This window comes from Electrona antarctica, assembly GCF_951216825.1.
Source record: "Electrona antarctica genome assembly, chromosome: 9".
NCBI lineage: Eukaryota > Metazoa > Chordata > Actinopteri > Myctophiformes > Myctophidae > Electrona > Electrona antarctica.
This window is the reverse complement of record NC_136790.1, coordinates 55,951,107-56,015,486: the sequence shown is the minus strand read 5'-3', so window position 1 is coordinate 56,015,486 and position 64,380 is coordinate 55,951,107. Positions and strand designations below refer to the sequence as shown.

At 45.0% G+C, this 64,380-nt stretch overlaps 2 protein-coding genes across 2 annotated transcripts; both read left to right on the top strand.

Moving 5' to 3' along the window:
• Nucleotides 1–21,280: 21,280 nt before the first annotated feature.
• Nucleotides 21,281–24,438, top strand: ins (preproinsulin). The gene is made up of 4 exons (XM_079509487.1): nt 21,281–21,389; nt 21,708–21,907; nt 23,538–23,776; nt 24,360–24,438. The coding sequence occupies exons 2-3, from the start codon at nt 21,709–21,711 to the stop codon at nt 23,729–23,731; spliced, it is 393 nt and encodes a 130-aa protein (XP_079365613.1). The 5' UTR covers nt 21,281–21,389; nt 21,708; the 3' UTR covers nt 23,732–23,776; nt 24,360–24,438.
• Nucleotides 24,439–26,362: 1,924 nt separating this feature from the next.
• Nucleotides 26,363–49,541, top strand: nipal4 (NIPA like domain containing 4; the record flags this gene model as incomplete). The annotated part of the gene is made up of 12 exons (XM_079510823.1): nt 26,363–26,575; nt 28,227–28,313; nt 29,009–29,194; nt 31,741–31,797; nt 32,044–32,134; nt 34,200–34,360; nt 41,314–41,481; nt 42,341–42,420; nt 43,734–43,844; nt 44,905–45,006; nt 48,697–48,808; nt 49,402–49,541. Exons 1-12 carry the CDS (start codon nt 26,542–26,544, stop codon nt 49,539–49,541), a joined length of 1,329 nt encoding a protein of 442 aa, XP_079366949.1. The 5' UTR covers nt 26,363–26,541.
• Nucleotides 49,542–64,380: the final 14,839 nt, after the last annotated feature.

Below are 64,380 nucleotides of genomic sequence, written 5' to 3'. Positions count from 1 at the left end.
AAGAGCTTCCCTTTTTTCCCTCGCCCAAATAAGGGGGATGTCATCAACATGGCATGGCACACTATGAAATACTAAAATATCTAAAAAACACATATTACCCACATAAAAACCCCAGTAAAGTGTTTCTTGTCTCCCAAACGTCATTAAAATAAGATCTGGTTGCAAAAGGGGTGAAGTTTCCCTTGAAGGCGTTCCTGCTCAGTTCTCGCCACTTCTTCCACACTCTTGGGTCTTCTTTGGAAGCCTTTGACCAGAACAAGGGAGTATCGCCCCTCCCAAGGCCTGCTCCACCCTCCTGGACTCTGCCACCTGCACCTCGTGGTTCTTCAGCCTGCCCATTGCCATGTCCACCTCTTCTTGGGCTTTCCACTGTCTTCCCCTTCCTATCTGGATGCCCGCTGCTCTCACCAGCTGGTCAGTGGATTCCCTCTGGATGCCCGCTGCTCTCAGCTCCAGAACTAAAGAACTAGCTCGTTGTTTGTTGCCCAAACAGTGGGTCGGGACCCACATGTGGCTTGCAGACCAATGTTTATGGGTCTCAAGTAAATCACTTTTTTTCCTTTTTTTTCTTTCTACAGTTTGTTTTTAATGATATCAAAAGATTAAGGAATTCCTTAATAACAAAGTAAATATCAGATCTACAAGCTCACAGCACATGTTGTGAGCTTGTAGATGGTCTATTTTCACTAGCTTGGGTCCCGGGGGAGACGTCACATTTCTCTTTAGGGTCTCCAGCTACAACGTTTGACAACCTTGTCTACAAGGCCCCTGATTGGCTGATTAGATCTTTTTGTTTGTTTTTGTATCAGTGAATTTTCAGTGTCATGGTTCCCATTAGTCCTGCAATTACTGGAAATGTTTTATAAAAATCACACCCGTGTGAAGTGAGGGGCGCTCTTATCATCGTATGTCATCATCATACATCATCTCATTCTGGCCATCTTCATCATCAATGTTTGTGTTTACACTCAACATTGTCCATTCATTGTCAATGGCATTTAATGTTTGTGTTTACAAACCCTCAAAGCTGGACATAGGAGGGGCTAGTGCACCTCAAAAGTAACTACTGTAGCAGTTGTCAGAGTAGTAGCAGGTCAGTCTATGACGTCAGTCATCTACGACACACCAACTTGGCCTACATGTGACATCAAGTCTACGTCACACGTAGGCCGGCTAACCTATATAAGTGCTGACCCACACAGTAGGACTGCATTCCTTCAAGTCATTCATTCAAGGAATTCAGGACTGCATTATTTTAGAGGGTGAAACCTATAAAGTACTGTGTGAAATGCTTTGTTGGACGGTGCACCTAAAAGGGCTTCCAGAGACACCGTATGATGCTGCTGTAGCAGTGGACCACAAAGTGTACTGCTTTAGAGGAGACTTTATCGAGTCTGAGCGTCGGACTGAAGTGCATGTCTTCAACACAGAGTCTTTATGCTGGATCAAGTTGCCCCCAGAGACGCCTGGAAGAGGACAACGCCCCCTTGAGGTTCGCCCCATGCGTACCAGCCGCACAGCTGTGCTGATCGACCCTTTCATCTACATCTGGGGGGGAAGGACTGACATGCAGAACTACAGCAAGGTGCTTCATGCATTTGATGTCGACTACCACAGAATGCTCACACCCAAGGTTTCTGGGACTGTTCCAGAGGGGAGACAAGGCCACTCAGCCTGTGTTTTGGGGAAGGTCATGTTTATCTATGGAGGATGGACTGTGAATAGATACACTAATGACATCTACAAGTTGGACACCACCACGATGATCTGGACTTTAATTAACACCAGCAGAACTCCTCCACCTGGTTCAGCATGCCACTCTTCTACCATCATCGGGACAAAGATGTTTGTATTTGGGGGCTATGGGTCTGGGGTCAAAAACAACACCATCAGTGTGTTTGACACACTAAAACAAATTAAATTCCCTTTTTCCGAAGTTAAAAAAAGTCTAATTTCTTAAAAACATAGCCTAAAATAAACATGTTTTAGAGGGGGGCAGATACTTTAAGAAGTAGTGCAAATATCAGATCTACAAGCTCACAGCACGTGTTGTGAGCTTGTAGATGGTCTATTTTCACTAGCTTGGGTTCCGGGGGAGACGTCACATTTCTCTTTAGGGTCTCCAGCTACAACGTTTCACAACCTTGTCTACAAGGCCCCTGATTGGCTGATTAGAAATCTTTTTTCTATAAGTGAATTATCAGTTTCATGGTTCCCATATAGTCCTGCAATTACTGGAAATGTTTTATAAAAATCACACCTGTGTGAAGTGAGGGGCGCTCTTATCATCTTGCAACATCAATTACAACATAATGTTTGTTTAAGCAACGGGTGCTAATGTTTGTTTTAGTCTAAAAACAAACATTACATTTATCTTTATTGTCTATGAGGCGTTTTCTTAAACAATCATCGTTGAAAGACAAACATTAAAGCTGTATATAGGAAAAATCACACCCGTGTGAAGTGAGCGGCGATCTTATCATCGTACATCATCACATCATCTCATTCTGGCCAATCACAATTTGCGCAATCACTTTTGTCTCCAATGTTTGTGTTTACACAAACCCTCAAAGCTGGGAATAGGAGGGGCTAAAAATAACCACTGTAGCTGTTGTCAGAGTAGTAGCAGGTCAGTTTATGACGTTAGTCATCTACGACACACCAACTTGACCTACATGTGACATCATGTCTACGTCACACGTAGGCCCGCTAACCTATATAAGTGCTGACCAACACAGTAGGACTGCATTCCTTCAAGTCATTCATTCAAGGTATTCAGGACTGCATTCTTTTACAGGGAGAAACCTATAAACTACTGTGTGAAATGCTTCATTGGACGGTGCACCTAAAAGGGCTTCTAGAGACACCGTATGATGCTGCTGTAGCAGTGGACCACAAAGTGTACTGCTTTAGAGAAGACTTTATCAAGTCTGAGCGTCGGACTGAAGTGCATGTCTTCAACACAGTGTCTATATGCTGGACCGAGTTGCCCCCAGAGACACCTAGAAGAGGACAACGCCCCCTTGAGGTTTACCCCATGACCACCAGCCGCACAGCTGTGATGATCGACCCTTTGATCTACATCTGGGGAGGAAGGACTGACACAAGGAACTACAGAAAGGTGCTTTATGCATTTGATTTTGACGACCACAGAATGATCACACCCAAGGTTTCTGGGACTGTTCCAGAGGGGAGGTGTGGCCACTCAGTGTCTTTGGGAAGGTCATGTTTATCCATGGAGGATACATCGAGAAAACTGGAGACACTAATGACATCTACAAGTTGGACACCACCACGATGGTCTGGACTTCAATCAACACCAGAGGAACTCCTCCACCCGTGTCAGTTTCAGTATGCCACTCTGCCACCATCATCGGGACAAAGATGTTTGTATTTGGGGGCTGGTGGTCCAACAACACCATCAGAGTGTTTGAGACAGAGACCGACCATTGAATGAACACTCTTTCTGCACAGCCTCTTCCAGAAGGACGCTACTGTCATTCAGCCTTTTCCTACAATGGAGAGCTGTACATATTTGGTGGCAGGAACTATAACTAGGACTTCAATGATCTGTGGAAATTCAGTCCAGCGACCTTCACCTGGAAGAAGGTTGAGTCCAAAGGGAATGCTCCATGTTTAAGAACGTTTAACACAATAGGGAGTCACATGGTATGCTGTTGCATGGTGGGAGATCGTATCATCCTCTTTAGAGGAAAAAGATCATACAACACATTATATGATGACCTGTATGTCTTAGACTTGAGTCCTAGTCTGAAGACCTTATGCAAGCTGGCAGTTATAGAGAGTATGCGCATGCTTAAAGTGAATGGCACATCGAGTGGCAAATCGAGTGGCAAAGCAACATGCAAAGTGAGTTTAACATAGTTTAATGTTGTTTAATGCAATCAGATAGGACTTTTCTGTGTGGATGCCTGGGCTGTCAAGGCCAGAAAGTAGTTTTTTGCCACTCAGTAGGCGTTCCTGCATAACTTCCTGGTTTGATGATGATTTCACGCGCATACCCTCTATTCAGTACGGTCTGGAGCAGTCTGAACTCCCACACAACATCGGCTGTTATAATCTCTATTCCGCCTAGTAGAGCCTACGATCACGTATGTAGAGATCTAAGGGGTTAAAAGGGGGACTCATGCCCCCCTGCCTCCCCCTGCTGATGCCCTATAGGTGATGTTAGTTCCCTCAACTCTTATGCTTCCTCCTTAGCCACAGCCAGAAGCTGCCTTTCTCCACCTCCTCAGCCAGCTCTTTCACGGCTATCTGATGCCCCGCTCCTGTGCATCCCATGTCGCGGAGTAGACGAGCAGCTGGGGAACCTACGAAGCCCCTACGCCCCACTTCCACAGGGCAGGTAACAGCTTGAAGCCCCTACACCCCACTTCCACAGGGCAGGTAACAGCTTGAAGCCCCTACACCCCACTTCCACAGGGCAGGTAACAGCTTGAAGCCCCTACACCCCACAGCCACGGGGAAGGTAACAGCTTGAAGCCCCTACGCCCCACTTCCTTGGGGCAGGTAACGTTTGGTTAAGTTGTAACCTTTGTTCTCTGAGTGAAGAGACTATCTCTCCACCCAACATATTTCATATGTATGGGGAATGACCCCACCTCACTCGTGACGTGGATATCTCTTTAAGACACACCAGTTGTACTGGCACACACGGGTATATATGGCCCAGGTGTGCGTGATTACACTGGTTTACTTGATCGACACCGCTTCTGAGCGACATCAAGGTGGAGAGATAGTCTCTTCACTCAGAGAACAAAGGTTACAACGTAACCAAACGTTCTCTATCGTATCAAGACTATCTCTCCACCCAACATATTTCATATGTATGGGGAACTCTGTAAGACACCTCGTGAGGAAGCGAAGCAGTCCCAGAACCCCGAAGACAACACCAGTGGGCTCTGACCCAGCACATACTACATTTTGAATTATTTATCATGTATGTTCAATGTAATGTATTTACAACCCCTGGAACGGCCGGACAGCCAGATGCCATCCGCCACCAAATGCTCAGGCGCTAGACGCCACCCAGAGCCCGGCCCCGCAAGGCACTAAGGCCAGAGACCACAGGGGTGAAGGGCCGCCCAAGCCAGCCCACCAGACGCAAGGCTGGCTTGACTGGTGAAGGTGACAATGACACCCATCGCTGAGTAGCATGCGAGACCAACTCCCCGAAGGGAGCGAATGCTGCATGTTCAGCCGGTATAACCGGGTGAATGTAGACGGAGTAGACTAAGTCGCCGCTGTGCAGATCTCTGTCAGAGACGCACCTTTCCGCAGCGTCCCCAGGTGGAGTGTGCCTGCCCTCCAGGCGGCACTGGTACTCCTGCCTGTTTGTGTGCTGGATAACCTCTGTGATCCATGCACTCTCACTTGAAGCACTCAAAGAGTTGGTCCGTTATTCTGTGGGCCTTGTGTGGCCCTGACATCCGACTCTAATGCTCCAATAGGGCAGAGTGGGGACCGACTCCGTCTCTGCACGTCGACTGTCTGTATGACGACGGTAGGGCAGAGCTCAACCACCTGATTGAGACGTGCCCTTTTGAAAACATTGGGGAGAAAGGCCGGTTTGGGGCATAAGACTATACCATCATCCGGCATAGGCCTGCAGAGCTCAATATGGATTGACAGAGCTCGCAACTCCCCCATTTCTCCTTGCAGATGTGACGCCGACAAGGCTGCTGTCTTGAGCATGTCAGGCTCACTGACTAAAGGTCGTAGGGCCTCCAGGGCTAACCCCAGATGGGCCTGATTGGGTCCCTAACCTGAGCCCCTCTGAGCCTCAGGGTACCCTCCAGGAAATGCTCTTCTTTTCTTTGTAACGAGGTTACTGCGGTCTGCAGGGCCTGCGCTCCCGCTCAAGTCAGCCTGCCGAACACTCGGTCAGCTGACTGTTGAAGCCCTGTTCTCAGAACCAGAATGATCCTTATTGTCGCATCACAGTTTTTATTTTATTTTTTATAATATTTATTTTATTTGGAAAAAGCAGTACAGTAAAGACAGCATTTATATTTATACATAGGACACACCCCTCTTCCCTCCCTCCCCCCTCATGCCCCCTCCAAGTGACTCCATCTCCAATGTCTCTGTATAGTCCTCGCTTTCTTCAGATGGACTACATATGGCATCAAGTCAACACTTAACAGGGGCAACAGGGCAATATCACTACAGAGTGTCCATTTCAGGAGAAAAGGAAGAAAGAGTGGGCAGAAAAAACACACACAATAATAATACCGTAAATGGTCAAAAAAACATGTAAACCTGAGTTCCAGCAGTGGAACCATTCCACTGCCCAACCTCCTAACTAAGGGATAACCTCTATTCCCTGCCTGTGCTAGAGGGCCCTCAACCCTAACCTGACTAGTCAGGTTACCTCAACCCTGATGACAGCTATGAAAGAAAGGTCTTGCATAGTAGTATGTCTCGATCGTATCAAAACAAATGCAGCATTGTTGTATCTAGTAGAAAATCGCATCACAGTTTTACAAGTAAAAAGTGGATGGCCTTCGTTTTTGTGCATAGTTCCCATCGCGTTTATGCTGCGGAGCTAAGCACACACACAGTGAGAAGGGTGCTGGCGGCCACACTGATACCACCTATGGTAGAACCTGATAAATGCTGACAGCGTCGATCAAGAGGCTGTCCCACAGATCTCAGATTGGAGGGCACCTCGAAGCCCATGTGGCGGCCAGGCCCTGTGTGGAATGTGCATATGTTCCTGTTGGGGAACTATATGCCTGCTGGATTGTTTCACAAGCCAATGAGTGAAGTCCAGTCTTGGAGACTATCTGCCTAAGACAGTTAGGCCCATTTAAGGCCCTGAGAAGAACACTGAGGAAGGCCCCCCTGCTTCACCACCCTGCTTAGGAGGGTGGGAAGGGTGAAAATCAAGACTGAATGGCTCACACTCCGATCAGGCCGTAGGGCAAAATGCAGGGATTGGTGCCGACAACACCTAAACATTGCCATGTAGGAAGTGGCAGCACCCCTCACTGACAGGGACATTCTTGTGGCTGACACTGCTAACAGCAAGAATGCTGTCCTGTGAGAAGCCATTGCAGCCCAAGTCTCCACGGGCTTAATTGGCTCATGCCGTAAGGCAGACAGTACCACCCCCCGAGGAGGGACTGCTGGCCTATTGTGTGAGGAATGAACGGTATGAGGACCAACTGGGTGACTATTGTGTCGCCCTTGTGTGGGACGGTGGCCCGCCCTGTTTCCAGATCCCTGGCCTAGCCACACGATTACCTCTGGATGAGGGAGCTCACTCCGTGGCTTCGGTAACCGGTCTCCAACACACAGAATTACATCCAGGTGTTTAAACGACCATGCCGTAATACAACCTTATGGTGGTTCTGCTCACCCCTGACAGTCACATTCTGCTGTGTGAACAGATGGAATTATTCGCTGGAACAACGTGGAACGTGTAAACTGACGTTGTCAACGATACGCCCGCGTAGTGCATGACTGTGAATGACAGATAATGCACTGGCCGCATGTTCAGAAGAGCCGGAGGCACAAAGTGCACCATGACTGCCCTCAGCCCTAAGGGGCGGAGGCACAACCTGAGGGTGGCCCGACTCACTAGAGCAAGGGACCTCTAACACATGCCGAGGAGCGCTGCGGACTGTGAGAGTTGACGCCTGCAAGGCGTCTTGTCGAGGTGCCGGCCTAGGTGCCCAAAGTGCTGCAGGTGCCTGGCCACGTTGTTGTGGCACTGCACCTCTGAGCGAGCAGTGCCGAGCACACACCATTCAGTTATCCAATTTAGGATGCAAAGGCCCTCCCGCCAAGGACTGCGTACAATCGGGGGGCTAGACATATGCCGAATGGGAGGATACGGGACTCAAAGGTTCCGTCGTCTAAGACAAGCCGGTCAGTGCGTCAGTGTGTCAGACCCGGGATTTGAGAATAAACATCCCCGGTCGAGCATGGCAAGCCAGTCGCCTTGGAGGATGGCCTGCCAGACCCTCAGCCCTTCCTTGCCAGGAGAGTGCTGTAAGCAGCACACAACCCCCCGAAAACATAGTGGAACCCACCCAGGGGTCCACCTGAATTGTCTTCCAGGACAGCCGCTGTCCCGAGAGACAGCGGGTGGGGTTTGGGGCCTTAACTGTCAGGACTGAGGGATGGGCTTAGCCCGCCGAGCACATTTTAGCCATACCCCGCCGGTTGGCCTGTAACCGGACACGTAGGTCCCTGGAACTGCCAAACCTGACTGGGGTTGCACAGCCTGAGGGCAACCGAGGCAAGCTGCTCACGGCTGCTTGTGGAGGTGCACATCCTGTGCACCTCCACAGCCTCCTTAGGATGCTGTAGCAAAGCACTGGCCTTTTGGCCAAACATGGCCGACGGCTCAATAGGCAGCGTCATTGGGGGAGCTTGGTCCTCCTATCGCAGCTTGGATTGGGGCCGCCACAGATGGCGCCTCATCAAAGGGCATCAATAGCATTGCCCGCTGCTGCTGCCTGGGGAGCCTGGAAGCCAGTAGCTGCAGCTCCTAAAGGTCCGGGCCCTTATGGTCACATAAGCGCCGCATATAAGCCGGTGCTGAAGCAGTGACAAGATAGGCCTGTGTTGACTGGCTGCGCCTAGATAGCCATAGTGCATTCTCGGGATGAGAAGGAGCTTACTTTGTGGTTTCGAACCGGTAACCGGATTATACCATGCAAGTTTACACCTATAGGTGCGTGAACGGCCTTGCCGTGATACACCGTGCAGTGTACTCCACCCGACAGCCGCGGCACACTCCGCTGAGTTACCGAAATTGGCGAAACTACATCACGGACGTGTGAGCTGACACAGTCAGCGATACGCCGTATATACAGTAGTGTGCAGAGGGCTGTGATTTCAGGGCTTGCTCCTGGCAGACTCAGCACGTCCTGTCTGTGTCACTGAACCAAGTTCCACAGACGGAACTACACCACGGTCGCGTCAACTGACACAGTCAGCCAGACGCCGTATAGTGCGCTACTAAACCTGAACGCGGAAGCTGGCTGCCACGGCAGCCATACACTCGTGTGGTGTTTGAATAGACTGTCTGCTCTGATCCCAAGGGATTTGGTAGTTTTAACTACGAACGAGCCACGATCGAACCCCGAGAGGGACGACTCAGCGCCACCTCTCTGAACTGCAAAGTGCAGTGGATGAATACGGTCCAATACTCGTAAGTAGTCCTCATAGTAAACTTCCAAAAATCCATCTGTACAGACCTGTCTACACCAGGCCGGGCAGGAAAAGAGGTGGAGCCATAGCCTGAGCTTGGCTCATCCAGCTCTGCCCCCCTGGGACGTTTAGTCTGTTGGGCTGAAGTGTAAACAGCTAACTTTTTGCCTCAAACAGGCACCCATTGCCTCCTAGCCTCAACTGGCAAGATGAAGAATTCATACAGGAGGCGGGATCTTTGTGAGCTGCTATGGCATGACCGGGGGCCCACAGGTCACCCACTGGTCATGGCCAACCTCTGTGGGCATATGTGCCCCACGCAGCCCAAGAGAAACCCCTGCCGTTTCCATTTCATTTAATACCTATATACACTATTATTTTAATATATTATATTAAATAAATACACATTCAACTGTTTGGACATGCTCAAAAACAGGGAGTATAGTAATGTGCTTGAGAAGTGAGGGTCACAATTTACACTGCTGTCTCTCAGTCACAAGTTGATATTCATGTGTTGTTGTTTTGTTTTTGTTTTGTTTTGTTGCAATTTGTAACATGTTTCGTGTGGATCCCAAAAGACTAGCTGACTGCCATGGCATCAGCTAATGGGGATCTTTCCGAATAACCAAATAAATAAACAACAGTCAGCAGAGCTTCTATAGTCTCTCTCTATCTCTTTCTCTGGAGGAGGTTGCACCTGAACTCCCCAGCTGCGTTGAGGCACAGAGTGTTTGAGTTGGAGACAACACTCTGCTCCAAACTTTTTGCATTATATAGTGTATATACGTATGCAGATTTCCACTGTTTGGCCCATGCTTAGAACGGGGATTTATGAGTCCACTTTCCAGGCAACAATTACCCTACGATATATCACCGTGATGTCACGGGGATGTCACCCACAGGATTCCCTGCACAGCACTGGAGACCAGACTTTGTTTGTTGTGGAATTAATGTATGCCCCGCTGTGTCAGCGAGACTGCGCTGCATGCGTGAGTTGGCATTCAGCTCGTCCTGTCTATGACCGAACCACCACCATCGCGTGAGCTGACGTCAGCAATACGACAGTACGGTTGCTCCGTGACGTCACACGGGATTCCCTGCATGTCATATAGTGTGAACTTTTTTATTTTTCTCAATTCGGAGGATAAACTTGCTCCGTGGCTTCCCCCGTCCGCACGGGTTCTACCACGCAGTCTACACCGGAGTACGTGAACGTTTTTTGCCGCAATACACCCCAGGGAGCTCTCTCTCACGAGGCCAAGCAAAAGACACAGCCCTACAGACGCGGAAGTCGCCCCAGCGACAATACGCCTGTATACTATACAGTGTATACTGTATAGTGTGCTGTGTTAAACGCCATTCCTGGCAGGGCTGTTGTTTTGCTGCGCCAATCGCAGGTCCACTCCAGCCCACGGAATATGCAGCACGGATGCGTTAACTGACGCCACGCCAGTGATACAACCGTATGGTGCTGTTATTCTGCTGCCTTTAAGGGTTACCGGGCCACTGGTCCTGTCTGTGTCCCTGCACTCAGGTCGACAGACAGGCTACACCACAGGAGCGCCCCGCCAGCAATACCCCTGTATGTGTGTTATATGGCCGTCGGATTCCTTCATTTGTTTGTTCTACATACCTACAAACGAGCTGTGTGACAGCAATCCAGAGAGGGGCGAACCACGCCAGCTCTCTAACCTGCATCCTGCAGTAGATTAATCCGGCTGCCAGAAATCGTGAGTAGTTGCTTTTCAAAATGTCTAAAAAATTATTGTTGATAACTTGTTCTGCACTTCTGTCGAGGAGACCACGTCTTGGACTGCTCGGTGGAGATCAAAAAAATCAGTGTAATCACGCACACCTGGGCCTTATATACCTGTGCGTGCCAGTACAACTGGTGTGTCTTAAAGAGATATCCACGTCACGAGTGAGGTGGGGTCATTCCCCATACATGTTGGGTGGAGAGATAGTCTCGATACGATAGAGAACAGCTTGAAGCCCCTACGCCCCACTTCCATGGGGCAGGTAACAGCTTGAAGCCCCTACTCCCCACTTCCACAGGGCAGGTAACAGCTTGAAGCCCCTACGCCCCACTTCCACGGGGCAGGTAACCGCTTGAAGCCCCTACACCCCACTTCCACAGGGCAGGTAACAGCTCTCCAGCCAGCCTCCCTGCACTCCGCCGCCAGGTCTGAATACTTGGCTCGCTTGCGCTCATTAGCAGCGTCCAAACCTCCCTCCCATATATTGAAATTCTTTATTTGGAATACCCCTTGAGATACAATATCTCGTTTTCGAGAGGGTCCACAAGTATACAGTCGCACAGTATACAGTCAGTACAAGGTAATTACAAGTAATTACATGTAATTACAGTACAAGGTAATTAACAGAAAATAACAAATGAAAAGAAAACAATGGCACGGTGAGTTCCACCAGAAGGACTGTCTTCAAGCCTCTGACCACATGACTAGGTCTGGCCGGAGCGATGTTTCCACAATCTCCCTGTGGAACTGGACCCTCATGGTCCAGTCATTAGGTCCTTACAAACGGGCAGCGATTTAACGCGCCTATAGTTAATTTTCAATGACACTTGCTTTTTTTCCCCTCATGACTTTGTTTTTGTCCATGACATCATGGACACTTTGAAATACTAAAATATCTAAAAACAATTTTTTCCTTGATCCCTCTGGATGCCCGCTGCTCTCACCAGCTGGTCAGTGGATCCACTCAGCTCCAGAACTAAAGAACTAGCTCGCTGTTTGTTGCCCAAACAGTGGGTCGGGACCCACATGTGGGTCACAGACCAATGTTTATGGGTCAGTAAATTACCTTTTTTATTTTTGCTTTCTACATTTTGTTTTTAATGATATCAAAAGATAAAGGAATTCCTTAATATAATGAGGGCCGATGATAAGAGCGGCCCTCACTTCACACGGGTGTGATTTTTATAAAACATATCGAGTAATTGCAGGACTAATGAGAACCAGCTACAACGTTTGACAACCTTGTCTACAAGGCCCCTGATTGGCTGATTAGAAATATTTTGTATTTCAATTTTTTTTGTTGTATCAGTGAATTATCAGTTTCATGGTTCTCATTAGTCCTGCAATTACTCGATATGTTTTATAAAAATCACACCCGTGTGAAGTGAGGGCCGCTCTTATCATCGTACATCATCATACATCATCTCATTCCGGCCAATCAGAAGTTGCGTTCTCAACTTCGTCATCAATGTTCGTGTTACGCAATGTTTGTGTTTACACAAACACTCAAAACTGTCCAATCATTGTCAATGGCATTAAATGTTGCGACAATGTTTGTTATAAACACCCTCAAAGCTGGACATAGGAGGGGCTAGCGCCCCTCAAAAATAACTACTGTAGCAGTTGTCAGAGTAGTAGCAGGTCAGTCTTTGACGTCAGTCATCTACGACACACCAACTTGGCCTACATGTGACATCATGTCTACGTCACACGTAGGCCCGCTAACCTATATAAGTGCTGACCCACACAGTAGGACTGCATTCCTTCAAGTCATTCATTCAAGGTATTCAGGACTGCATTCTTTTACAGGGAGAAACCTATAACCTACTGTGTGAAATGCTTCGTTGGACAGTGCACCTAAAAGGGCTTCCAGATACACCGTATGATGCTGCTGTAGCAGTGGACCACAAAGTGTACTGCTTTAGAGGAGACTTTATCGAGTCCAAGCGTCGGACTGAAGTGCATGTATTCAACACGGTGTCTTTATGCTGGATCAAGTTGCCCCCAGAGACGCCTGGAAGAGGACAACGCCCCCTTGAGGTTCACCCCATGAAATCCAGCCCCACAGCTGTGCTGATCGACCCTTTCATCTACATCTGGGGGGGAAGGACTGACACACGGAACTACAGCAAGGTGCTTTATGCATTTGATGTCGACGACCACAGAATGCTCACACCCAAGGTTTCTGGGACTGTTCCAGAGGGGAGGTGTAGCCACTCAGCCTGTGTTTCTGAGAAGGTCATGTTTATCCATGGAGGATGGTACCAGACTGGACACATTAATGACATCTACAAGATGGACACCACCACAATGGTCTGGTCTTTAATTAACACCAGAGGAACTCCTCCACCTGCTTCAGCAGATCACTCTACCACCATCATCAGGGCAAAGATGTTTGTATTTGGGGGCTATGGTAACAGGGCCTACCACAACACCATCAGAGTGTTTGACACAGAGACCAACCTTTGGCTGAACACTCCTTCTGCACAGCCTCTTCCAGGAGGACGCTACGGTCATTCAGCCTTTTCCTACAATGGAGAGCTGTACATATTTGGTGGCAGGTACTATATCCAGATAGACTTTACTATAGACTTAAATTAACTGTGGAAATTCAGTCCAGCGACGTTCACCTGGAAGAAGGTTGAGTCCAAAGGGAATGTTCCATGTTTAATAACTCCTAACACATTTTGGGGTCACATGGTATGCGGTTGCATGGTGGGAGATCGTATCATCCTCTTTGGAGGACATCAATTATCATACAGTTCATCAGTCAATGATGACCTGTATGTCTTAGACTTGAGTCCTAGTCTGAAGACCTTATGCAAGCTGGCAGATATTCAGTACGGCCTGGAACAGTCTGAACTCCCACACAACATCAGGTGGGAACTGGCAGCCATGACAAGCAACAGCCAATAGGAAAAAAAATAAACAGCCCACCAAAAAGAGAAGGACAACATTTCCAAATATGGAGTTCCAGGCTGACATCATTTACATGCCATCATGCCACTTTTGTTTTTCTCATCCATCCATCCATCCATCCATCCATCCATCCATCCATCCATCCATCCATCCATCCATCTTCAACCGCTTATCCGTAATCGGGTTGCGGGGGCAACAGCTCCACCAGAGAGCTCCAGTTCTTCCAGTGGGACGTGCATCGAGGACCTCCCTAGGGAGACGCCCGAGAGGCATCCTAACCAGATGCATCGAGGACCTCCCTAGGGAGACGCCCGAGAGGCATCCTAACCAGATGCATCGAGGACCTCCCCAGGGAGACGCCCGAGAGGCATCCTAACCAGATGCATCGAGGACCTCCCCAGGGAGACGCCCGAGAGGCATCCTAACCAGATGCATCGAGGACCTCCCCAGGGAGACGCCCGAGAGGCATCCTAACCAGATGCATCGAGGACCTCCCCAGGGAGACGCCCGAGAGGCATCCTAACCAGATGCATCGAGGACCTCCCCAGGGAGACGCCCGAGAGGCATCCTAACCAGATGCATCGAGGACCTCCTCAGGGAGACGCCCGAGAGGCATCCTAACCAGATGCATCGAGGACCTCCCCAGGGAGACGCCCGAGAGGCATCCTAACCAGATGCATCGAGGAGCTTCCCAGGGAGACGCCCGAGAGGCATCCTAACCAATTGCATCGAGGTCCTCCCCAGGGAGACGCCCGAGAGGCATCCTAACCAGATGCATCGAGGAGCTTCCCAGGGAGACGCCCGAGAGGCATCCTAACCAATTGCATCGAGGTCCTCCCCAGGGAGACGCCCGAGAGGCATCCTAACCAGATGCATCGAGGACCTCCCCAGGGAGACGCCCGAGAGGCATCCTAACCAGATGCATCGAGGACCTCCCCAGGGAGACGCCCGAGAGGCATCCTAACCAGATGCATCGAGGACCTCCCCAGGGAGACGCCCGAGAGGCATCCTAACCAGATGCATCGAGGACCTCCCTAGGGAGACGCCCGAGAGGCCTCCTAACCAGATGCATCGAGGACCTCCCCAGGGAGACGCCCGAGAGGCATCCTAACCAGATGCATCGAGGGCCTCCCCAGGGAGACGCCCGAGAGGCATCCTAACCAGATGCATCGAGGACCTCCCCAGGGAGACGCCCGAGAGGCATCCTAACCAGATGCCTGAACCACCTAAGCTTTGGCTCCATAACAGACGAAGAAGCAACGACTCGACTCCGAGTCTTATTATGTCAAAAGATTTTTTTTTTAATATACTTTTTTTTTCAGAAGTTAAAACAAAAAAAATCTAATTCCTTAAAAACATTAGAGGGGGGGGGGGGGGGGGGATACTGAGAAGTACTAGTGGAAATAGCAAATATACAAGCTGTTGTGAGCTTGTAGATCTGCTATTCCCGGGGAGACATCAGTCACGTTTCTCTTTAGGGTCTTTCATTCATTTTTTAATCAGTGAATCAGTTTCATGGTTCCCATTACATGTTTTATAAAAACTGTTTTCCAGGCATTTTTCCAATTCTAGGTTCCCATAGTCATGAAATGTAATGTTTTATATAAATAAAATAAAAAATAATAATACAAAATATTGTAGTAAAATGTGGAATATAGGACTTTTACTGGCAACAGTATTTCTATCCTGTGTTTTTTTTCCTGTACTTTTACTGTAAAAAAATAAAATAAATTAATAAATAAAACACCACTGCCTTTTTGCCGTCATGGAAACCCACGTGAGTTGTTTACGCTCCATCGGCTGTGACGGAAAAACAAACAAAAACAACGTACCTTAAACTCTGCCCCTTTTACTTGAGTAGATGTACTTGGTTACTTTCCACACCACGGCACTCAAATGGTAAATGGTGCATTTATATATATATATATTATATACGCCTTTATCCAAGGCGTTTTACACAGATTGTGCATTACATTCACACACACATTCACACACCGATGGCGGCGGAAACCATGCAAGGCACCAACCAGCACATCAGGAGCAATTATGGGCTCAGCATCTTGGTCAAGGACACTTCGACACTTAACTCTGGGGGAGCCCACAGGGTTCGAACTGGCAACCTTGCGGTTTCCATCCAGCCACTCTACCCCTGAGACACCACCCCCCCACCCCCCACTCTGAACAAACACTTACCCAAATGTCACAAATTGCTCTGTCAGCAACACTCCAGAGACACAGAATGCCACGTCTTCAGTTAGGGGTGGAAAGTCCTGCCGTAGCACTTAGCCCGGGGGCAGGGACCCCCTTAGCTGAGACAGAGATCAAGCAGGGACCCCCTTAGCCTTAGAGAGAGATGAAGCTGGGACCCCCTTAGCTGAGAGAGAGATGAAGCAGGGACCCCCTTAGCTGAGACAGAGATGAAGCAGGGACCCCCTCAGCTGAGACAGAGATGAAGCAGGGACCCCCTCAGCTGAGACAGAGATGAAGCAGGGACCCCCTCAGCTGAGACAGAGATGAAGCAGGGACCCCCTTAGCTGAGAGAGAGATGAAGCAGGGACCCCCTTAGCTGAGACAGAGATGAAGCAGGGACCCCCTTAGCTGAGACAGAGATGAAGCAGGGACCCCCTTAGCTGAGACAGAGATGAAGCAGGGACCCCTTAGCTGAGGCAGAAATGAAGCAGGGACCCCCTTATAGCTGAGAGGGATGAAGTAAGTAATTACCGGCCAGTATCTATTTTAAAGCATTCTCAGTCAAATATTTGAAAGAGTTATTCACGATCAGATTTCAAATTATGTCAAATTAGGCCTTCGACACAATCAACCACAACATATTATTAAATTATTAATTAAAGGCTATAGGTTTCAAAAGTAAGGCTCTGTCTCTGATAGAGTCTTACCTTTCAGATAGATTTCAAATGGTCGAAACAGGTGGTTTGCTCTCGGAGCCTAAAAGAGACTCATGTGGAGTTCCTCACGGAAGTATAACAGGGCCTTTATTATTTTTGTTGTATATTAACGACATGGATGCAGCCTGTTCATGTCCTTTATTTTTGTATGCAGATGATTCTGCTTTACTGGTGACAGGAGAGTGCTTGGAATCAGTTGATCGCTCTATAGAAAACAAGCTAAAAAAAAGTCGACACGTTTTCAGCTTGTAGATCGGCTATTTTTTAACAGTATATGGCCCATCTGGAGTCAGGGTGGAACTATAGTGGCAGGGACGTGCACACATAGACATCAAAAGGGGGCTTCAGTCCCTGCCCTTTTAACCCGTCTGTAAAACAACTGCCCTCTCCAGACCACGAATGTAGCATTTACTGTGGTAAAAGGAATGTAAATGCCACTCCTTTCCTTTCCATGCCATGCTGGAAGGAGCATTGCGTTTATTTCCAAAGTCTCCTGAACTTGAACGCAGCATTTTGCGTCGAACAAATTTGTTTAGAAATCCATGTCGTTACACCTGCATCTCCACTAGCTAAAGAGTGCTGGGTTGCGCCCCGAAAATAGCTGATCTACAAGCTCTCAAAAATAGCAGATCTCGAAAATAGCAGATCTACAAGCTCACAACGCGTCGCGCTGCGAGCTTGTAGATCTGCTATTTTTGTCCAAAAGTGCCCGCTTACGGGATTTCAGCACGACACTCTCTGCAAGTACCTGGTTTGGTCCTAATACTTAAAAAATGTTTCAAACGTTGTGAGGCCTTGTGAGCTTGTAGATTTTTTTTGTAAAAGAGGTAAGGTGTGTGAAAAAACAAAACAAAACACAAACACAATGTTTTGGGCCGATCAAATAATTAGAAAGAAGAAAAACATTCAGGGTATACAACCCTTTTTTTATTTCTTCTTCTTTCTAATTATTTGATCGTCCCAAAACATCATGTTTATTGTCATGATTTGTCGGCTTTGTCCAAGTCTTAAAAGGTCTTTAAATAAATACTTTTCGAAAAACATCTATTGGGGGGGAAAAACTGATGGGGACTTCTCTTCCGCACACTCTAAAATAAAATCCATCCATCCATCCACGTTCGCATCCACTTCCATTCTAAGCCCTGCATTAAAAGCCCTGTATCTCAGAAACGACATTGAGGGGGCAGTTTCTGGGCCAGACAAGCGTTTTCAACGGCCTGTAGTAGGCGCTGTGATACTCGCGGTCGGCTTTATCCACCATCGACCGAGAGAACAACAACCGGTGAAGACACCACACACAGCAGTTTGTCACAGGAACATGGAATTACGGATAATTGGCTCTTCAAAGTAAGTGTTACGCGTGATAAAACCCTGGCAGTACACGATCGAGGGATGAATTAATGCTAGCGGTAAATGGGTTTCCTTAAGTAAAACATTTGAATTCCCGACTTTTACTTGTTGTAAAGGAGTACTAATACAGTAACTTTTACTTGTTGTAAAGGAGTACTTCTACAGTAACTTTTACGGAATACTTCTATACATTATGGTAGGATATTGGTAACTTTCACTGCGCAAAAAGCATGGAATACCGATGTGTATATTACAGGAAACTACCGTTAAACTTTCCAACAAACTCCCGTAAACTCCCGAATTGTACCATCACACCTGTATATTACCGTATATTAACTGTATATGCTGCTAAACTTGAGGTTTACGGGCAAATCTAGTGCCCATAATTGCCCGTTAACTCCTCTTTTCACACAGTGTTTTACTTGTTGTAACGGAGTACTTCTATACATTACGGTAAGATATTGGTAACTTTTATTTGTTGTAAAGGAGTACTTCTATACTTTACGGTAAGATATTGGTAACTTTTACTTGTTGTAAAGGAGTACTTCTATACATTATGGTAGGATATTGGTAACTTTTACCTGTTGTAAAGGAGTACTTCTATACATTACGGTAGGATATTGGTAACTTTTACCTGTTGTAAAGGAGTACTTCTATACTTTACGGTAGGATATTGGTCACTTTTACTTTAAAGTAAAACATGTGAGTATTTTTCCCACCACGAGGCTCCAGCATGCATTAAGACCACGCTGGACAAACACACTCGCCTCATCAGACAACGGACGAGGAGGGTGTGTGTGTGTGTGTGTGTGTGTGTGTGTGTGTGTGTGTGTGTGTGTGTGTGTGTGTGTGTGTGAGAGAGAGAGTGTGTGTGTGTACTGGTCACTCAGCGGTCATTAAGGACGCTCCTTTAGACAGCAGATGAGGTGTGCGTGCGTGCGTGCGTGCGTGCGTGCGTGTGTGCGCGTATGTGCGTGTGTGTGCTTATGTGCGTGTGTGCTGCATGGTCACTCAGCGGTCATCAAGGACACTTGGTTATCTTCTGATTCGCTGACCGTACGGATCACTTTCCTTAAACACGCCGAGCTAACTAACCGTAAATAATCTGATTACCTCAATTAGCCACGAACAGCACCGTGGATTCATCTGACAGGGTGTCTTTCTTTTTCCGCTGAGCTGCAATTCTGCATTTCACTTCATTGTTCTGCTGTTACGCAACTACCTGGACCTGCTCCGGGGACCCCCAGGGGTCCTTGAGAGAGTTCCAGGGGGTCCCCCAGCTAAATGATAGTTTGGAACCAAACTATCAAAACTATCAAACGTGTCCATTTGGTTCCGTTTCCCTCTCAGAGTTAAATTAACATAGATTTTACAATATAAATTGGGGGTCACAGAGATAGAAATGCCATTAAATGGGGGTCCGTAGACTAATGCCTGTCAAACTGGGGGGTCCTTGAAATTAAACGGGTTGAGAATCACTGCTAGAGCCATGAAAATCTTCTCTTCATTGGAGGTCCTTGGCATATATTTTCGAATAGGGGGTCCGCGGGCTGATTAGTGTCAATTTGGGGGTCCTTCAGAAACTATAGTAAAATACGCACACCAGATGAAGAGCCTTGGCTCGAAACGTCGTCAATAATAAACTTTTGGAGCATATGAGTGTTCCCTTCTCTTTTTCCAATTTGGGGGTCCTTGACATGAAAAGGTTTGGGAACCACTGATGTCCATACATGCGCTCCCCACCTTCACAATTTACAATTTAGGCATTTATCAGACGCTCTTAATCCAGAGCTATTTACAGTAAGCAAGAACATGGTATTACATCTACAGTGCTATATCTATATAATACAACTATATGTATACTATAATAGTATGTGACTATGTCTACATAAAATGCTATCTAAGTTAGATAAGTTGAGCCTTTGCATTATGCCTGTAAGTTCCTCGGGGCTAGGGCAAGTGCTCCTGCAGTTAATATCACAATACTGATATATTATTGATTTCAGCTTTTTACAATTCCAAACATGCAAACATGAGTAGCTTAGTAACTAGTATTAAAATGTTATTGTCTTTTTTTTGTATGTCCAATGTGTTTGTATTTAGTTCATAATTTATAAAGTATAACTAAATGCATTTGAAATGAGATAAAAATAGGTCACTTTTCAGGATTCTAATTAAAAAATAGCAAATATTAATTCAGGATTTCAATTCAAATTATGGCAAAAATAGCTGATCTACAAGCTCTACAAGCTGATCTATAAGCTCATTTGAGCTTCATTTACCCAACATTATAATTATCATTTCTTCTTTTGAAATTAATGGTCTGATGTATTTTTATTTTTATTTTGTGTGTGAAATAATCACACCGGCGCACCAGACCAACACACCCCAGAGCCGAGGGTCAAGGGTCAAGGGTCAAGGTTCAGCGCCATTATTCAGACGCGAATTATTCCCACTTTGCCGTACAGTTTTTTGGGTTAGATGCGTGACCCGGATGCGATATGTCGGACCCTGCAGTGTGAATGCGGTGGTGCGTGACCCGGATGCGATATGTCGGACCCTGCAGTGTGAATGCGGCGTTAAGTGCGTGTGAGTTTCTGCGTATTATCCCGAATATAACGATGACTCTGATTATAAGGCAACACCCATTCTTCATTTGTGGAAAAAAGAACATAGAATGTCAAATAGTCTCTAGTCCCCGATTCTAATACGGACGGCCAGACGTTTTATAGGATATTTCCATTGAGCGTTCCAGACATTCGTACATAGCATTCGGAGATTATGGAATAGTTGTCTGGCTACGCGATACTGCAGGACAAGCAGGAAAAAAAAACCCAGCCCAAGAAACACCTGCATGGTGCCTGGATGGAGGCAGACACCAAGACCATGACGACGACCTGGAACTAACAGGAGAGAACGGCTCGCGACAGAGATGCCTGGAGATGGCATGTTGACGGCCTGTCTATGCCCCAGGAGGGGTAGTAGGCGTAAGTGACACACACACACACACACACACACACACACACACACACACGTGCACGCACACGTCAGGGGGGGCGTGTCTTGGAGCCTGGGGGGGGGGGGGGGGGGCGTGTCCCTGGGTCAGGACAGTATAAAAGGAGCGCAAGACTCTCTGCTCTGTCTCACAGCCGTCTGACCTTCCACCTCCTCCAGAGAATCACCTCCTCTTCCTCCTCTTCCACCTCCTCCTCCTCCAGAGAATCACCTTCTCTTCCTCCTCTTCCTCCTCTATACCAACACCTCCTGACAAGTAAGCTCCTCCTCTTCGTCTTATTCTTACTATGAAGAGAATTCACCTCCTGCTCCTCAACCCCTCCTCTCCTTTCCTCTCCTCTCCTCTCCTCTCCTCTCCTCTTCCCTTCCATTCCATTAGTTATTGTATTTTATTGTATTTTATGTTTTTTATTTTTTTTACCCCTTCTTCTCCTCTGTCCAGCATGGCCCTGTATGGCTCCAGACTCTCTCTAACACTGTGTGTGTGTGCGTGTGCGTGTGTGTGCGTGCGTGCGTGTGTGTGTGTGTGTGTGTGTGTGTGTGTGTGTGTGTGTCTGTGGGCGTGCGACCCCAGCATGGCCCTGTGGCTCCAGACTCTCTCTCTCCTGGTCTCTCTGCTGGTGGTGTCGTGGCTCCGCCCCCCGGCGTGCCAGGCGGCCACGCCCCCTCAACACCTGTGTGGGTCTCACCTGGTCGACGCCCTCTACCTGGTCTGTGGAGAGAGAGGCTTCTTCTACAACCCTCGACGAGACCTGGGAGACTCTCTACTGGGAGGTACGTGTGCTTCTAGTCATGTTTACTAGTTGACTAGTTGTTTAACTACCTATTATGTAAAAAATAATTGGAAATAAATATTTGTACATTTAAAACTGTAGGCTACATGGTGCTATAACTATAATCTACCTGATCTTGAGGCCTACAAAAACGGGGAATTTTGTTTTTTCTTATCAACTAGTCAACTAGTACCAACAAGGTCGACTAGTGGATTTACTAGTCGACTAGTTGCTTAATGCCCTAACGTGTGAGCGTGCGTACACACTGTTCTTTTGGGCACATTGTAATGAAAGTAATATACTTAACAAGACAACATACAGTAGATGTATTACCATGTGTTGTTCTTGCCTACTGTAAATCGCTCTGGATTAAGAGTGTCTGAAAAATGCCTACATTGTACATTGCAGTGGTGTGACATTATACTGTAGTGACAGAGGACAGCCACCAGGGGGAGCTGTGGTGACACCTCTGTCTCCTTTATAATCTGATGCAAGGTGACATAGCTCTGTTTACAAACCGCTGTACCTCCAACTGTATACTTACGCCGGGGCTCCACCAGACGCGTTGCGTCTCCGTCGCGTGCGTCAAAAAACGAACCGGGGCAATTTTAATGCAATCACGCAACGCAACGCAAAGCAGGCAGTGGAGCCACCCTTCATTGATTAAAAATCACACCCGTGTGAACTGAGTGGTGCAACTACACATTTATTGTTATAGTTACACTATGCCTAACATCTGTTGAGGATTAACTATAAAGATTGATTATATAGAGATTGATTCACTCTGACGTGATATCTGTGATGTCAGTGACGTCACATACTGAGTGGTGTAAATCACTCCTACAACTGGCTTTGTTAGTGCAGAAAAAATGAGCATGGTTGCTATGCTCACCCTGTTCACCCGGGTGTGATTTCATACAACTGGCTTTGTTAGTGCAGAAAAAATGAGCATGGTTGCTATGCTCACCCTGTTCACCCGGGTGTGATTTCATTACGTCAGACATGATTTCATTACAGTCAGACAGGCTTACAGACCTTACACCACTCAGTTCACACGGGTGTGATTGTTTTGGTACGAACAAACACAGGTACACGGGTACAAAGCCAGTTGTTGGAGTGGTTTGCACCACTCAAAAAGGGAACATTCCCTGACGGTGACGGAGACGCGACGCTGACGCGCCCGGTGGAGCCCCGGTGTTATACCCATTTGCAACTGTTTTTGCGGCCTATATACAGGTTTAATGTTTGTTTTACTTCAATGTTTGTTTTGTAAACGCCATTGACAATGATGGGAACATTTACGTCATAATGTCCCTCATTACGTCATATTGTCTCTGTATTGTTAATGGCGTTTAATGTTTGTGTTTGCACCGTTTGTTTTACATCACCATTACATCACCTAATCAACATGAGTTAGACTTTAATATATTAGCGCCGCTCACTTCACACAGGTGTGATTTTATTATATTTTGACACTTGCTTCGGCAACGTAAACATATCTTTTCTCATGCCAATAAAGCTCCTTTGAATTTAATTGAATTGTCTCCCTCTCTCCCTCTCCCCCCCCCCTCTCTCTCTCTCTCTCCCCCTCTCTCTCTCTCCCTCTCCCTCTCTCTCTCTCTCTCTCTCAGGGTTCCTGGGCTCTCCCAACAAGGCGGGCGGGGCAGCGGGCGTGGCAGTGGGCGGAGACATCAACAACAACAACAATGAGGTGGCGGAGTTCGCCTTCAAGGACCAGATGGAGATGATGGTGAAGAGAGGCATCGTGGAGCAGTGCTGCCACAAGCCCTGCAACATCTTCGACCTGCAGAACTACTGCAACTAGGAACCATGCTGCACCCGACCACAGGCCTCCACCCAATCTGATAAGGTTAGTATACCCTCCTAAACCCGACCACAGGCCTCCACCCAATCTGACAAGGTTAGTATACCCTCCTAAACCCGACCACAGGCCTCCACCCAATCTGACAAGGTTAGTATACCCTCCTAAACCCGACCACAGGCCTCCACCCTATCTGACAAGGTTAGTAAACCTCCTAAACCCGACCACAGGCCTCCACCCTATCTGACAAGGTTAGTAAAACCTCCTCCACCCGACCACAGACCTCCACCGTATCTGACAAGGTTAGTAAACCTCCTCCACCCGACCATACAGACCTCCACTCTATCTGACAAGGTTAGTATGCCCTCCTAAACCCGTCCATACAGACCTCCACCTTATCTGACAAGGTTAGTATGCCCTCCTAAACCCGTCCATACAGACCTCCACCCTATCTGACAAGGTTAGTATGCCCTCCTCCACCCGTCCACAGACCTCCACCCTATCTGACAAGGTTAGTACTAGAGATGTCCCGATACTGTATCGGTATCGGAAAAGTATCGGTATCGGCCCTTATTGGTCACTTCACGTGGGTGTGATTTAACGCTGACCGTCTCCATTTCTCCCGCCACAGCTTTGCTTCTTCAGCCAAGAGGAGTGTCATCTTCTTCAGCGCTTGGACCCCCGCCACGCCCATCCTATCGCCCCTGTCCACCCATCGCCCTTCATCCATCGCCCCGCATCCACCCTCTCCATCCACCCTCTCCATCCACCCTCTCCATCTCCATCTCCATCTCCCTCCTTTAGCCAACCCCAGAGCAGACGTGCGTTCAGTCTTCACTGACTCTGCTGTCGTTGTAGGCTACAACAAAGTGCTGAAAAAAAGAAGAATTCCCCCCGAAACGAATGAATGAACGAACGAACGAATGAATTATTTTCCTAGAAAATAAAGTTCTATGAATTGATATAAACTGTCAGGTTTTTTTTTCCTCCTTTGACTTGATGATGTGTCTAGAATCAACTCAACTACATGATTCTGAATCCATTCCAAGCATTCGTTTTGCACAAAAAAAACACTCCTTGGGCTAAAAGCAGCCAGAGCCACTTGCCCAAATGTGCCCAAAATGTGCTGACCTCATTTTGTCATAACGTCTATGGCCGTTTTTCGCCCAAGGAGTGTATTTTGTGCAAAATGCTTGGAATGGATTCAGAATCATCAACATCAACCCATACACACACACACACACACACACACACACACACACACACACACACACACACACACACACACACACACACACACACACACACACACACACACTCCTCTCTCTCTCTGTCGCTCTAATTAGTCTCATCATGAGACTAATTCATGTCATGCAGCTGCGTGTAGTTGCCATAGAAAGCATATATTCTTATTTTAAAAATAATTCCATTCAAAAATGTTAGAAATTAAAATAAAACAAACATATTTTCATCTCTTTTGTTATTGCTTAATGTAAATCGCTCTGGATTAAGAGCGTCTGCTAAATGCCTAAATTGTAAATTGTATCTCATGCCTGTTGAGCATTTCTTTGACTATAGCATTTAGAGGTGTGAGGTTTCCCCCTAGTGGATGTTAGAGGTAGTGATGGTGGCGGTTCCTCCATAAGAATGAACGGTCTTATATTATGACATACAAACACTGCGTTCTGAACAGAGAAGAAACAACTAAATACACCATTACGTTATTTCAGTGTGCTATCATCATGTTCTGCAATACATTAGTTTCATTCAGTGAGTGATGTGGATGTGTGCTCTATTCTGCCATTGTGGCAGCGGTGGCCGAACGGATAGCGGCGCGGTCTTGATACCGGAAGGTTCCTAGTTCGAATCAGCCGTCCGACACGTTCAAATTACCACCGCTGAAGTGCCCTTGAACAAGGCATTGAACCACTACGATGAAATGTGTTCTATGAGCAGGGCCTGGCTGGAAACAAGCTCTTGAGCTTAGCCCAGATACCCTGGGTAAATATAGTAATCATTTAATTTCATGTCATTGATGTTGGTACCATCAGGAGAGATAACAGGCACATGTTTTGTAGGCTACGATAATTTAAGTCTTGATGTGAAATTAAATGTTACGCTATTATAATTGTATAATTAGGCTACTATACACTTGAAGATTACTTTTGATTGATTGATTGATTGAAATATTTATCAACAGTTTGCAGAATTACAGTAGGCCTACATTTCACAACTCAATACAAAGACTGTTAACTGTGAGTGGACGACACCATAAAGCATTACACTGGTTTACAAGAGGGTGTCACCTTGTTCAATCCATCATAACATTTAGAGACGCGTGTGTGCGTGTGTGTGTGTGTGTGTGTGCCTGCCTGCCTGTCTGCCTGCCAGGTAGCTATTGTATATATAACAACACACACACACACACACACACACACACACACACGCACACACACACGCACACGCACACGCACACGCACACGCACGCACACACACACACACACACGCACACGCACACGCACACACTGGTCCCTTCAGGGCAAAGGGGCGGGGCCTCGCGGGGGGGAGGGGCTGTGATGATGATGCGGCCAGGTGCAGCTGAGAGAGAGAGAGAGAGAGAGAGAGATCCGTAACAATAACGCCGGATTAATCTGCTTCATTTAATATATACTTTATATGGATTCATATCAAAGGGCTGAGAGTGAGTGATGAGCACGGAATTGTGTGTGCGTGTGTGTGTGTGTGTGTGTGTGTGTGTGTGCGCGCGTTGCGTTCTGAGGTGAGGAGGTTGTTTTGATAACCAACAGACCAACATGCTGAAGACAGAGGACACAGAATGCAGTGACGGTGAGACTATTAAACACATTCACGGTTTAATTCAATACTTCTCTCATTTCACAAATATATAAACATTGATTGATTGAAGTGTGTATCAATAGTTTGCAGAATTACAGTACATTTCAAACACAAAACTCGATACAAAGACTGTTAACTGTGAGTGGACGACCCAATAAAACATTACACTTGTTTACAAGAGGGTCCACCTTGTTCAATTCATCAAAACGTTTAGAGACGTACAAATACACACTTCTATTTAGCCAAAGAACAGAACAGGAATTCATCATAAAACAAATCTCTGACTGTGACAGACATGTGATGACATGTATGATGAATTCCTGTTCTGTTCTTTGTCTATAAAGTGTCTATTTGTACGTCTCTAAATGTTTTGATGAATTGAACATGGTGGGCCCTCTTGTAAACAAGTGTAATGCTTAATTGGTCGTCCACACAGTTTGCCTTTGTATTGAGTTTGTGCTTGAAATGTACTGTAATTCTGCAAACTGTTAATAAATATTTCAATCAATCAATCAATGTAGCTGCTTATTGCTGTGGTTCCAACTTCCAAACGTTTTCATGTCAAGGACCCCCAGATTGACACTCATTAGCCCCACGGACCCCCATTTGAAGAGATAATGCCAGGGACCCCCATAAGAGAAGATTTGTACGGCTCAAGCAGTGATTCTCAACCAGTTTAATTTCAAGGACCCCCAGTTTGACATGCATTAGTAGTCCAATTTATAGTGTAAAATCAATGTTAATTTAACTCCCGAGAGTATACACATGGAACCAAATGGACCCTAACGGGTACAGAGAACCATAAGGGTTCATTTGGTTCCAAACTATCATTTAGCTGCATTGGAACCCCCTGGAACTCCCTCAAGGACCACTGCTGTACTGTACACACGTGTGTGTGTGTGTGTGTGTGTGTGTGTGTGTGTGTGTCATATCATATTTGGGGGTCGTTCAGGTGAAAAGGTTCTTGACAGTCAGGCTATATTAACAAAATTAACATTTAAGATCTGAGACCAGATTCTACAGAATGTTTCTATATTAGTGGTCTTAAAGTTTTTCATTATAAGGACCCACAGAATTATATGTATTTTGCCACAGACCACCCCCCCCCCCCCCTCCCATCTGGAAATATGTTATTCCAGGGACCACCAGTTAGCAAAGATTTAGTTAATAGCGTTATCTATGAAAGAATATAATGTATTGAAGGATTTGCTCCACATTTGCTCCAATTGTTTAAAAAAAAATAGCAGCTACGAGCTTGTAGAGCTATTTTTCAACAGCTAAAGTTTAAAATAATGCTTGAAGTGTTACAGTTAAAACAAGTTAAGACAGCAGTCACTGTACTCCAGAGTACAGTGGAGTCATGTGTACAGTCATGACTTCCCTGTGGCTTGTTGACACTGTCAACATGACACCTGAACACCTGTCTGTCTGTCCTGAACACCTGTCTGTTTGTCTGTCTGTCTGTCCTGAACACCTGTCTGTCTGTCTGTCTGTCTGTCTGTCCTGAACAACTGTCTGTCTGTCTGTCTGTCTGTCTGTCTGTCTAATCAAAATCTGGTCTGACTGGGTCACACTAAAGCACCCCCCCCCTCCTCTCTCTCTCTCTCTCTCTCTCTGTCTCTCTCTCTCTCTCTCTCTCTAGGTTCTGTGATTCCGTTGAGATGTGGTTCTCAAACTGTGGTGTGTGTGATCAGTGGGGGTCCGCCCTACAACACCACACACACGCCAGGTACACACGCACGCACGCACGCACTCACGGGGGGGGGGGGGGGGGGGTCCGGTCCTGGGCCTGGTCCGGAGCAGGCTAAGTCCACAGCATTAGTTTCCATGGGAACTAGTGTGGCATTGCTTTCATGAAACTGAATTAAGCCTCAACATATCCAGGTTAACTGGCCAAATTAATCTGGCAAGATTAACCAGTTTTCATGAAACCGGTTTATCGCTGATCCAGGCTATAATAAACCCCTGTTGGTGTTTTAAGCATTATGTTACACTTTAGCTATTGATCTGCTGTTTTAGAAAAATATTGAAAATGTGGCGCAAATCTTTGAATATATATTCTTTCAGAGCGAACGTTTTTAACTCAAATCTTTAATTCGGGGGGGGGGGGGGGGGGGGGGCTGGAACAACATATTTTCAGATGGGGGTAGGCGGGCCAATTACATTCTGGGGGTCCTTGACATAAAATAGTTTGAGAACCACTGATATAGAAACAGGGTTTTTTTCAGAAAACTGTCATGATTTTAGAATACATTTAGTAGAATCTGGTCTCAGTCCATAAATGGGTTAAATTATTGCGATTAGACGATTGTGTAATAATTACTATTTACTTCCTGGTACGATTGAGGTCATGGCCATAGCCTCCGTCGCTAACTACTAGCCAATCAAAATGTGCCGCATCGTTTCCCCTCCCCTGTCCTGCAGCCACATTGGTCAACACCACGGACGTCCACGGCCTGAACCTGCCCGGCGACAAGGAGTGGTCCAACTACAACTTCTGGGTGGGGCTTAGCCTGGCCATACTGTCGGCCTTCCTGATTGGAGGGAGCGTCATTCTCAAGAAGAAAGCCCTCCTCCGATTGGCCGCCTCCAACGGACAGACCAGAGCAAGTGGGTGGAGTCTTAATTACTGACCTTTTTTGTAAGCGTTACATTTAGGGATGGAGCTCGTTAAGTTTTATTGATAACGAGCACCGTATCGATCAGGCTTATCGAGCCGGGTTCTTATCGAGGTGGGTTCTTATCGAGGTGGGTTCTTATCGAGCATTTTCTATTATTTTGTGGAAAGACGGGAGACAATAACATTCTGAACAGAACCAGTATCTTTTACTAGAGCCTTCAAATACAGCACGTTTCTAACAGACATGAAGGCAATTGACCTTTTTTACTTTTGGAAAATAATATTGAAGAAACTGTTAACTGGTTAATATGTGCGCCGTCACTTCAAAAGCGTCATTTTGTTTACCCGGACAGCGTTGGTTGGCAGGTATCGATACATTCATTCATTCATTCATTCATTCAAACCTTTATTTATTCTCGAGAGACATCGAGGTTTCCCTCATTTGCAGTGTCATCGAGATACAGTACAACATAATACAACATTTTCGAAGCAATAAACAAAAACAACAAAACAGAACAGCAACATTTCCTGATTTTGATCTAATACATGTTTAAAAACAGTTGCAGACACCTGCGGGGTAAGTCTGCAATCAAAGTTCAAATTTAAATTGACCGTATGTTATGGGAGAACAGATCTTTAATTTAAGCTGTAGGTCATTCCACGTGGTGTTTGGAGCACTAAAACAAAAGGATGTTTTCCCCAGTTCTGTGTTTACATGCGGAACCTTTAGTGTGAGCCATGTCATGGACCGCTATGCTCCATAACAGGCTCAATAAGCCCAAAGCTTATTGATACCGCGTACTCAATAAGCCCAAAGCTTATTGATACCGGGTACTCGATAAGCCCAAAGCTTATTGATACCGGGTACTCGATAAGCCCAAAGCTTATTGATAACGGGTACTCGATAAGCCCAAAGCTTATTGATAACGGGTACTCGATAAGCCCAAAGCTTATTGATACCGGGTACTCGATAAGCCCAAAGTTTATTGATACCGGGTACTCGATAAGCCCAAAGCTTATTGATACCGGGTACTCGATAATCCCAAAGCTTATTGATACCGGGTACTCGATAAGCCCAAAGCTTATTGATACCGGGTACTCGATAAACCCAAAGTTTATTGATACCGGGTACTCGATAATCCCAAAGCTTATTGATACCGGGTACTCGATAAGCCCAAAGCTTATTGATAACGGGTACTCAATAAGCTTGTTATCTGATTTCTTTCAGGTAGGCCTACCGGGTTTGGAGCTCCATCTCTACTCGTACTCTGTCTTTACAGACAGGTCCTTATTTTAACCCATTTAGACCTGAGGCTGATTTTTTTTTAAAAAGGCTTCTAAATCCTAACAGTTTTCTGTGTCAGCGGTGCTCAACCCTTTTCATGTCAAGGACCCCCAAAATTATCTGTATTTGGACCCCCATCTGAAAATATGTAGTTCCAGGGACTACACTCACGGTGAAAGAATATATTCAAAGATAAAAGATTTACACTACATGTTTGTAGTTGTGAACTTTATTGAAACATTCTCTCTGCACCTCTCTGGTAACGGTCGACTCCCCACTTTAGTCCATTAGAGAGAGTGAGTGTGTGTGTGTGTGTGTGTGTGTGTGTGTGTGTGTGCGTGCGTGCGTGCGTGCGTGTGTGCGCAGTGCCACCCGATCCCGAGAGCCTAGTTCTAGGTTTTTAGGTTGTATTTACCAAGGGTTGTCTGAACAATGCACCTCCGCCCTGATTACACTCATTGTGTTGCACACACACACACACACACACACACACACACACACACACACACACACACACACACACACACACACACACACACACACACACACACACACACACACACAGACAGAGCTCCGGTTTCATATTCACACCAGTTTTAACTGGAGCTGAACAATAGCTCTTATAACTACTGTAGTCTGCCCACAATAAGAGCCTCTGTGTAGATTTAACTTTTAGGAGCCTTTTAATTAACCCCAGACCACTAAACCCAACTCCTGTCACTAAAAGCAGAGTAGGCCTATATTTAAATTTTATCCGATGCAGTGTTGAATCCGTCGACTAAAACTATGACAAAATTTTTTCGTCGACTACCTTTTTTCACTGATGAAAACGATCAACAAATAAAAACTAAACTAAATTAAAATAACTAAAATAAAGTAGACTAAAATGTTAGGAAGGGACTAGTGGACAAGAGATCCAGTATAAGTCATTTTACACTTGGTTGCATGCTGGAAATAGCAGATCTACAAGCTCACAACGCTATTTGTAGTGTAAAATCCGCTATTACGACGACGACATGGCCCGAAATAGTTTGAGAACCATCGATATAGAAACAGTTTTCTTTTTTTTAAAGAAAACTGTCATGATTTTAGAAGATATTTGTAGAATCGACAACGGGTCTAAATGATAACATTTGTGTCCTTGTATGCTCTTGTGTGTGTGCATGTGTGTGCGTGCGTGCGTGCGTGCGTGTGTGTGTGTGTGTGCGTGTGTGTGTGTGTGTGTGTGGTGTGTGTGTGTGTGTTCTCCAGGTGATGGTGGTCATGGCTACCTCAAAGACTGGCTGTGGTGGGCCGGCCTCCTAACCAGTAAGGACCGCATATTGTGGACTTTATTTTCTGTTCGACAGTTTTTGGTTAAAATTTGTGTTAAATAGCTCTATATTGTTAGCTCAGTAATCATTGCTATAGTGTGTGTTCAGTAACAGTGTTAAATAGCTCTATATTGTGACGGTAATCATTGCTATAGAGTGTGTGTTCAGTAACAGTGTTAAATAGCTGTATATTCTCTCTCTCTCTCTCTCTCTCTCTCTCTCCCCCCCCCCCCCCCTCCAGTGGGTCTGGGGGAGGGGTCTAACTTTGCAGCCTACATGTTTGCTGCAGCCACGGTGGTGACCCCCCTGGGAGCTCTGAGTGTCCTGATCAGGTACGACACTTTGAAACAAAAAAAAAAAGTCTTCTAAATTCTGACAGTTTTCTGTAAAACCTCATGTTTCTGTGTCAGTTGGTGCTCAAACTATTCCATGTCAAGGACCCTCAGAATGATCTGTTTTTGGCCGCGGGCCCCCTTCGGAAAATGTGTTGTTCCAGGGAGGGATCCCCCCGGAAGCAGAGGTTTGAGTTGAAAACGTTCACTGTGAAAGAATATATGTTCAAAGATTTGCTCCACCTTTTCACAATTAAAAAAAAATAGCAAATCTACAAGCTCGTAGCGCGGCACCGAGTGCCGCGCTACGAGCTTGTAGATCTGCTATTTTTCAATAGCTAAAGTATAACATGATGCTTAAAACACCAAAAGGGGCTCCCGTCCTGAATGGGTTAACGCTCCTAATCTGACTGGATATTACGTGGTCGGACATCTGGCCGATCGATCGCGTCATTTTCAAATGATCGTAAATCGGGGCCGATCCTCCTTTCAACGCTGTGTAGCAACTAGCAACTAGCAAGCACAGGAACGTTTTGTTTTTTGTTTTTTTACACAAATCTCGAATCCTTGGATTTATATTGTTGCGTGCCAATAAACAAGACATTGTGTCGACTGTGACTATGACATCATAAACAAATTCACTGATTTGTTTGTCCGCCACACCTGTGTGCCGGTGTCTCTCTCGGTCTCTCTCTCTCTCTCTCTCTCTCTCTCTGACCACATTCAAAACCATATGCAGGTTATTAGGAGTGGTGGAAAGTAACTAAGTACATTTAATACTGTACTACAATATATAGTATATACTGTAATTATATTAAATATTAAATATATAGTATATACTGTAATTACATTAAATATTAAATATATATTATATACTGTAATTACATTCATGAATCCACTGTCAGCATTGAGGAATTTGTTTTATAGGGGTTTAGATGTCCATCCATCGATCCATCCATCCATCTTCAACCGCTTATCCGTAGTCGGGTCGCGGGGGCAAGAGCTCCACCAGAGTGCTCCAGACTTCCCTCTGCATAGCAACATTAGTGACTTCCTCCTGGGGGATCCCGAGACGTTCCAAGGCCAGTGAGTCGATGTGTTTCCTCCAACTGCGCCTTGGTCTGCCCCGGGGTCTCCTCCCAGTGGGACGTGCATCGAGGACCTCCCTAGGGAGACGCCCGAGAGGCATCCTAACCAGATGCCCGAACCACCTCAGCTGACTCCTTTCCAGGCGAAGGAGCAGCGGTTCTACTCCGAGTCTCTCTCGTGTGACTGAACTTCTCACCCTATCTCTAAGGGAGATGCCACCCACCCGTCGAAGAAAACTAATTTCGGCCGCTTGTATTCGCGACCTTATTCTTTCGGTCATGACCCATCCTACTGTGTATAAGGCAAAAATGTCTAAATGTCATTATGCTTCAAGTATCGTGTGATGTGTCAAAATAGGGGGTTTTCATGATTCTGAATACATTCCAAGCATTAGTTTTGCACAAAAAACACACTTTGGGCTAAAAACGGCCAACGCCGTCATCGCAAATGTGCTGAGGTCATCACATCTTGGGCACATTTGGGCAAGTGCAAGTTTGGGCAAGGGTTGAAAACCCACTGTCTAAGCCAGTGGCTCCCAAAGTGGGGTCCGGGGACCCCCAGGGGTCCTCGATGGAGTTCCAGGGGGGGTCCCCAGCTAAATGATAGTTTGGAACAAAATGTACTCTTATGGGTTTGTAACTCAGAGAGTGTAACTCTGAGAGTGTACACATGGAACCCAATGGACCGTTATTGATTTTACAATATAAATTGGGGGTCCCAGAAATAGAAATGCCATTAAATGGGGCTCCGTAGACTACTATGCATGTAAAAAACTGGTGGTCCTTGAAATTGCTAGAGCCATAAAAATCTTCTCTTATGGGTGGTCCTGGCATATCTTTTCAAATTGGGGTCCGCAGGGCTAATTAGTGTTAATTTGGGGGTCCTTGACATGAAAAAGATGGGGAACCACTGGTCTAAACAGCATAATGTACTGTGTGCCCCCCCCCCCCCCCCCCCCCCCCTCAACACCACACAGTGCAGTTCTGTCCTCCTACCTGTTGGGGGAGACACTGAACCTCCTGGGGAAGCTGGGCTGCCTGCTGTGCATTCTGGGTAGCACGCTGATGGTCATCCACGCGCCCGAGGAAGAGGAAGTGACATCACTGGAGCAGATGACCCACATGCTGCTTGAACCGGGTAAGAGGAAGTGACATCATTCACAACGCACACGCTTTGGACGCGATTGGCCAGTGCACTTGTGTCAGGGCGAGCTGTGATTGGCCCGGTAGCCACTTTGCTTTTTTTTTTTTTTTGAGGGGCGCTAGCCCCTCCTATATTCAGCTATTGGTGTAGAGTTAAATTCCCATTGACAATGAATGGAGAATTTTACGTCATTTATGTGTCCGATAGTCTCTCGAGAACAGATTCTGAGCTGCGCTACTGAATCTGTCAGCAGGGTCATTCAGAACGTGTATACATTGCCTGCCCAGTGCCTCCCCAGTGTCTCCCCAGTGCCTCCCCAGACAAACACACGGCTGTAAAGGCCAAAGCCATCATAAACAGACTGAGGGAAAAGAAGCACTAAATGCCAAACAACAACAATATTTGCTCGGACAGGACACAGGACACACAGGGATAGTCAAATCACAACTGCTCAGATTCCATAGGATTTGCACGCAAGGAAGTGATTTCAAAATAGCCTGTAAAACGCTATTTAATGCTCTCAGACTACGAGGTTACACCAGGACATTCCTTTGGAAAGCTCACAATACCATCTTAGATGGAATGCGGGATCAAGGCCCAAAATTGGCCCTGGTAACCAGTTATTCAACACAGAGCAGACTAACCAACAACAGATTAAAAAGGAATTTTGAGAACCGAACAGATGATCTTCTAAAGGAATATAAAATTATATCGGCCTACAGAAAAAACAAAAAATAAAGACTATCTGGTACACAGCAAGCTAAAAGGAATCAACACACCAGCACGCCAGAGACCAGAATACTTCAAAACCCAAACAAATAGTTAAAAATAGAACAACAAAACGTGTGCTGGAGATTAAACAACAGATAACAGCCAGCACCAGCAACTGTATTTATTTAATCACATGTGAAAAATGTGGCTTACAATATGTCGGAGAAACGAGTAAAACAATAGCTGCAAGGCTGAGACAACACAGATACAATATTAACAATGCAAAAAAGACAACTATAAGGATTGTTTAACATTTATTTATTTATTTATTATTGTTGTTGTCCAAAACCTGTACCTTTTGTTTTAAATAGTTTTATGTTAAGTATAAAGTAAGGTATTCTTCTAGGGCCTCTATTGGTTCTACTGAGTAAAGACCCGCCCTCGATTTGGTTGCAGCCAATAGCAGTCGTTTATGTATTTTCTTCTCATTATTATTGTTTTAACCCAGGTGGGGTTCGAACCCACAACCTTCCACATGAAAGGCGTATGCTCTAACCGCTACACTAGGGCGGCCCCTCAAAGAGGAATTTGAATTTGGCAAAAAAAAAAAAAGTGTCTTCAAAATGTGTCAGTAGAAACCACAGGGCTCTCTTCGTCCACGTGTCTTACAATCTGTGGACACAACTTGTTGATTGCTGCCCCTTTTCTTTCTTTTTTAGTAGCCTCTTTTTTAACTTTTCTGTGTCCTCTTGTTTATTGGCTGTTGGTTGTCATGGCTCCCAGTTCCCACCTGATGTTGTGTGGGAGTTCAAACTGATCCAGACCGTACTGAATAACTGCCAGCTTGCATAAGGTCTTCAGACTAGGACTCAAGTCTTAAGACATACAGATCATCATCGACTGTGTCGTATGTTCTATGTCCTCCAAAGAGGATGATACGATCTCCCACCATGCAACAGAATACCATGTGACCCCATATTGTGTAAGGAGTTCTTAAACATGGAACATTCCCTTTGGACTCAACCTTCTTCCAGGTGAAGGTGGATGGACTGAATTTCCACAGATCATTGAAGTCCTGGTTATTGTTCCTGCCACCAAATATGTACAGCTCTCCATTGTAGGAAAAGGCTGAATGACTGTAGCGTCTTTCTGGAAGAGGCTGTGCAGAAGGAGTGTTCATCCATTGGCTGGTCTCTGTGTTGTAGTACTGACCCCCCCAGCTCCCAAATACAAACAACTCAGCGCAGAGTCGAGTCGAGACAGAGACCAGATGTGTTTTCTTCTAATTTGATCGGTACAGAAAACACGACGTCCTTCTGTGATGTCATCATCACATGTGATCAACTTGATGAAAGGCGCCCCTCACTTCACACCGGTGTGATTTTTTTATCTCGTGGCTTTCTGAAATTACGTCACGTGGCGGCCAAGTCTATGGACTTTTAATTAATTAAAGTTGTGTTTATTCTCAAAATTACAGAGTAATCAAACTCATTTTCAGTGTCGTCGAGTAATACAATATCATATAGAAAAAAACATCACAATACATCAGAAGATATAGCCTAAACATGTGAGTTACAGGTTTACAAAAAGATAAGACACATTTCAAAACGATCTAAAAACAGTTTACAGGGCTTGACATTAAGGCTGCATTACATGTTTACTTGTCCGTTGGACAAGTGACTCTTGGTTTCGCTTTTTCTGTGACGCTCAACCAACAATATTGTCTGGCTTTCCTAATCATCACCTTTCCAATATTGTTAATAGTCCTAGAATGTCTGTAATCTTACATACATTTCATGTATTCTAAATACCAAATACAGCATCAGTCCTATCAGAGCAGTTAATACAGCCATATATCAGTCCTATCAGAGCAGTTAATACAGTCATATATCAGTCCTATCAGAGCAGTTAATACAGCCACATATCAGTCCTATCAGAGCAGTTAATACAGCCACATATCAGTCCTATCCGAGTCTGGCAGAAAACATATGTTATGTAAAATATCGCCACTTGTACATGAGGAAAAGCTAGACTGAAAATATAAAAACTTCCTCCAACAGTCGAGGTTTGGGAAGCACAAACATTATGGCGCACACAATTGACAGGTGTGTTGTGATTGGTGTTGGGTAATTGATCACACAACCTATTCTGTGTGCCTCATACATTTGTGCTTCCTAAAGTTTTGATATGTTCAGTCCTGCACTCATTCTGGGCTCCTCGCCGGAGAGAATGTCGTCCGTGTGCAGCTCAGAGTTCAGGGCTCAGAGTCCCACTTCAGAAAAGATGAGATGCATTCAGGACAATCTCCAAGCATGGCTTCATACAAGAACAGGTGCCGATGCAGTTCTGGTCTCTCTGTCAGGGAGGACCATCATCATGTTGTGGTACGTCCCAGACCAATAGCCCCCAAATACAAACATCTTTTCCCCGATGATGGTAGCAGAGTGACATGCTGAAGCAGGTGGAGGAGTTCCTCTGGTATTAATTAAAGTCCAGACAATTGTGGTGGTGTCCAACTTGTAGATGTCATTAGTGTATCTATACCCAGTCCATCCTCCATGAATAAACATGACCTTCCCAACGACACAGGCTGAGTGGCCATACCTCTGAGTGGCCAACAGCCCCAGAAACCTTGGGTGTGAGCATTCTGTGGTCGTCAACATCAAATGCATAAAGCACCTTGCTGTAGTTCCGTGTGCCAGTAACTCCCCCCAGATGTAGATGAAAGGGTCAATCAGCACAGCTGTACGGCTGGTACGCATGGGGCGAACCTCAAGGGGGCGTTGTCCTCTTCCAGGTGTCTCTGGGGGCAAATCGATCCAGCATAAAGACTCTGTGTTGAAGACATGCACTTCAGTCTGACGCTTAGACTTGATAAAGTATCCTCTAAAGCAGTACACTTTGTGGTCCACTGCTACAGCAGCATCATACGGTGTCTCTGGAAGCCCTATTAGGTGCACCGACCAACGAAGCATTTCACACAGTAGTTTATAGGTTTCTCCCTGTAAAAGAATGCAGTCCTGAACACCTTGAATGAATGACTTGAAGGAATGCAGTCCTACTGTGTGGGTCAGCACTTATATAGGTTAGCGGGCCTACGTGTGACACACCAACTTGGCCTACATGATGTCACATGTAGGCCAAGTTGGTGTGTCGTAGATGACTGAAGTCATAGACCATACATGGGCAGCCTTCACTTAATGCGGCCCGCAGGTTCATATCGGAATACTGATATATTATTGATTTCAAATTCCATAACATGCAAACATGACCCGCTTTAATTACTTCAGTCTATATTAGTAGCTTAACAGATTCGGTGCTCAGAACGAGTATAGTCGTTCTAAGGCCTTTTATATCGATATAAGAAGGCCTTGCTATTTTCCATTTTTGAGGTGCGCCTCCTATACACAGGTTTAATGTTTGTCTTTAGTTCAAAGTTTGTTTAGTAAACGCATTGACAATGAAGGGAAAATGTATGTCGTAATGTGTCGTTTACGTCATATTGTCTCTTTATTGTTAATGGCATTTAATGTTTGTGTTGTCACCGTTTGTTTTACATCACCATTTCAGGAAATGAAAAATATAATTTTTTCAGGAAATTAAGAAAAGCTTATATTTTTAAAACAAAGCAATACAGCCTCATCAAAGTTGGTGTTGTAACTTTATATATTGTCAATTACTTCCGTGAGAGGGGGAGAGGTGGTGGAGTTAGTTGCTTTAGCAGACATTTTGAGGGTCCAATGGAGTTGTCCAAAGCACTTTTTACTACTTTCCATTGGTTCAATATTTTCGAAACAACACAGACATAAAGGGTGTTCAATAGCACTGATTTATGAAACAACACACAGACGTAAAGGGTGTTCAATAGCACTGATTTATGAAACAACACACAGACGTAAAGGGTGTTCAATAGCACTGCTTCATGAAACAACACACAGACGTAAAGGGTGTTCAATAGCACTGATCTATGAAACAACACACAGACGTAAAGGGTGTTCAATAGCACTGATTTATGAAACAACACACAGACGTAAAGGGTGTTCAATAGCACTGATTTATGAAACAACACACAGACGTAAAAGGTGTTCAATAGCACTGATTTATGAAACAATACATAGACGTAAAGGATGTTCAATAGCACTGATTTATGAAACAACACACAGATGTAAAGGGCGTTCAATAGCACTGATTTATGAAACAACACACAGACGTAAAGGGTGTTCAATAGCATTGATTTATGAAACAACACACAGACGTAAAGGGTGTTCAATAGCACTGATTTCTGAAACAACACAGTCGTAAAGGGTGTTCAATAGCACTGATTTATGAAACAACACACAGACATAAAGGGTGTTCAATAGCACTGATTTATGAAACAACTCACAGACGTAAAGGGTGTTCAATAGCACTGATTTATGAAACAACACACAGACGTAAAGGGTGTTCAATAGCACTGATTTATGAAACAACACACAGACGTACAGGGTGTTCAATAGCACTGATTTATGAAACAACACACAGACGTAAAGGGTGTTCAATAGCACTGATTTATGAAACAACACACAGACGTAAAGGGTGTTCAATAGCACTGATTTATGAAAGAACACAGAGACGTAAAGGGTGTTCAATAGCACTGATTTATGAAAGAACACAGACGTAAAGGGTGTTCAATAGCACTGATTTATGAAACAACACACAGACGTAAAGGGTGTTCAATAGCACTGATTTATGAAACAACACACAGACGTAAAGGGTGTTCAATAGCACTGATTTATGAAACAACACACAGACGTAAAGGGTGTTCAATAGCACTGATTTATGAAACGACACACAGACGTAAAGGGTGTTCAATAGCACTGATTTATGAAACCACACACAGACGTAAAGGGTGTTCAATAGCACTGATTTATGAAACAACACACAGACATAAAGGGTGTTCAATAGCACTGATTTATGAAACAACACACAGACGTAAAGGGTGTTCAATAGCACTGATTTATGAAACAACACACAGACGTAAAGGGTGTTCAATAGCACTGATTTATGAAACAACACACAGACGTAAAGGGTGTTCAATAGCACTGATTTATGAAACGACACACAGACGTAAAGGGTGTTCAATAGCACTGATTTATGAAACAACACACAGACGTAAAGGGTGTTCAATAGCACTGATTTATGAAACAACACACAGACGTAAACGGTGTTCAATAGCACTGATTTATGAAACAACACACGGACGTAAAGGGTGATTTATGCAAGAAAAAAAATCAAAAACCTCAAAAATTGAGTTCCCGACGATTATGGAGTTCTGTGTCAGGCATGCCCAAATATGGAGTGTTGTGATATTAGAACAGGCCAGCTCTATGCCCATGTATGGAGTTCTGTGTCAGGTATGCCCAGATATGGAGTGTTGTGATGTCAGAACAGGCCAGCCCTATGCCCATGTATGGAGTTCTGTGTCAGGCATGCCCAAATATGGAGTCTATGCAGATATCAGAACATACCTGTGATGTCAGAACAGGCCAGCTCCATATATGGACCCTGGGCAGGGAACCCCTTTTGGTGTTTTAAGCAATATGTCATACTTTAAAGCTATTGAAAAATAGCAGATCTACAAGATGTGGCTCAAATCTTTGAATATATATTCTTTCAGAGTGAACGTTTTTAACTCAAATCCTTGACATTGAGAAAGACTGACACAGAAAACATTGTTTTTTCATCGGCCTCAGGTCTAAATGGGTTAATTCTTTCTCTGCTAAGTGCAAGATATTTCGCACTTTCCCTCTACACTTGTTGTCTGCCAAGTACGAGATATCTACTTACATAAAGCTTCACACCAAATATTAAAACGGTTTCCCAAAAATCTACTTTTAACATTGGGCCGGTTGCTAGGCAATGCCTTTGTCACCCCCAGCACCAGGATCTTTTGTGCACGGCCCCCATAGAGCAGACGGACGGACGGACGGAAAATATATGCATTTGCACTAGTGAGGACCTATTATTATAAAGATAGGTTTGTCCATCCGTCTGCAGGGTTCCTGGTGTACGCCAGCCTCCTCCTCCTCTGCTGTGCGGTGCTCATACTGTGTGTGTGTGTGTGTGTGTGTGTGTGTGTGTGTGTGTGTGTGTGTGTGTGTGTGTGTGTGTGTGTGTGTGTGTGTGTGTGTGTGTGTGTGTGTGTGTGTGTGTGTGTGTGTGTGTGTGTGTGTGTGTGTGTGCGCGTGTGCGTGTAGGGTTCCTGGTGTACGCCAGTCTCCTCCTCCTCTCCTGTGCGGTCCTCGTTCTCTTCGTGTCTCCTCGGTTCGGAGGATCCAACATCCTGGTCTACGTCGGGATCTGCTCTCTGCTGGGAGCCTTCACCGTGTCGTCCGCCAAGGGCCTGGGCATCGCCATACACACAGGTACAGTACAGTAGAGTACAGTACCAGGGCCTGGGCATCGCCATACACACAGGTACAGTACAGTACAGGGCCTGGGCATCGCCATACACACAGGTACAGTACAGTACAGGGCCTGGCCATTCACACAGGTAAAGTCCACTGCACCTTCAACCGCTTATCCGTGGTCGGGTCGCGGGGGCAACAGCTCCACCAGAGAGCTCCAGACTTCCCTCTCCTCCAGAGCAACATTAGTGTATATAACTGAATTATTATCCCCCAAAACAAGGTAAAGACCTTCTTAAAGTTCCTACAACGAAATGAAGAACTAAAGGCGATAGAGCGTTTGCGTTCGTAGCCCCTACCTTATGGAATTAACTACCCCTTTCCCTGAGGAGGGTCAGAATCTGTCCATACCTTCAAAAAGCTGCTAAAAACTTTGTATTTATCGTACAGCACCTTGTGACATTTGTTTTGAAAGGCGCTTTATACTGTGAATACAATGTACCTTACCTTACCTAGTGACTTCCTCCTGGGGGATCCCGAGACGTTCCAAGGCCAGTGAGTCCACGTGTTTCCTCCATCTGGTCCTTGGTCTGCCCCGGGGTCTCCTCCCAGTGGAGATATAATCAATCTGGTCCTTGGTCTGCCCCGGGGGTCTCCTCCCAGTGGAGATATAATCCATCTGGTCCTTGGTCTGCCCCGGGGTCTCCTCCCAGTGGAGATATAATCTATATCTCTATAGTGTTTAAGCATTTATCAGACACTCTTATCCTCCCAAGTGACTTAAAGAATAAGCAGAAAAATCATTAATAACTTGGTTTTGTGTGGTCTCTCTCTCTCTCTCTCTCTCTCTCTGTGTCTCTCTATGTCTCTCTCCCAGTGGTGTCAGACAGCTCAGTGATTGGTCGTCCTCTCACATGGATCCTGCTGCTCACGCTCATCGCCTCCATAGTGACACAGGTGTGTGATGTGAACCGTTTAATCCATATACGAACGTGCCGACCGTTTGTTTACCTTTTAGCATTGCTCCGGGTAGTTTAGACCTCCTCCTTCACCAGCAGCGATGCGATTTCTAAAGCTCCGTTGAGCCTCCATTATAACTCGATTTTCAAAGCGCCGCATCTCCAAAGGTTAGAGAGCTGTCCATGGTAGCTGGTTGTACTGCTAGCTAAAGGCTGTGGGCTAATGTAGCTGGTTGTACTCCTAGCTAAAGGCTGTGGGCTAATGTAGCTGGTTGTTCTGCTAGCTAAAGGCTGTGGGCTAATGTAGCTGGTTGTACTGCTAGCTAAAGGCTGTGGGCTAATGTAGCTGGTTGTACTGCTAGCTAAAGGCTGTGGGCTAATGTAGCTGGTTGTTCTGCTAGCTAAAGGCTGTGGGTTAATGTAGCTGGTTGTACTGCTAGCTAAAGGCTGTGGGCTAATGTAGCTGGTTGTACTGCTAGCTAAAGGCTGTGGGTTAATGTACCTGGTTGTACTGCTAGCTAAAGGCTGTGGGTTAATGTAGCTGGTTGTTCTGCTAGCTAAAGGCTGTGGGTTAATGTACCTGGTTGTACTGCTAGCTAAAGGCTGTGGGCTAATGTAGCTGGTTGTACTGCTAGCTAAAGACTGTGGGCTAATGTAGCTGGTTGTACTGCTAGCTAAAGGCTGTGGGCTAATGTAGCTGGTTGTACTGCTAGCTAAAGGCTGTGGGCTAATGTAGCTGGTTGTACTGCTAGCTAAAGGCTGTGGGCTAATGCCAGTGGTGGTGTTCCCTTTCCGGAGGCCCCCACCTTCCTGTTTAACCCGGAAGGACAACAAGCTCCGCATAGTGGGCCTGGACGGGCGGCAATGCTATAGCAATACCAGCATGCTAACACTCTGGGCAGCAAGATGACTAGTAAGAGTGCACATGTTAACGGCGGTGGCTCAGGGGTAGAGTGGCTGGATGGTAACCGCAAGGTTGCCTGTTCGAACCTGGGCTCCCCCAGAGTTAGTGTCGAAGTGTCCTTGAGCAAGACACTGAACCCCAAATTGCTCCCGATGTGCTGGCTAGTGCCTTGCATGGTTTCTGCCGCCATCGGTGTATGAATGTGTGTGTGAATGGGTGAATTGATGCACAATCTATGTAAAGCTCCTTGGATAAAGGCGCTATATAAATGCACCATTTACCATTTACCATTTAACAAGAATCAACAGGAAGAAATAATCATATGTGTCTGTCTGTCTCGCTTGGTCTCACATTGTGATGGTCTCTCTCTCTCTCTCTATGTCTCTCTCTCATTCCTACACATATAGGTCCACTACCTGAACAAGGCTCTTGACACCTTCAACACCCTGCTGGTGTATCCGGTGTACTACGTGTGTTTCACGTCGGTCGTGCTGCTCACGTCTGTGGTGCTGTTCCAGGTGAGAATGAATGAATGAATGGATGTCTGTGGTGCTGTTCCAGGTGAGAATGAATGAATGAATGAATGTCTGTTGTGCTGTTCCAGGTTAGATTGCATTATGTTATACTTTAAATTGGATTTTTCATTATAGTTTAGTTTTAGGTAGTTTTGACTTATTTTTTTCGAATTTAGTTAGTTTTAGTTCGTGTTCAGAGTGGGTCGTGTTCAGAGAGCTAGTTAATTTTTATTTTTGTGACGCTTAGTTTTAGTTTTTGTGAGGACCTATTATATGAAGTTGAAAAGTGGCAAAGTGATACTTTAATGAACATGTTTTTTTGCAGGTTAGTTTTATTCAATTCAAATTCAATTTCATTAAAGTGTCAAATCACAACAAGTTGTCTCGAGACACTTTACATGTAGAGCGACAAAGCTCTGTCGGTGTTTGCAAACAGAGCAAGCAGTGGTAACGAAAAACTCCCCCTTTGGAAGAAACGTTTTAGTTAATTATTATAATTGTTCAGTTTAGTTTTAGTAATTGTTTCCAGGAGTGGCGCTCCATGGCGGGTCGTTAGTTTAGGTTAATTATTATAATTGTTTTAGTTTAGTTTTAGTTAATTATTATAATTGTCTCCAGGAGTGGCGCTCCATGGCGGGTCGTTAGTTTAGGTTAATTATTATAATTGTTTTAGTTTAGTTTTAGTTAATTATTATAATTGTTTCCAGGAGTGGCGCTCCATGGCGGGTCGTTAGTTTAGGTTAATTATTATAATTGTTTTAGTTTAGTTTTAGTTAATTATTATAATTGTCTCCAGGAGTGGCGCTCCATGGCGGGTCGTTAGTTTAGGTTAATTATTATAATTGTTTTAGTTTAGTTTTAGTTAATTATTATAATTGTCTCCAGGAGTGGCGCTCCATGGCGGGTCGTTAGTTTAGGTTAATTATTATAATTGTTTTAGTTTAGTTTTAGTTAATTATTATAATTGTCTCCAGGAGTGGCGCTCCATGGCGGGTTGTTAGTTTAGGTTAATTATTATAATTGTTTTAGTTTAGTTTTAGTTAATTATTATAATTGTTTCCAGGAGTGGCGCTCCATGGCGGGTCGGGACGTGGTCGGAGCGCTCGCCAGCTTCCTGGTCATCATTGTGGGCGTGGCCATGCTGCACCTCTTCAAAGAGCTGCAGGTAATTAATGATGATGATGATGTCATGAGGGTGGGCGTGGCCTCCGTACAGGCCCCAATTCATTTAACAATGGAACTCAGTGACTCTTAAATGGATCGGGACATTAAAAATGCATTTTTTTGTCTTTTAGGTTGTCTAAGCTCAATTTCACAAAAAAAAAAGTTTAACATTCAGTGGATTTTCTGTGGTCTTTCTTTGTGTATTCTGAAGCCCTTTGAGCTGCAATGAAAACGGGCAAAACAAGTGAAAACAGTGACATCTGCTGGCAGATTCCTGTGTCATAATATGGGATTTGTCTTACCTCAGTCCACAGGAAAATCAGAGCACTGGTTTGAGCCAGAAAACCCCAGACCAGAGAAAACCCCAGACCAGAGCCATAGAGTAAGACAGAGTTACGCAAACTCTGTTCACCTCATGGGGCTTCAGTCCAATGGAGGCTCTCCTACATAGACTTCTGGTTCACTTCATGGGGCTTCAGTCCAATGGAGGCTCTTCTACATAGACTTCTATTGGTTCACTTCATGGGGCTTCAGTCCAATGGAGGCTCTCCTACATAGACTTCTATTGGTTCACTTCATGGGGCTTCAGTCCAATGGAGGCTCCTCTACATAGACTTCTATTGGTTCACTTCATGGGGCTTCAGTCCAATAGAGGCTCCTCTACATAGACTTCTATTGGTCACTTCATGGTAGCCTGGTTAATAAACCAGACCGAATCAGCCGTTGGCAAAAAGAAATTGCCTACCAGCGGATTACGGTCTGGCGAGGCTCAGTAGCACGCCTCTTTCCTACAACCGAGAACAGGTCGGACCAATCGGGACACGGTATGCAATATGGGCGGGCTTTGGTACAGTGACGTTCAATGCTTGAGACTTTTGAATGACAGTAGCTCTGACCAATTGCGTCAAAGAGAAAATGTTTGAACCCGCCCCCCGGGAAATGAAATCCAAGTGGAGCCAGCCCAGACTAATATACCGTGACAGTGTTGTGTGATATTAGTCTGGCTTATTAGCCAGGCTAACTTCATGGGGCTTCAGTCCAATGGAGGCTCTCCTACATAGACTTCTATTGGTTCACTTCATGGGGCTTCAGTCCAATGGAGGCTCTTGTAGTAATTATTAGGCTGATTATGATGTCAATTAGCCAGAAATTAAATGTAACCCTGACTCGCCAGCGAATCAAACACACATTCAATTCCTATCTACTTGCATCTCATTAACGTCCACTGAAGACGTGAGTCAATTAGCCTGTCAATATATATATAGTTTCCACTCGGAATGAAGCGATTTGAAACTATGCACATACTGTGTATCTTATCATAAAAACGTCTATCTGAAGACGTGAGTTCTTGAAACCGGTATGAATAAATACTGGTTACAGTTCCCCTCAATGTAAAAACAAATCAAATACACACAGACGGAATCAAAGAATAATCCGGAGATTTGTTTAGATTGTACCAGCAAAATGAGATATTTATTATATCGAAATACTGTTTACAAAGTACTTGCACCTGGTCGTGTGCAATCATTCATTCAAAATAATAACATAGCAGAGCGGGCGCGTCACGGTTAATTCAATTTGGACATGAGCCATAAGGATTTAACCATGCACGTTGAAAAGTTATTATTTGATAGACTGTGGTAGTTACTCCTGGCTAGTTCGCACATGAGTTGTGCGAAATAGCCAAGGGCAAACGTTATAAAGTCCAGTCTTACTCAAGCAACAATTTCAACTATAGCTCCGTTCAATTTACAAGCACAATGCAAACATAGAAAGTAGTTTTAGAAAGAAGACATAAGAGGGAAAAATAATGATCTTCTCGCGAGGAGAGGCTCTATGGTTGGCGTCACTTTAAGATTGAAATGACAAAACTAAATCAAAAGGTAGCTCACCCTATAATTAGTTCTGAACACTATTTGTATCAAACGAATGTCGTTCTGGGAGCTCGAATGTCTCAATACATCTTTGACCCACCTCTTTGATGATAAAACCTCAACGGCGCTCGGAAACTGGATACCAGGGTAAAGTTGACAAATTAGTTTCCAGCGCTGCACGCGAGTGTATCTTTACTCGTCCTTCTTTAGTTAAAGTATAAAGTATAAAAGTCGATCAATTTGTTTCATATGGAAACCCACAAGTGGTTAGCAAAACGGGACTCGCTCCAAGTCCTGATGTGGTTTCCACGGCAGTGCAGTTGTAAGAGCCCACCGGCTGATGTGAGGCAGCCGGCGTCCCGGGTAGAAAGAAGCACCAAATGAGCACAGTGTCTTGGGTGACACTTCGTTATATTGGAAAGGTCTCAAACTAAATTAGGCGTTGTCCTTTGTCTTACCCAAATCTAGTTTGAACTAGTTTTTGTTGGGGATTTAGCAGAATTGCTTTAACAGTTTTTATGGCACACAGGAAGAGGGGAAAACGCTGTCCTGTGCACCTATCACTCTTTCCTTATCGCTGGCCCAATCTCTAAGCCCTCTCCTCTTTCAAGTGTTAGTACACAGATGTGCGCGCACACACACACACACACACGTGCGCACCAACGCACACACATTTCCTCTCATTTGACGGACATGTTCACTCTGGTCTCAACGCAGTGGTTAGAACATGGATAAAACAAAGAGGAGAAACAGTAATGGACAGGTGTCCTACACATTCATTTATAGCGTGGGTGTTTGCAGCCCAGAATCGTTTAAGGCAGGCGCATGTCAGTGTGTCTGCGTGTTGTAATTTTCCACGCAGGTCTGTTTGCGTGTTGATTGGCGTGGCGACACAGAGTCTGTTTCTTGGTTGAACGGTTTGTTGCGTGCCAGCCTATCTCCTGCTTAAGCACTTAAAAAGGCAAAAGGGGTCGCTGGGAGGTTGACGTCGTCCTGATTGCTTAGTCAGTGTAAACATCAAACTGGTGTGTGTGGTGAACCAGTGAGTTAGTGCCAAGAGGGATGTCACCCTCCCCCTGTTGCTTTGTTTCTCTCAATTTTACTCACTCAAGAGGAACCGGCTTGGGGGGGGGGGGGGGGGGGGGGGTGTTGCATTGGTACACATTGGCATAATGTTAAATTCAATTTCTTGGTCCCCCCAAGACTACACTCTCCTACATAGACTTCTATTGGTTCACTTCATGGGGCTTCAGTCCAATGGAGGCTCTCCTACATAGACTTCTATTGGTCACTTCATGGGGCTTCAGTCCAATGGAGGCTCTCCTACATAGACTTCTATTGGTCACTTCATGGGGCTTCAGTCCAATGGAGGCTCTCCTACATAGACTTCTATTGGTCACTTCATGGGGCTTCAGTCCAATGGAGGCTCTCCTACATAGACTTCTATTGAAAGGGGATAACCGGAAGTATTGAATGGGGACAAGCGGAAGTTTACTGAATGCATTGCAGTCTATGGGCTCACCGCGTGAGTACATGAACCATGTGACCACAGGCTGTTTTCTGACCCCTCAATGTTGCAACTCTTCTATTAGATGGCTCTGGCCCAGACCACAGAAAACCCACTGAACTCTGTAGCCTACAAACAGCTAGTGTTTTATATGTTGGGATGATATTGAATTTTGTTTATTTCATGTTTTATGAATTGAATACATATAATAGGGCCCGAATGGAAACAAGACAACAAGGACTTTTTTTTGGTGCCATTCCTTTTAGACCAAGTGTTTGATTGATTGATTGATTGATTGATTGGCTCGCAGGTGACCATGTACCAGCTGACCAATCAGCTGAGTCAGCCGGTGAAGAGGGAGGGGCCAACAGAGGAAGGAGGCGGGACCGGGGCTATAGGAGGAGGAGGCGGAGTTGCTGAAGGTTTGATTTGATAGATTTATTTTTCAACCACATCAAGGACCTCCAAATCGACACTTATCACCCCGTGGACCCCCATTAGAATGTTTACGGCTCTAGCAGTGATTCTCAACCCGTTTAATTTCAAGGACCCCCAGTTTGACATGCATTAGTCTACGGACCCCCATTTAATGGCATTTATATCTCTGGGAACCCCCAATTTATATTGTAAAATCAATGTTAATTTAACTCTGAGAGTGTACAAATGGAACCAGACCCATAAGGGTCCATTTGGTTCCAAACTATCATTTAACTGGGGACCCCCTGGAACTCCCTCAGTCATCTTTGCTCCTGGGGGGGTCTCTGGAACAACATATTTTCAGATGGGTGTCGGCGGCCAAATACAGATAATTCTGGGGGTCCTTGACATGAAAAAGGTTGAGCACCAACCACTGACAGGTTTTTCAGAAAACTGAGAACTTAGAAGACTTTTTTTTTAAATCGGCCTCAGGTCGAAATGGGTTCATAGCTCATAGCTCATAGTTACTTTCAGAGATTAAATACAATGAATGAGTGATGAGTTCTGTGTAATGGACTGTTCTATGTTTAACAAGGAGGTGTTGGAGAAGATGGAGGAAGAGGAGGAGGAGGAAGAGGGAGTAAAAGAGAAGATAAAGACGGACTGATTGACAACATCGTGATGGAGAGTCTTCCTCCCATGAGGGAGGACGGACCCAGAGTCTTCATCATCAGCTAGCAGAAGACTCAATACTAAGTAGATTTAGTGAAAGACGGAGCGGAGCGCCCCCCAGTGGAATAGTAAGAGAGTGGCCACACTATAGCGTTGACTCCCATTGTAATGCAGCAGTGCTCATTCTATCTCAATGGGATAGTTCCAATGTTTGGAACTATAGCCCATAGCACCCTGCTTTGTCTCAATGGGATAGTTCCAATGTTTGGAACTATAGCCCATAGCACCCTGCTTTGTCTCAATGGGATAGTTCCAATGTTTGGAACTATAGCCCATAGCACCCCGCTTTGTCTCAATGGGATAGTTCCAATGTTTGCAACTATAGCCCATAGCACCCCGCTTTGCCTCAATTGGATAGTTCCAATGTTTGCAACTATAGCCCATAGCACCCTGCTTTGTCTCAATGGGATAGTTCCAATGTTTGGAACTATAGCCCATAGCACTCCGCTTTGTCTCAATGGGATAGTTCCAATGTTTGGAACTATAGCCCATAGGCACCCCGCTTTGTCTCAATGGGATAGTTCCAATGTTTGGAACTATAGCCCATAGGCACCCGCTTTGTCTCAATGGGATAGTTCCAATGTTTGGAACTATAGCCCATAGGCACCCCCCGCTTTGCGGCGAGATCAAAGCGTGTCGCCACTCTCTTACTATTCCACTCGGGGAGCACCGTGAACACAACATTTGTTGCACAACATTCGATGTTGCTCAACAGTGGGACGTCATCGAAAATGAATCATCCTGTGTTAGACGTCCCCCTGCTGTCCAGTCGCTAGTAGTGGTAGATTTAATCATACCTTTTGGATTAAATAACCCCGGGCAATGAATGTGTTAATGGGGTTTAATGTTTGTGTTAGGGACAAGATGACGTACATTTCCTAATCAATCTGATTGGTTGAAACGATCATCTAGACGTGCTTAAACGAGCATGATGGAATGAGCAGAAGGATGAAGAGATGAAATGAAACGAGATACTAACGGAGGAGGTGTGGCTTCCATGAGATCTAAAGGTGTGTCAGATAGGTCTACTTTATTTCTATACATTCAGCCAATTACTTTTTACCCCCTTTTTTCCCTCCCCAATTGAATCATTGTGCCATTTCATTGGTTCCTCAATGACATCATCAAAATTACCTCAGAGATCCACGGTGAAGCCACGCCCCTCATTATTGTGGTCTTGTAGATCCAGGGTGAAGCCACACCCCTCATTATTGTGGTCTTGTAGATCCAGGGTGAAGCCACGCCCCTCATTATAGGCCTATCTCACAGAATTTCCACGCCCCCTTTCGGAGCTAGTTTTTTACATTAGGAAATGTACTTAGATTCTCCAGAGAAAAAAAACGTGTAAATGCTAATGTTAAATGACACCACTAGCTACCGGAAGGGGGCGTGGAAAAGGTGGCTGTGAGATAGGCCTATTGTGGTCTTGTAGATCTGTCTCAGAGAATCTGCTCAAATCCTCCCGATAGGTTTGTTTGTTTTTATGATAAATAATTGTTATTGTCTATTTGCTGACGGCTCTGCCCTGTGAGACGGACAGACTGCACTGTAACTGACTCTAGTTCTGTTCTGTCTTTAATTGAGTATTTCCAATGTCCAGTACTTTCACTTCTACTCCACTACATCTCGGAGCCAAAACTTGTACTTTTACTTTGGTTAGTAGTTACTTTGGAGATTTTAAAGAATATCCTGTGTTTTCCAGCCATACGTAACGTATACGTAGAGGCCTATCGATGTTTTGATAAACCATGTGTGAAAATGTTGACATTAATGACGTGAAGAGTTTCATTCCCAACTGAGATGTTTGTCACATTATAGATAGGTAGGTAGGTAGGTAGATAGATAGATAGATAGATAGATAGATAGATAGATAGATAGATACCTTTATTATCACACAGGGGGAAATCAATAATAATAATAATAATGATTATTGTGTGCAGTCTGCTGCTGAGGAGTAACTATGTCAATGAAGCATCAGTGGTTTTAAAATCTGTTCATTTTAATGACAAACCGTGTGTTTGTGTGTCGTCTTTTATTCTATCATGTGTGTCGTGGGTTTAACTGCATGTCATTTTAATATCGAACGCACGCACGCACGCACGCACGCACGCTCTGTCTCTGTCTCTGTCTCTGTCTCTCTCTCTCTTTCCCTCAGGATACATTGTGAACCAAACAGGTTCTACTACTTCTCCGATGGGAAAACACGCACACGCGCGCACGCACGGGCGCGCACACACGTGCACAAGCACACACACAAACACCATGCTCCTTGCTGTCTGTCTTGCTCAAGGACACTCTGACCCCCTCTCTACCCCCAGAGCCACAGTGCCACCTGGTGGTTGCATATTGCATTGTTCTATGAGTTTAATGAATGGCAGTTTTTTTCTAAATTAAGGTCTCCTTGACTTTATTACATTTTTTTGTTCATTAAAATAAGTGTTAAATAGCTATATTGTGACAGTAATCATTGCTATAGATCAGTAACAGTGTTAAATAGCTCTATATTGTGACAGTAATCATTGCTATAGAGTGTGTTCAGTAACAGTGTTAAATAGCTCTATATTGTGACAGTAATCATTGCTATAGAGCGTGTTCAGTAACAGTGTTAAATAGCTCTATATTGTGACAGTAATCATTGCTATAGAGTGTGTTCAGTAACAGTGTTAAATAGCTCTATATTGTGACAGTAATCATTGCTATAGAGTGTGTTCAGTAACAGTGTTAAATAGCTCTATATTGTGACAGTAATCATTGCTATAGAGTGTGTTCAGTAACAGTGTTAAATAGCTCTATTGTGACAGTAATCGTTGCTATAGAGCGTGTTCAGTAACAGTGTTAAATAGCTCTATATTGTGACAGTAATCATTGCTATAGAGTGTGTTCAGTAACAGTGTTACATAGCTCTATATTGTGACAGTAATCATTGCTATAGAGCAGGGATGCCCAAAAGGTAGATCGTGATCTACCAGTAGATCACAAAGGCTGTGCAGGTAGACCACATGCCCTACAAAAATATATAATTAAAATATATGAAAAAAAACAATTGGTGACTTGATTAACATAAAAAATGTCTGTCAGCTCAAACCAGCAATGCAATATTTTGTTTTAAGAATGTTGTGCACAAATGTCACTACTGTAGTATTTCAAAGTTATATACAAAAAAAAACGATCAATTCCATTTTCCCATGTTTCCTCTATTTCCCTTTCCAAGTGCGTTTGTCTTCTATGTACCTGTAATGCCAGCACTGCTATTCCAAAGCCCCCTCAGGTACATTGTTAAACTAGTTTCAGCAATGGAATCATCATTTTTTGGTGGGTAGATCTCGTTGAGCTGGTCATTTTGAAAGTAGCTCTCAAGTCAAAAAATCACACCCGTGTGAACTGGTGATGTAAGGTCTTATATAGACTGATCAACTGTGGTCTGACGTAATGAAATCACACCTGTGTGAACTGGGTGACCATAGCAACGATGCTCATTTTTTGGTACGAACAGACACGTAAACTAATTTGGTACGAACAGACACGTAAACTAACAAAGCCAGTTGTAGGAGTGGTTTACACCACTCAAAAAGTGTGGTCACCTCTGCTATTGACTGTTCAGTAACAGTGTTAAATAGCTCTATATTGTGACAGTAATCATTATAGTGTGTGTTCAGTAACGGTGTTAAATAGCTCTATATTGTGACAGTAATCATTGCTATAGTGTGTGTTCAGTAACAGTGTTTTATATTGTGACAGTAATCGTGGGTAGCTACTGGGACGTACGTCGAGTGAGGGGTTAACACTAGAGTAGAACACTAGAGTACTAGAGAGTGTCTGTCAGGTCTTTTTGACCCATTCTGAGATTTAAGTTAATTATATTTGCCCGTGAAGCTCTCAGAAGGTTCCCATTGCATGACCTTTCCTAAATATTTGAATCAACTTTATTTTTTTTTCATCAGAAACATTTTCTAAATATGAATTTATATATCATCTCTGCCTGTTGGTTTTGGGTCATAATGACCCCTGCCACCCTTCCTCCCCCCACGGGAGTGGACTCCACCCATTTTGACCTGAGATCAGATTCTAAAAATGTCTTCTACATCCTGCCAGTTTTCTGAAAAAGCTATGTTTCTATGTCAGTCGTTCTTCGATTTTTCAAAAATAGCAGACCTACAAGCTCGTAGCGCGCCACTCGGCGGCGTGCTATGAGCTTGTAGATCTGCTATTTTTCAATGCTAATGTAGCATTGCGCAGAAAGCGGGGATTGAACCCGGGCCTCCCACTCGCCAGACCAACGCACAACCTGTCGTGCCAATAGGGCTGAGCCCGATTGGCAGGGCTGTTGCGGGCTGGGTCTTGGCTGGGGGCTACAATATTGTAGACCCAGCCCCTCAGCCATCGCGGCATTTAACAAACTGCCCCGCCGATAGGATGGTTCTGTATACAGTGGGGAACTCATGTTTTTGTTTGTCTTGGTGTTATGTTTTTCTGTGCTATGTGTTGTTTTTGTTGTTGGTGTTGAACAGACCTGTGAAGATGAATATCCTTCGGGACAATAAAGATTATTATTATTACTATTATTGTCATCGTCCCTAACTCTCGCACCAGCTCCACCCAGAACTTCACCCTCAACATCGATGGCTCCACTGTTACAACCTCCCCCCACATCTGTAACCTTGGTGTCACATATGACTCCACCCTCTCATTCCTCCCCCACATAAACCAGATCACCAAAACCGCCTTCTTCCACCTCAGGAATATCGCCCGCCTCCGGCCCTCTCTGTCTTTCCCTGCTGCCGAAACCCTCATCCACGCATTCAAGTCCTCAACAAACTACAACACGTGCAAAACTCCGCTGCCCGCCTGCTCACCAGTACACGCTCCAGAGACCACATTACACCCGTCCTCCACGACCTACACTGGCTTCCCGTCAAACAAAAAATGCACTACAAAATCCTGCTCACCACCTACAAAGCTCTCAATAACCTGGCTCCCCCCTACCTTTCCGATCTTCTTGAACCATATGTCCCCCTCCACTCCCTCAGGTCCAGTGAAGCCAACCTCCAGAAGGTCCGCAAGGCACCTGGGGGGACAGGGCCTTCTATGTTTCGGCCCCCAACCTCTGGAATGAACTCCCCAACCATTTCAGAGCTGCTCCCTCTCCTCTCATTCAAAACCTCACTCAAAACCCACCTCTTCAGGATAGCTTTCCCCAGCTGAGGTCTGGATAGGATGTCTCCCCCTTCCCTCGTTTATCTTTTTATCTTTTTAACCCTGTACTGTTGTAACTGTTATGTTTTGCTTTGTTTTTTCTTAATAAAGTCTGTTCCTATTGTTCCTATGTAAAGAGCTTTGGGTATTTAGAAAAGCGCTATATAAATTTGAGCTATTATTATTATAATGGCAGTTGTTTTTTCTTTTTTTCCCCGTTTTTTCAAGTTCAACGATGGAGGATTTGAATTCGCTGAAAAAGTGGCTCCAAATTGTCTTCCCCCCCCACCCCCCCCCCACCCCCCCCCCCCCCCACACACACACACACTTTCTTGCTTGGTTGTGGTTGTCCATGGTGTCCGATGATGACCATCTTCTCCTATTTGTGAGTCTTCTGGTGGCTGTATACTCTCATCCTGGTGTCTGTATAGTCTCATCCTGGTGGCTGTATAGTCCCATCCTGGTGGCTGTATAGTCCCATCCTGGTGGCTGTATAGTCCCATCCTGGTGGCTGTATAGGTGAAGTAAACATTGAAGATGCTTTGCTACAAGCAGAATCTGCTAGAGCTACTTACAGGAGTTGCAAGATCCTCCTCTTTGGTAATCCTCGGTGGATGGATGATCTGAGCGTTACGAGTACCAGCTGTCAGGGTCATCAGCTGGGAGCCATCCTTCCTTGATGTTTCGCCCCTTTCATCCCAGAACATCTCCGGATGGTGGGGCCCACAGTCAGGGACGTCTCCCTGCCGCTCCCTGCAGCTGGACTCGGGACTATGCATGGCAGGGGCGTCCTACTCCCTGAGCCAGGTCTGAACCTGGCCGCATACTTTCTGCTTCTTGACTGGCTGTCAGTGGGGCTAGGATCCTGCAGGGTTCCAACTGTGGGCTCTCTTCAGCCATATCCATCTTGATGTTGTCTCGGCTACAGTGGCTATCTCCCTAGTGGCTTTCTTCAGTTGCTTGGGATCCAACCCGATCTTCTGCAAGAAGTAGCACACTGATGTTTCTGGGACACCACGGCAGCCAACTTCGATGGGGAATAGGGATGCGTGCCATCCTTTGATAAGAGCCTCATCAATCAAATCCTGGTACTTGGCTTTCTTCAATTGGTGAGAGATGCCTAGTCTGTCCTCCCAGGGCACTGTTAGTTCTGCTACCAAGATGGTTTTTGTGGTCCTGGATAGTAGGATCATGTCTGGTCTGAGAGAAGTCACAGCCACCTCTTCTGGAAAAACAAGCTTCTTTTTCAGGTCCACTTGCATCTCCCAGTCAGAAGCTCTGTGTAAAATGGAAGGTGGTTTCTTGGCAGCTCTCCTTGCCTCTGGAATTGGACGACTTCTGGTGGTGGTGCCTGATGTTTGTTGGCCATGGCCCTCTGCAGTTCCGTCCATTTGGCCACTTCTGCAAGGGACCTTATCGTGTCTCCACCTGTATCGGCCTTCTCCCAGTGCTTTGGGACATCCCGTTAAGATGTGATTCAGTGTACAGAGGGATGCTCCACACTGCTTACAGGACGGATCCTCTTCTTTCCCCCAGATCTTTAGGTTGTTTGGGGTTGGTAAGAGGTCAGCCACTGCCCGCAAGAGGAAGGACAACTTTCCCTGGTCGGTACCCCAGAGTTCCTTCCAGGACAGTGGACGATCCTGTGCTTTGTCCCACTGCATCCATTGTCCTTGGACTGCAAGCCCCGTCGCCTTTACACAGCGGTCTTCTTCTGCTGTCTCTCGGACTCTCTGCACCACAAGTCCTCTCCTTCCTTTGGCGTCAGATTTGCTCCACCTCTTGGTGTTGTAGTGTCCAAGTCCCAGTCGCCCTTGACAGACCACCCCGACGATCTCCTGGTGCCTCCAGTGTGCTTCTGCTTCCTTCACTGCTTCCTGGGGTTTCCACTTCCTGCCACACTATGTAAGTTGTAAGTTGAAAAGTATCATATTGTGGTCTCTTGGGTTTTTTTATGCGTATGCCGTGGTATATATACTGATTTTGAGTGTGACGTAATGAAGATATGTATCAATGCCGGGATATAACTGGCTTTCGATGGTGACGTAATAAAGGTATGTTTCAGATTACATACATGTATACATAGAGACATTACCTTTAATCCACCCGACACTGAAACATATCTTTATTGCGTCACCATTGAGGCCCAGTTATACCCCGGCATTGATACATATCTTTATTACGTCACCATTGAGAGCCAGTTATGCCCCCTACCATGGCCCAGGAAATGAATCCCAATGCATTTTTCCCATAGACATTTCAAAAAGTATTTATTTAAAGACGGTTACGCCGCGGACAAAGCCAACTCGAGTCGTGACAACTCATGACAACACAAACAATATTTTGGACCAAACAAATAATTACAAAGAAGAAAAACAACAAAAAAAGTGTTGTAACCTGCCGTTTTTTTCTTCTTTCTAATTATTTGTTCGGCCCAAAAAATTGTGTTTGTTGTCATGATTTGTCACGACTCGAGTTGGCTTTGTGCGGCGTAAACGTCTTTAAATAAATACTTTCTGAAATGTCTATGAGCAAAATGAACGGAGAATCATTTCCTGGGCCATGGTAGGGGGCGGGACTGCGACGCTCTATACCCCGGCATTGATACATATCGTCATTACGTCACTCTCAAAATCAGTATAGGCTATGTACCACGGCATACGCATCAAAAAGCCGGCATGACCACCTTTGTGCGCTCTGATTGCGCACCCCTGCTCGACCATGATTGGCGGAAGGCCCCTCTCGGAAGGCCCCTCTCTATCCTGATTGGATGAAGGCTGGGCCACCTATAGCCAAAAACAAAACCTATAAGGCTTTTTGACCCCAGGGGTTAAAATACTTTAATTGCCCGGGGTTATTTAATCCATTACATTATAGCGCCCATTCGATTTATAAACACGGACCCCTTTTCCGGACGGACCGGATGTTGTTGTGAATGTGTGTGTAGCAGCTAACAATAGCCACACCACTCTAAAGGTGATCGACAACAACGGGAGGTAAGAATAAATCTATCGCGACTAGCGACTGGACTGCGGAGGGCCGTCAAGCACAGGATCTTTTTTCATAATTAGACGGGATGATTTAGATCATAGTTATTAATGTTTTAAGATTTTCGTTTTCGTCGACTAAACAGGGTTTTTCGATGACGTCTCATTCTTGCGCAACATTGAGGATTGCCCAACAGGCGCTCCCAGGCTGTGGAGCCATGCGATCCATTCTCATATCAATAAACTTCGTCTTTTGGACAATACTTTGTCCTGGGCATCGGGCGTTACTAATAGAAAGGACAAATAACTTCGTCTTGGGCGCTGGGGGTGTTTTAACTGGGGACAGGGAGTCAGCACAGACTATAGTAGGGAGGATTATCACAACAAAACAAAAAAATAAGTGATATTTGAATTACATTAAATCACTGAATATACCTTTAAATGGTAAATGGTGCATTAATATAGCGCCTTTTATCCAAGGTGCTTTACATGGATTGTGCATTAGCCTACATTCACACACCATGAATGACAGAGGAAACCATGCAAGGCACCAACCTGCACATCGGAAGCAATTAGGGGTTGAGTCTTGCTCAAGGACACTTCCACACTAACTCTGGGGGAGCCACACCAGTTCAACTTAATAAGTATAATTGTAATATTCCGGATGTATGCACCAGATGCGGTGAAGATAGAGGCACATTGTTCCACTGTCTATGGTCCTGTCCAAAATTGATGGAGTTTTGGGGGAAGGTTGGGCAGGAAATACAGAAGATTTTGTCAATAAATATTGTACCAGAACCAAAGTTCTTCCTGTTCGGCCTATATCCAGAGGGACACAAGATAAAGCGTAATGAACAAATGTTTATAGATATGTCTTTTACAAGCTAAGAGAGTGATAGCATTGACCTGGAAGAGGCCAGACAAACCAAGTATTACACAGTGGTTCAGGGAATTGTCTTTATGTTTACCTTTGGAAAAGATTACATACATTCTTAAGGACAAACAAGAAATGTTTCAGGAGGTGTGGGGCCGTTTTATAAGGTACATTAAGAACAATAATTTGTCACATTTAATGGATGGAGTAGTGCTGTTTGTCACGTTTAATGGATGGAGTAGTGCTGCCGTTTTTCTTTTTTTGTTGTTTTGTTTTCTTTGTATGAGTAATTTGGATGAAGCTGAAGAGGAGTAGTGCTGTTGTTGTTTTTCTTTTTTTGGTTATTGTTGTTTTGTTTTCTTTATATCAGTAATTGTCTTGTAATGTTCATTGTTGTTTTTTTGTATATTTGTATTGTCATTTGTGTGGAAAAAGGAAAATAAATACATTGTTGGAAAAAAAACTCTGGGGGAGCCCACAGGGATCGAACCGGGAACCGGCCACTCTACCCCTGATCCACAGCCGCCCTGACTTCAGTCATGCGAGTGTTAACATATAAGTGCCAAAGACGTTAAGACAGAATGACCTTACTTTGTCCCGCGTGCCAGAGCCGTAAAGGCGATTTTTGTTTAATCCGCATTAATCCCCGTTTGATTAGCATCACGCTAACATTTTAACATTGTAACGTTGTAGTATTATTGACGCTTGTCAATATTCCAGTAGATAATGAGGCAAAGCAATTAGGTCTTAATTGAAAAGATGTATTTGAAGATAATACAAAAATGAGAGTAAGTCAACGATGAATCCAAAAAGAATAGCTGTGCAAGCAGCCGATGAACCGTACAGAAGTAGAGTCGCACTTGTTCCTCGGTTGTTAGTCTGGCATATTAGCTCCCGTCACTTTGTCCGCCCTCAGGTTATATAGAGGATGATTTCACAACACAGATGATTTCACAATATCCCCGATACCGAGCCGGCACACGAATATTCCGTAGCCCTTCCCAGGATTCTACCGAAACACATTACATTAGTCATCCTCTCCTCAGAACATTCCTTATTCCAGAACATTTGGATATTGCCAGAACATTTGGAGAATAACAGAACAGTTGGAATCCGCCGAAGGTCGACTCGACCTGACAACCAGCTTATCGTACAGCACAGAGCGTCATACCATATTCCCCACACAACCCCCTCTGATCCTGAGGGAGTACTTAGAGTATCTGTTAATGTCTTCTCAACACTGTACTGGTTCAGATGGAAAACATCACGTCACACAAAGGCCTCAGTGCTGGGACCACATGAATATACTCAGACAGAGAACAAATTGAAGTATACATAGGACAAAAGGTTAATGGATTATACACCTGTTTATATAGAATGATAGGCCTCCATATGTATGATTCCTATACATTCCTATACAGTATGTTTTAGCTTGCTCCGGGCCGAGACCACGCAAAAACGGCCGAAATTCTGCATTATGGATCATAATATGCAAAAAAAGGGATATTCGGCGCTTGATTTAAGCTTAGATTGACTTAGTTATGATAAAATAAGTGATCGCGGAGCCAAGCTGATCCCAGGTCAGTAGTATGATATGGCCGACTTTCACTACTGGTTCAAACCAACCAAAACATCTGGAGGATTTTAGGGGACTTTTTTAAAGAACGTCTGGCACGGGCAACGACCCCATCTTGTGGATTCCCGGTGCTATAGGACTTAACCTGTTAAATGCTTTGGTCATGTCTTTTCTTTTCTTTTTTTTTTTTTGGTTACACCCAGAGCTCGAAGTCAACACCGCTCACTTCACATTATGGTGTGTCTTTTTTTTCTTTTTTTTTTTACTTTGTCATAAAGCAGGTGCATTATAACACGTTGAGAGCTTCTGCAGTAGATCTGCTATTTGTCTATGTTTTCATCTTTATTTGTCCAACAAACTCCATGCTGTTCTTCTTCGTGGACCAGGACCAGATTGTTAAAATCCACCACTGGTAACAGGAGAGATAATCAGAGGAGCAGAGTTTCTACCACCAGCATTAAGATGAGGATTGAAGAATGGAAAGAGTTTCTCAGTGAAGGAGCAGCCAGTGAAAGAGTAGAGGTGAACTCTGGTCTCCACATCATAAAAGGAGACCAGACCCTCCTCGTAATCCACAAACACTCCCACTTTCTGGAGCTCTTCTCTTACAGGGAGGAGGACAGCAGGGTCAGCAGCAGCATACTTTCCATTCCACAGCCATATAGTCCAGTAACCATTGTTGGGACTCAGTCTGTGTTCACCTTTCCTGTCGATGGACTCTCTAACCACTCCTAGACCCCACGCAGTCTTCCCTACAACCTGAACCTCGTAGTAAAACCTTCCTGAGGAGAATCCTTGCTTTCCTAAGACATTGTTATAGATGGAGAATCTCTGTGTGTTGTCAGGGAGATTCTTCCTTACGTTTCCATGACTCACTTGTTTTCCATTCTCAGACAGGATGAGTTTGGGATATGCTGTATCAGGGTCCAGAGTTACATCCACCTCATATTGCTGGATCCTCTTCAGCTCAGCATCACACAGCTGCTTCTTCATCTCTTGACTGAGTGTCTTCTCCAGCTGAGACACAGCTGTCCTCACTGTCCCCAGAAGTGAAAACTGATGGACATTGACCTTTGCCCAGTCCTTGGTGGGTCTCCACTCTGTGTTGATGGATTTTAAGTTCTGGTGGAGGTTGAGGTGGTCTTCAGTGTGTGAGATCTGTTTCAGCTCAGAGATTCTCTTCTCTAACTGAGTGACTTCCTTTTTCAGATCTTCAATGAAGCCTTCAGCCTGTTTCTCTGTTGTTTTCTGCTTCTCTTCAATCACACCAATGAGCTCAGCCTGGCATCTCTCAATACAGCTGATCAGAGCAGTGAAGACCTGCACACTGACGGCTATGACTGTATCTACATCTTTCCTGCTGAGCTCTACTGAGCGTTTTACCTCCTGAATCTTCTCTTGTCTCTCCTGGACCATCTGCTGAACTTCAGCCTCAGTCTTTGCTTCGTATTCTTCTTTCATCTTGTGACTCCTGAACTGTTGAACCATCTCAGAAATAAAAGTATTGACAGATATTTTTGGTCTGTTATTGAAGGTTTCTTGACACAGTGGACACTTGCACACATCCTTAGCGTCCCAGTAACGTGTGATACAAGCTTTGCAGTAGTTGTGTCCACATGGAGTGCTGACCGGATCAGTGAACACCTCCATACAGATGGAACACAGGAAGTGATCTTCAGACAGGAGACCGCTGGCAGACGCCATTTCTGCACTGCTGAGAAGATAGACGTGACTTCAACAACGCTCACAGAGCAACTCTGAATAGCCAATCAGAGGCAAGGAGAGGTCTGTGGTTCCAGCCAATAAGATGCAAGGAGAGGACGGATGTTCTGAGCTTCAGTTGGTAGACTCCAGTATCTGTAAACTGATTGGTCGGTAGACTTGCTTCTGCATTGTCTTATATATCCCGTCTGGTAATATGATTATGTCATCGTTCTGATGTCACTATGCCCTGGCATGTCCATATAAGGAGTTTCCACCGTAGCTATGCCCAAATATGGTGTATGTACACAGGTGGCAAGGAAAATCAGCTGGATTTGAAGCCCACTTTCTGAATATCTTAAGTTCCCATTGAAGGGGAGTACCACTCATTTACAACATTGAGCTACGTCATTAATCTACCTTAGAGATGTCGTGTGGAAATAATAATAATACATAAAGTGCCTGCCTTCTGTTTAGCCTAGAACTGGAGGTCTAGAAGTTGGGGTCATGTGATCAAAAACATTGGCATATAGTAAGCACAGACCCACAAGTAGGGAAGGTGTTCAAAGATTCCCCTAGGGTGGTATACAAACGTCCTCCAAATTTGAGAAATTTATTGGTGAAATCAGATCTACCTCCCCTAAGAAAGGGTACTTTTCTAGATGTCCCAGATGGGAATTATAGATGTGGAGCCTGCACACAGTGTAATTTCACCACTAAGTGCACCACCTATAACCATCCTCACACAGGGAAGAAAATAAAAATTAGAGGGCTCATTACCTGCAATCAAAACAATGTTGTGTATCTAATATCATGTCCTTGTGGTCTCGCCTATGTAGGAAAAACCACCAGAGCTCTCAAAACGAGGATTGCTGAACACCGGAGCAACATATGTACCAGGGATCAACGCAGTCCAGTGGCCTTACATTTTGCTGAAGCTCAACATAGTGTCTCCTCCCTGAGATACATTGGCATAGAACATGTAAAAACTCCAAGAAGGGGAGGTAACATTGATAACCTCTTACTAAGAAGAGAAAGTTACCACATTCATACTCTTCAAACCATGATGCCGAGGGGCTTAAACCAGGAAGATGAAATTAGACATTTTCTGTAGAAAACTATTTTTGGGTTTGCTTGGAGTGAAGCTCTACTTCTCCAACTGACTTTATTTAAAATATTTAAAAAGTAAAAATATGGTTCTAAAATATATTTTTCTAAAATATATTTTTCTAAGCTTCAAAAGGTGGCCTCCTGCGTTGAACAAATCCAACCTGGTACATATGTTGTTGTTGCATGCTTTTCGTAGCCGTAGTTTACCTTTGTTGTTTTTCATGATTGTTCTTCATTTTTTTCTTGTTTCACACAAAAGGAAAAACATTGTAAATGTAAAAGCCCACAGACCTAGTAGGATTTGTGAGATCTTTATTTTGATGTACTGGTGAAATGAGTATAAATATATATATATATATATATATATATATATATATATGTTTTTTTAAATTGGTTTTAAATTGTTTTTAATTGTTGCACAACAGTTTATTTTCACATCATTGTCTGGGTCCCCACCCACCCACTCAGGGGTGACGAGTCACACCTGTAGTGATGGGAGGGGCACCAAAATGTGTTGTGATTGGTTGATGGGGGCACTCCCTGAATATAAAAGTACAAACTTTTGTGTATGTTCACATGACCTGATGAAGATCGGATAGATCGAAACGTTGTCAGACTTTTCAATAAAGAACGTCTTTTCTTATACCTATGGGGTGCGGGCTCCATCCATATCCTACTGAAGTTTCTTTAGCCCAGCACCCAATCTGTTGATGTGCGTGTTCTACGTCCGCTCTGGTCATGTGATCAGTGACATCACAAAGCTGTACTCTTTAGCCAAATTCCAACACCGCAACTTTCACACTCGCTCACTCCCCTCGCGTCCTCCACTCGCTCCTCGGCTCCGCCCCCAGCGAGGAGGAGTGGAGGAGGAGAGGAGTCGATGCGAGGACAGAGTGGTGGAGTGGATTTGCCTCTAGAATCGGAATGTACTCCGCTGTCATTTCAAAGCGACGGCACATTCCGCGATCACTTATGACGTGAATCAATTCAATTCAATTCAAAGGGCTTTATTGGCATGGGAAAACATACGTTTACATTGCCAAAGCAAAAGTGGTGGAACAATACAGTGTCACACAGCTGGATCACTGGAACTCTGAACCCAGAGCCGAAATTCATGTTTGTGCATGTAACCGAGGCCAATGTGTATGTATTGGTTACATGTGCAACAAGGCTATTTATTCCTGAAATAGTGAATAAGCGCCAGGATGCGCACACTTTTATATTATATAATTGTGAATGTGAAGGGAATTCCTGACCTGCCCGCAGCCCGCGTTCCTTTTTGCTCGTATAAATAACCACCCTCCTCGGACAGTCCCTCCTCCGACGGTCTTTGCAAATAACGGACACTATAACAGGAATTATAGGTAGTCTCTCTGACTTACATAATAATGATAATGAAAATAA

Coding starts and splice junctions, on each gene's coding strand:
- ins (XM_079509487.1), top strand. CDS start 21,709: ATGGCCCTGTGGCTCCAGACTCTCTCTCTCCTGGTCTCTCTGCTGGTG. Junction 21,908..23,537: donor GGGAGACTCTCTACTGGGAG/GTACGTGTGCTT, acceptor TCTCTCTCTCAG/GGTTCCTGGGCTCTCCCAAC.